Source organism: Bidens hawaiensis, unplaced genomic scaffold (genome assembly GCF_021521415.1).
Source record: "Bidens hawaiensis isolate Kalapana, Puna unplaced genomic scaffold, B.hawaiensis_p1.1 tig00026938_1, whole genome shotgun sequence".
In the NCBI taxonomy this organism is placed as follows: domain Eukaryota; kingdom Viridiplantae; phylum Streptophyta; class Magnoliopsida; order Asterales; family Asteraceae; genus Bidens; species Bidens hawaiensis.
This window is the reverse complement of record NW_027494350.1, coordinates 112,424-184,512: the sequence shown is the minus strand read 5'-3', so window position 1 is coordinate 184,512 and position 72,089 is coordinate 112,424. Positions and strand designations below refer to the sequence as shown.

General features: G+C 35.7%; 4 protein-coding genes, 1 long non-coding RNA gene and 1 pseudogene across 8 annotated transcripts; 4 read left to right on the top strand and 2 right to left on the bottom strand.

Annotated features, from left to right (window-relative positions):
• The first annotated feature begins 1,305 nt into the window (after positions 1-1,305).
• On the top strand, positions 1,306-3,930 carry LOC143574456 (protein STAY-GREEN 1, chloroplastic-like). The gene is made up of 4 exons (XM_077059069.1): positions 1,306-1,687; positions 1,766-1,939; positions 3,150-3,317; positions 3,394-3,930. Exons 1-4 carry the CDS (start codon positions 1,589-1,591, stop codon positions 3,757-3,759), a joined length of 807 nt encoding a protein of 268 aa, XP_076915184.1. The 5' UTR covers positions 1,306-1,588; the 3' UTR covers positions 3,760-3,930.
• A 23,806-nt stretch (positions 3,931-27,736) lies between these two features.
• On the bottom strand, positions 27,737-28,711 carry LOC143574464 (uncharacterized). The gene has a single exon (XM_077059076.1). It carries the CDS (start codon positions 28,709-28,711, stop codon positions 27,737-27,739), a length of 975 nt encoding a protein of 324 aa, XP_076915191.1.
• A 4,682-nt stretch (positions 28,712-33,393) lies between these two features.
• LOC143574455 (uncharacterized) lies at positions 33,394-37,100 on the top strand. 3 transcript variants are annotated; one of them, XR_013142593.1, is made up of 4 exons: positions 33,394-35,705; positions 36,161-36,241; positions 36,306-36,397; positions 36,817-36,901. It is a non-coding gene; the product is annotated as an uncharacterized LOC143574455 (long non-coding RNA). The 3 variants fall into 3 exon arrangements; XR_013142591.1 differs by having other exon boundaries at positions 33,394-35,513; positions 35,603-35,705; positions 36,161-37,100; XR_013142592.1 differs by having other exon boundaries at positions 36,161-36,397; positions 36,817-36,898.
• A 1,546-nt stretch (positions 37,101-38,646) lies between these two features.
• Positions 38,647-40,627, bottom strand: LOC143574470 (glyoxylate/hydroxypyruvate reductase HPR3-like; annotated as a pseudogene). Its single transcript, XR_013142594.1, has 2 exons — positions 40,241-40,627; positions 38,647-39,183 (listed from the first exon to the last, which is right to left on the bottom strand). The product of XR_013142594.1 is annotated as a glyoxylate/hydroxypyruvate reductase HPR3-like (transcript).
• A 12,940-nt stretch (positions 40,628-53,567) lies between these two features.
• LOC143574469 (cytochrome P450 76T24-like) lies at positions 53,568-57,061 on the top strand. The gene is made up of 2 exons (XM_077059081.1): positions 53,568-54,497; positions 56,395-57,061. Exons 1-2 carry the CDS (start codon positions 53,622-53,624, stop codon positions 56,995-56,997), a joined length of 1,479 nt encoding a protein of 492 aa, XP_076915196.1. The 5' UTR covers positions 53,568-53,621; the 3' UTR covers positions 56,998-57,061.
• Positions 57,062-62,787: 5,726 nt separating this feature from the next.
• On the top strand, positions 62,788-63,435 carry LOC143574462 (cytochrome P450 monooxygenase 76AD94-like). The gene has a single exon (XM_077059075.1). The coding sequence runs from the start codon at positions 62,788-62,790 to the stop codon at positions 63,433-63,435; it is 648 nt and encodes a 215-aa protein (XP_076915190.1).
• The last annotated feature ends 8,654 nt before the right edge of the window (positions 63,436-72,089 follow it).

Sequence of the window (72,089 nt, the reverse complement as noted above, 5' to 3'; positions counted from 1 at the left end):
CTGACCGACTTTCCGCCGTAACGTGCGAGTAATACATAAATATCTTGAACCATGAAATTCGGTAGTAACTAAAATTAGCAACATTGTTATCAACCCTACTAAAGTAATTATTAAAAAAAATTGCAGACTTGCAAATTCTAACTGGCTAACCGAATCGAAACTAAAGTCGGTTTATAACATGTATAGTACAAACCGGTTTGTAATCGATAGTTACCAGAGGTTAGAGACCGATTAGGGATTTTCACATAAGAAGCGGTTAACCAAAACCAATTAACGGAATAACAGGTAATATGTTAATAAGATTCGTGTTAATAATGTTAATTTCAATTAGTTAATAAGGCTAATCAATTATTATTAACTGAATCGAACTAAACCAAACCAGTTACACAAGTAAGGATGTTTCCACTCAAAAACCGGTTATGAACCGTAATAAGTTATTGACAATAACCGATTTTAACCGGTTTTACCAATAATTGTTTACGATTAATAAGCGATACTCCAAATTTGATTAACCGACATTTACACCTCTAGGCTCACGCGGGTTTCCATTGTAATAAAGGTTTGCACATGTATCTACAATTATTATGAACTAAATAACACACACACACATATATATATATATATATATATATATATATATATATATTATATAATACAACCATTATACATTACTTTACTAAGGTTGTCCAAACTACAAGCCACTCGTTCAGCGCTCATTCTAAAATTTCTCAAAAAATGTTCGTTCTATTTCGGCTCGGTTTGGAAGTGAGTTGTTCGGCTCGGTCCGGTGTGAAAACAAACCAAGCACAAGCAAAGCCTCGCACGGTTCGGTTCAGTTCGTTTTTGCTTGAATTATTTTTATTTATTATATATATATATAAAGTATTTTTTAAAGTTTTTGAAATTCCTATATTTTGTGTTGACTTTAAAGTTCAATTTAAACTCTAGGTGCTCGTTGCTCGTTTTATATATGTATTCTTGTTAACTTTCAGTTTAGACATTTTAGGGTTGAAAGTCTTGGATTGATGATATTTTTTACTTTCAGAAATTTAAAATTAAAAATTTGTACGAAACCAAGCAAAACCTAACGAAACCAAGTCTCTCAGTTTCAAACCAAACCAAGTTTAAGCATAAAAATATAGCTCGTTTTTAAAAATTCAATCTGCTCGGTTTTCGGCTCACTTTCAAACCAAGCAAAGTATAAACAAGTCTACGTTCGGTTTGGCTCGGTTCGTAAATTTGGCGGTCAGTTGTGATAATCCCATAAACTTGACCGACTGAAAACACAAATATCCAAAACATTAGTTAATTTTGTAACATAGCACAATAGACTGAGATAGCCCATTTAGTAACGTGGTGAATCCTGGTCCATGTAACACGTCACTTCACCGAACATTTAGCCAACCTTATTTTAAACGCCACGCTTCAATCCGCTACACGCCATCTTCCATAATTAATTAGTTATGTCAATCTTCAAACTTCCACTCTGTGTTCTTGGTGTTCTGTGTGCACTCACTATCCTTTTAAAATAATCACCAAAATCCCAACATATATTAATATTCATATTAATATTAATATTCATAAAGTCATGGCTTCTTTGATCCTACCAACTTCAACTCCTTATCAAAATAATCTATTATTAACCAACAAAAGAAGAAAGTTGAAGAAGAATAAAGCTCTAGTTCCGATGATTAATTTATAATAATTTGTTTGTGGGTGTTACTTATTTATTTATTTATTTTGATGAGTTTTTGTTTAATTTAAGGTTGCAAGATTATTTGGACCGTCGATCTTTGAAGCTTCGAAGTTGAAGGTTTTGTTTCTAGGAGTTGATGAGAAGAAACATCCTGGAAAGCTTCCAAGAACATATACACTTACACATAGTGATATTACTTCTAAGTTAACTCTTGCTATATCTCAAACCATCAATAATTCTCAGGTAATTTGTTGTTGTGTAATCGTTTTGTTTTATTTATTAAATATAGTTATACTAGAATTTAGAAACAGAGGATTATTGTGATCTTCTCTTAACAAAACCTGTGACAAATCTGTAGATTTTAGTTATTTTCAATACATCTTAACCACAAAAATTATTATTATTATGAGGATTATTGTACCGTTAGACCACTTGCATCACAATCATGTTGTTGTTTGTGGTCATAGATTATTATTATTATTATTATTATTATTCAATTTTTTTATTTATCTATTTTGTTTGATTCTATATCTATATATCTTTTCACTTGCTCTAATTTTTGAGTTCCTCCAGATCCGATTGTCTGATTGTCTAAGTGTCTTTTATTAGTTGAGTATAGTATTAATTGGTTGCATATATAATTTGATTTTTTTTTTTGGAAATATCTATATATTATCTTCATGATCTCCCGTACGATCATAAGGGCGTCCGAGTTTTACTATCCTTCGGGCGGTTGAGTTTTTCCCGGAACTGGAGATAACTTGGAGGCGCTTAAGGGCTCTGTACGGCTAGGTTGAGATATCTAATGGTGACCTTTTATCATTGGGTCACCCCATACGGAGTCTAGGCATTCTATTTCGTTGATCATTCAAAGAAAATCTATACATACTCTATAAGTGTGATAATTTTTAATTATTATTGATTAATAATAGTAAGAATGATAATTGTACGTTATTATTTAGTAGTAGTAGTAGTAATAATAATAATTATTATAGACAAGACCTTCCAGATTATTATGTATAGGACTAAACATCAAGGCTTATTCAAGGTTTTCAATTTCATCTAAGCAGATTAATAAGCATGTAAATGATAAATATCAATCTGGTAAATTTGTTTTTGAATTGATTAATACGATATCAAATCAATCATTTGCTATTAAATTTTAAAATGTTAAAATGTGCTATTATATATATATATTTTTTGTAACCAATTAGGTAAGCAGTATTAGTCTTCTATAAGAAAATGACAGTATTGGATGTACATGCTAGCTGTCATACTATTCTCATATCTAAATATTATTAAAAGCCATATACATTCTATTCAATTTAAATGCTATAGTAAAACTCTAAACATGTTATAAGTTTATAACACTTATCACTTATTATTGGTGCTGAAATAAACATTATAATTATATATATGTATTCTTAGAATTTGTAGCATATTTGTGTTACAGTTACAAGGTTGGTATAATAAGTTATATAGAGATGAAGTGGTTGCAGAATGGAGGAAAGTAAAAGGTAACATGTCTCTTCATGTTCATTGTCACATAAGTGGTGGTCATTTTCTTCTTGACTTATGTGCTCGCCTTAGGTTCTTCATCTTCACCAAAGAACTCCCTCTGGTAACTAATTAACTAGTAAATTTTTTTTACAATAATATTAAAGCATATATATAGAGTAACAAATTTTACTCATTAGGTATTGAAGGCATTTGCTCATGGAGATGTGAATTTATTAAAAAACTATCCAGAGTTACAAGAAGCTTCGGTTTGGGTTTACTTTCACTCAAACATTCAAGAATTCAATAGGGTGGAATGTTGGGGCCCACTTAAGGAGGCGGTGGGACCCTTGTCCACGTCATTATCTTTACCTGGACCCACCACTGGTGAAGAGGAATCAAGCAAGTGGGAGATACCAAGGCCTTGTGTAGAAGAATGTTCATGTTGTTTCCCACCTATGAGTTCAATCCCTTGGTCTCATGATCTCTTGAAGAATCCAGATGATGTTGATGGTGATGGTGGTGGTGGTGGTGCCACCCTCCAAGGGTTGCAACAAAAAACTTGATCATATTATTCTTTTGGTGGGGTTTCTGTGTATAGATATAATCATTAAAGATTAAAGATTAAAAACTTTACTTTTGTATATAGTATATTTTTATTGATACAAGGTCCAAACTCCGTACCTTAAAACACATATTACATACTTTGAGATATATATAGTTGGGATTTGTTTGAACTTGTTTGCTAAGACAATGTCTTGATTCTATGATTTTGTTAGATTCAAAAATGCAAGCGGCTTTTGATTTTTGCATTTGTTTAGTAAGTATTGAGCTTTTATGGAAATGAATTTGGAATTGAGATGTAATAAAGTTTTTCATAAACTTCAAAGCCTTCTTAGTAAAGGAGGAGGACTTATACATCTCGATTATATCCCATAAACCGAGAACCTTGCGCCATTGAGTAATAATTTGCCACAATGTTTGAGCAAGTTGACAAGACATGAATAGACCTTCGACTGATTTGTCCACCACACTACAATAATGAAAAAGAACCGACGTGTGTTAATCCGAGCCTGAACCAACAATTGGTATAAGAGCCTAGGGCTCGTATCACGGAGGCAGTCACCTCGGTCGGTGGAAGCAGACTCTTTATTTCTATGGGGCTGAAGTAATGATGTCTGTATATTCTTCTCAGACCCTACCATAATTTTGCTATCGGTGAGATTTAATAAGCATGATAATAATGATTTATTTATTTTGTACGTTTATCTTGTTTCCTTGTTGACCAAGGTTGGTATAAGTACGTAGAGATTCTATTTCCTAGTTTTAGAGTGTATAACAATTTTTATTATTTAATTTAATTATACATAGAAAACTTGTCTCATAGTGTGTGAATTCGTCATAGTGTGTCTGAATTCGGGCATCAACCAACACTCGAGACCGGTGCCCTTGACCATCCCGTCGGCAAAAAATTACCCCATCCCCCTTTACTAAATGATCTGTCACCGAAAACAATTTTAAAGCTCTCTAAAAGAAATTAAATAGTAACAGAATTCGGGTAAATAAAGGCTCTCTTCTGATCCAATAGTCTAACCAAAAAGATGTTCCATATGTAAACAAATTACCCATGCTTGTATTATCGACACTCCTTCTCTGACGGTTCTCATATGTAACTACTTTCATCGAGGGAATATCGAGGTAACTAGTCGTTTAGTAGTGTCATAAGAGTACTGCACGCAATTGCCTAGATTTTGTTGAGGTTAATCAATTCTTATATGTGTAGGGTCTTTGTATAAAATGGTAAAATGAACATTGATTCTTGTTAACAATGATTATCGTTGTTATGTAAATATGCTTATATAGCAGGGAGTGGTTAGAGATTTCTATTTGTCATGGTATTTAAGTGAATTGATTCAAATTCTAACTTTATGAATGAATTTTAGATTCAGATTTCAACAAATTTTACAAGCCAAATTTACTAGAAATAAGATTTGTAATATTGTTTTATTGAATTCCGTAAAAAAGGCACTATAAGCAAAACATAATTCTTTTTCTGCTTTAAAAGACGATTTCTTTTAGACTTCGTCGTTTATAGGACTTTAACCTAATAAAACCACTCATCCCTCCCACCCAAATCCTTAACTATAAAATATCTTTAAATACTATTAAAGCAGTCCATTCTTTTACATGACATTCTACTAGCTTGTTCACCTAGGCCTCCAACTCACAATATTTTCATTCTAAGAGTCTATTTAATGATGCCACGTGTCATATTAACCACAAACCTAAAATACATAACTCACTCCATTTTCCATAACCCACAACCAATGCAACCAGTCATTTTTCTCTCTAACCCTTCACGAACATACTAACCTTAATTCCGCCGCTCATATTCAACTCTAATTCCAGCGGTCATATTCCGACTTCTACATTATTCACCATCAATTTTTTAATCTACCATGTTATTCTTCACTTCCATAGGTGGACATGTCTTCAATCGTTTGGATTCCGTTCAATTCACTGTTTGTCAGAGGAGATGTTATAAGTTTTTTTCCTCAATTGATGATTCTTATAACATATCTATTCTCCAATAAGTATATTAAAGGTAATTAACAATCCATTCTTGCGCATATTGGTTTAATAGTATATAGTAAGATCCGATGAATATATTCCGGCCACTTTGTTTTGTTATCATATCCGATGAATATATTCCGGCCACTTTATTATAAGCATATTTTTATATTTAATAAGATTTTCCGGTGAATTTGTTATTTTTTTTGTTTAGTGAATATTCAGAACTGAATTTCCGTCCAAATTCTTAATTGTTTTCCGGACAATTTTTTTTATTTTTTTGTTTGTCCAGTTCTAAAATTCTGTCTACTTTATGTTTTTTTCTGTCCAAATTTTTTTTCTTTACTAAATATTAAGAAACATAATTTCCGTCCAATTTTTAATATTTTTCCGGCCAATTTAATTTAATATTCCTGAAATATTAATTATAAAATTACTAATTTTTTATTAACATTTACTAATTATAAATATACTAAATTTACTAAACTAAATATAATATTGATTTTTAAAATTAAAATACATATTAAATTATAATATTCACCTTCCACATATAATTTATTCTAGAATTTAATAAAGATATTAATGTACATAACTGATTCCATTATTAGTTGACCTCTTGACTATAATTTGAAATTCAAATTCAAATTATTACTGACTATATTTAAAGGTTTGACTAAATTAACTATAATCAAGGAAATAATTTATGTTTTTATATAATATTAAATAAAATAATATAACCGTATACAATCATAAAGTTTCTAAATTTTTATTAATATTTAAAGAATTATAAATTTAGTAAATTTACTAAATCATAATAGTGATTTTTAAAATTAAACAAAAAACTATAATATTGATTTTCAAAATATAATCTATTCTAGAAGTTTCTAAAAATATTAATCTACATTAAAATACATATTAAATTATAATATTCACCTTCCACATATAATTTATTCTAGAATTTAATGAAGATATTAATGTACATAATTGATTCCATTATTAGTTGACCTTTTGACTATAATTTGAAATTCAAATTTAAATTATTATTGACTATATTCAAATTTAAATTATTAATTATAATTAAGGAAATAATTTAAGTTTTTATATAATATTAAATAAAATTATATAGCCATATATAATCATAAAGTTTCTAAATTTTTATTAATATTTACTGAATTATAAATTTAGTAAATTTACTAAATCATAATAAGGATTTTTAAAATTAAACAAAAAACTATAATTAAGGAAATAATTTATGTTTTTATATAATATTAAATAAAATTATATAACCGTATATAATCATAAAGTTTCTAAATTTTTATTAATATTTACTGAATTATAAATTTAGTAAATTTACTAAATCATAATAGTGATTTTTAAAATTAAACAAAAAACTATAATATTGATTTTCCAAATATAATCTATTCTAGAAGTTTCTAAAAATATTAATCTACATTAATTAATCCGTTATTATTCCAGAATTTTATAATAATAATAATAATAATAATAATAATTGACATTTTTACAAAAATTTGAAATTCAAATATATTTAAAAGTTTGACTATAATAACGATAGTTAATGAAACTATTATGTTTTTTATTATTGTTATTATTATTTCATTTCTAAATTAAGCAACGTATTATTTTTAAATATTAAACGATTTTGATTAACCTTAAATATTGAAATATTAAATTTATTATATAATACTAAATTCTAAATATACATTTTGAATATAATCAATCGTTTATTTTAGGAAAAAAAAAAAGATTTACAATAAACCGCTTTAATTATATTCAAACTTATTGTTTAGTCAAATATTTAGTTACCTACTATATGCTAATTGATATCATTTCAAATTTATAATTATACCTAAACTATTTCTAATATATATTCAGTTATTATCTATAAATATATTACATTGAGTTATGCATGTTGTTACGCCTAATATTAAATTTCATTTATAACAATTTCTATGTTACGAACTTTAACAAAAATAAACTATTGTCCAATCAATATATAACATACATGATGAGTAGGCAATTCTTCACACCATTTCCAACATCGACCCCATAACCTACCCTCTGCAATGTAACATCATGTAAATTTCGGGCCAAAAATGTCAAGTTTCCAAAATAAAAGGACCAATTTGGACAATTTTCAAACTCCAGGGACTAAAATGAAAAATCTGTTTTCTTGACCCATCGCGCTACTCGATAGGTCAAGAGAGACAACCATCGCGTATCGCGATGAGGTGTCTGACAGATATTGACACGTGTGCCACGTGGCACACGGTGGCAACGTCTGCCGCCACGTGGCAACACGTCCGCCACGTGTCGCCACGTGGCTCGGTGCCTGCCACGTGTCACCACGTGGCAAGTCTTGATGTGACTCAGCAAGCCTACATCGCGCTACGCGATGGGCTTGCCAAGGAACCCATCGCGTAACGCGATGGGATCCAATTTCGAGTCTATAAATAGCAGGCTCCGGCTCTTCCCATTTGCACACCAAAAACACACACTTTACTCTCTCACTAGTTTTTCTCTCTACCTCGTAAAGCGTGTCCACGATCCACCTCGAAATCCGTGCCCCGAAACCCCGTTTTCCGTACCTTGTACCTCGATATTCGTGCCACTCCCCGACATCCCGAACAAGAAAGAAGTGCTGCCCGACGACCCGACAATTTCCTCGAAGTGCGTGCCAAGAGTATTGGTGTCTCGAAAAGCGTGCCAAGTGAAGGGGAAGAATTTGCAAAGAAAAGAGTATTGATTGAGCGGCGTCGAAGTACTGCCCAAGTGTCTAGGGTGTTGCCAAGCCAAGCAAGGTAGGCATAATGCCCGACCAAAATAATAATAAAATATTATAAGGGCTTAATACCCGAGTCAGAATTATTCTCGATAAACAAAGAAAGTTATAACAAAGAAAATAAAGAAAAGAAAGATAAAATATATATAGATGTATATATATATAATTATTCTTTGTTATGAAATATATTATTTAAGTATAATGAGTATACTTAAATAATAAAGAAATACGTTTCTTAATAAAGAAGAAACGTCGGGTTTTATAAACTAAAAGTTTATCAATATTACTTTTCAACTAAATGTTTTAAAGTAAAATAATGAACTAAAGGTTCATCGAGATGAATGAGAGTAAAGGTCTTAAGCCGGATCATGTATCCGACTAATGAATGTTATACTCATACTATAGGTGCGAGATAGCGAAGGAAAGACTAACGGACGGTGTTGGAAGCCGATCCCATTGAATAGGTGAATATGCCCCAATTTTACAAACTTGTTTTCAAACAAACAAACATGTTATGTGTAAAACTTTACATGAGGCTACGTGTCTCTAAAAAAATTATAAATAAGAGTATAAGCCAGCCCTCAGGCTATGGTATACGTTTTATCTGGATCCTTACATATGTGGAACGCGCTGGGCACATCGCACCACGCTTGGTCACGACCCCCAGCCACGATGGGCCGGACCTAAGTTACGTTCGAGTGGGGAATGGCCATGTGTATATTTATGGTACCTAAGTTATGTCATAAACGCTACGGTGTTTCGCTGAGGTGACCTAGTGCAGAGACTCGAGTTTATGATGATTGTTTTAACTTGATTATTCCTAAGCCAAGATGGGCCGAGACCTACGTGGTCTCGAGGGGTAATTAAGTAAAGAAAATATTTTAGCATCAGCATATTCACCAGCATTCATTGCTGACGTATTTTAATAACATTTTGCAGGTAACCAAGGTTAGAGCTTGCAAGACGAAGAAGCTCAAGAATCTGATGGCTCGGATAATTTTGTGCAAATATTAAAATATGATGGTTTTTGTAAACTATAAAACAAGTAAATATTAAACGATACTTTTGTCTCATCTTTTGTAATGTAAATATTTATAATATCAATCCTTATGTTTTTAGAAAGACTTCCGCTAAAACCCGTAACTACCCCTAGGCCTAGAATGGGGGTGTGACATGTTGATATCAGAGCTATCGATCTTAGTGAATTGGGTATCATAAAACAATACCCAAGCTTCGATTCAAGCATAAGAAGTATTTACTTGTTTATTTGAATAGGGATAAGATTGGTTGGTAACCCTTTCTTTCCCTCTCCACAATCTAAACTACCCAAAAGATGTCTTATGAAGAATTAATGGAATATTATGACAAGGAAGTAAGAAGAGCAAAGAAATATTACAAATTTCCACAAGGAATCAGGAGCAAGGACAACTTTGAATCATTCTTCAACAAGAACATAAACAAAACCCAAACCCAAACCCAAGTCCAATCTATCACGTAGACAACACTCCACATGAAGTATACCAACCCCCAAGGCATTCAAGCTAGATCCCAAAAACCATACCCAGATCCCAAAAAACCACTACGACGTTGCAATGATGGGTTACCGCGACCCACCTCCAAGATATGGGTATCTGAATGACATGCCTCAGTCCCAAGAGGAGCATTTGGATCGAGCCTTACATGAAACTGATGATCTTAGAAAGAAGATTGCTGTGGATGAGAAGAATAAGAAGAAGATGGGAGACAAGCTTCTTCGTAAATGCAACAAGCTCACCAAAGTTGTGAAGAATTTTATGAAGGATTGAAAAGAGAAAGTTATGTGTGTGTAAAATAGTTTGTATGATATGTGTATAATATGTATCATAAGGATAGGATCTTATATATTGTAACACCCCGACCGAAGGCGGATTATACATCGGGGCGCCACGTATTGTTTCATTACTCGCGACACTATTGGGTGTCAATATTTAATAAATACATTTCATTGCGCATGCGCAGAACATGAATCATAAATTAACATAAATCATATCATAACTTAAAATATTCAAATAACATAATATGTCTTGTTACATTTTAATCTAGGTCCAAACAAAAAGAAAACATCCTACGTGTCCTTGAGATTCCCAAAAGCAGCTACAGCGAACCTGAACATGTGTTAAAATAAAACGTCAACACTTGCGTGTCGGTGAGAAATCAAGTGTAATACATATAAATAGATAACAATATCTGCGCGCATCATGTGTATAACTGGTGTTCAACAAGGGTGTAATCAGATTGTGATCAAGCCTTAGATCATAGCTCATAGTTCAATCCGTGCTCCCAATTGAGCACAAAAACAAGAAAACTGTGCAAGTGTAAACAAAAGAGAAATCATAAACGATAGTTCTCCCGTGTTCATCTAATGGATCCATGAAAACTGCGGAATAGGCCGACAAGACGGTTAATGATCCACACATACAAATAAACAGCCAAGTCTACGTCCATAACACATGGGGTTTTGCGCGACAAAAGTTTATAAACAAGTTTAAGACTCAAGTTTGTACGAACACATGAACATCCCAAAACATTAAAAATAAAAAGGGATTAGGTACGAGATTTCTCACCTGAAAAAGGTATGTTGAAAGATAATGCAAGAAACAAGCACAAGTTAACCTATAAATAAAAGGTTATTGGTTTAATGATTGATTTTATGTCTTAGCATAGTAATATGTATCTTTAACAAATTATTATATATTATATATTACCGGAAATCTGGGCAGGACAAGGGAAAAGACGAAGGCAGAGAGAGGAGGCGGCTGAGGAACAACGGCAGAGGGCAAGGAGAAGAGAGCAGAGGAGAGTTTAAGTGTTTGTGTGTGTAGTGTTAAATAACAAGAAAATAGTATTATATATAGGGAAACCCTAGGGAACACAATCCCTTAAAAAGAGGAAAAGATCTTATCAAATCAAGCAAAAGATATAAAAAGGCAAAAGATTCCAAAAGCAAAAGATACCAAAAGATATGGCAGCCGGGGAACAGGAAAAAGGGCTGACAGGTTACAGAATAAAGCATGGGAGGAGTCAGATAAACACTGTTCAAGGCATGCAAAAGAAGATTTCAAAAGATTATGTCAGTCACTTTTTCTGTCAACCAATAGGATTGGTGCGCATGCTGCGCCGAAAGTGGCTTTTCGGACAGATGTTGGAACTGACCTAAAGAGCTCAAAAGATAAGATAAGATCTCAAAAGAATACAGGCTGACCTAAACAGAAGAAAAGACTTAGCGCGAGAAGACTCGAGCGCACGCGCGAGGGCGAAGGCAGACAGAGGACAATCCTTAGCGCGCCGCGGGAAGAACTATTATCCTTAGCGCGCCGCGGGAAGAATTACCATTCTTAGCGCGCCGCGGGAAGAACTACAAATCCTTAGCGCGTCGTGGGAAGAACCAAAGGACAAGCAAAGAGTTAAGAGAAAGGGTTTCAAGGCTTAAGGGTTAAGCAGAGGGGCGGGACGGCGACAAGAGAGAAGAAGAGGCGGGACGACGACAAGAGAGAAAAGAGGCGGGACGGCGACAAGAGAGAAAGAGGCGGGACGGCGACAAGAGAGAAAGAGGCGGGACGGCGACGAGAGAGAGAAATTATTATTAGTAAGTAATATAAAAATATATATATAATTTATTAAATGTTAAATTTACAAAGATTAATAAACAAATTTTAAATCATAAAAAGAATCGGATTCGAAAACGGGTACCTGGGTCGGGTCGGATCGGGTGGTTGTCACAGTCTCCCCTACTTTAAGAAATTTCGTCCCGAAATTTATCTCGAAGTAGGTTGCGCAGAGAAAAGGTGCGGGTACTTGATCTTCATCTGATCTTCCCTTTCCCAAGTGAACTCGGCTCCGCGCTTGGACTGCCAACGAACTTTAACAATAGGGATGCGACTGCGCTTGGTTTGCTTTACCTCGCGATCCATAATCTCAACAGGCTTCTCAACGAAATGCATAGACTCATCAACTTGAACTTCATCAAGTGGTATGTGAAGGTTCTCGTCAGCTAAACATTTCTTGAGATTGGATACATGGAAAGTTGGATGCACATTGCTGAGCGCGGGCGGCAGGTCAAGCTTGTAGGCAACTTTTCCCACCCTCGCAAGAATCTTGAATGGTCCAACATAACGAGGTGCAAGCTTACCTTTCTTCCCAAAGCGGACAACACCCTTCCAGGGCGACACTTTGAGGAGAACAAGATCACCAACTAGAAATTCGAGAGGCTTCCGCCTGCGATCTGCGTAACTCTTCTGTCGGCTTCTGGCAGTCAGCAGATGATCACGGATCTTGGCAATTTTATCGGTTGTCTCTTGAACTAGTTCGGGTCCTGTGATTTGAACTTCACCCACTTCGTTCCAACAAATCGGGGAACGGCACTTTCGACCGTAGAGTGCTTCAAATGGGGCCATACCGATACTGGAATGATAGCTGTTATTATAAGAGAACTCGATCAGAGGTAGGTGTGAATCCCAATTACCTCCAAAATCAAGAACACAAGATCGAAGCATATCCTCAAGGGTTTGAATGGTTCGCTCAGACTGTCCGTCAGTCTGAGGATGATATGCAGTACTCATGTCCAAACGAGTTCCTAACGCTGATTGGAGAGATTTCCAGAAGCGAGATATAAAACGGCCATCGCGATCGGATATGATGCTCAAAGGAGTACCATGACGGCAGACAATTTCCTTGACATAAAGATGCGCAAGTTGTTCGACACGGTAGGTTTCACGAATGGGCAGAAAGTGGGCAGACTTGGTCAATCGATCCACTATTACCCAAATGCTATCATGTTTGCTTGCGGTCAAAGGTAACTTGGTGATAAAGTCCATTGCTATACTTTCCCATTTCCACGTAGGAATTTCAGGTTGTTCGAGCAAACCAGATGGGCGTTGATGTTCAGCTTTTACCTTAGAACAAGTTAGGCATTTAGCTACGAACACAGCAATATCCTTTTTCATACCAGGCCACCAATAAGAAAGGCGCAAATCTTTATACATTTTGTCAGCACCAGGATGAACGGAATACCGAGATTTGTGCGCTTCACACAGTAGGACAGTGCGAAGATTCTCATCATTGGGAATCCAGATGCGATTGAGATAACAGAGAATTCCATTCAGGTTAGGGACAAAATGCGCTTCCGCGCCACACGCTAACTCGGCGCGAAGATTGCCATTGCTGATCGATGCGCGCTGCGCGTCGCGAATGCGCGTTTCCAGATCGTTTTGGATCGGCGCGAAGCGAAGCTGCGTGCGCGGCAAGATACAGTTAAGTTGGCTGGGTTTACGGCTGAGCGCATCGGCTACCACATTAGCCTTTCCAGGGTGATATCGGATCTCACAATCGTAATCGCTGATGAGTTCGTTCCATCGGCGTTGTCTTATGTTAAGTTCCTTTTGATCAAAAATGTGCTGGAGGCTTTTATGGTCGGTGTAAATGATACACTTAGTCCCATAGAGGTAGTGTCTCCAGATTTTTAAGGCAAATACAACTGCACCAAGCTCGAGATCGTGAGTCGTATAATTCTTTTCGTGAATTTTGAGTTGCCTTGACGCGTAAGCGATAACCTTGCCTCGTTGCATAAGTACACAACCGAGACCTTGGTTGGAGGCATCACAATACACGACAAAATCATCATTACCCTCTGGTAAAGTTAGAACAGGAGCTTCGCACAACAATTGCTTGAGCGTTTGAAAAGCTTCTTCTTGCTTCGAGCCCCAAATATACGGTTTGCCTTTGTGCGTTAATGCTGTTAAAGGCAAAGCGATCTTTGAGAAGTTCGAAATAAATCGCCGGTAGTAACCAGCTAAGCCCAAAAAGGAACGGATTTCGGTAGGAGTGGATGGCGTAATCCAGTTCTTGATTGCTTCAATCTTGGATGGGTCGACATGAATACCCATCTTGTTTACAACATGACCAAGAAACTGTACTTCATCCGACCAGAATTCACACTTGGAGAGTTTGGCAAAGAGTTGCTCGGTTCGAAGCTTTTGCAACACCAACCGAAGATGTTGCTCATGCTCGGCCTTGGTTTTAGAATACACCAGAACATCATCGATAAACACGATCACGAATCGGTCCAAGAAAGGCCTACACACCCGGTTCATTAGATCCATGAAGACAGCGGGTGCGTTGGTTAAACCGAAGGGCATGACCAAGAATTCAAAATGACCATAGCGGGTTCGAAAAGCAGTCTTGGGAATGTCCTCTTCGCGGATACGCAACTGGTGATAGCCAGAACGGAGATCGATTTTGGAGAAACAAGAGGCACCTTGGAGTTGGTCAAAGATGTCGTCAATACGCGGTAAGGGATACCGGTTCTTAATGGTGAGCTTGTTCAGCTCGCGGTAATCAATACACATGCGAAACGTACCATCTTTCTTTTTAACGAACAACACCGGAGCACCCCATGGCGAAGAGCTAGGGCGAATGAATCCTTTAGCGGTCAACTCTTGAAGTTGACTTGCTAATTCTTGCATCTCAGCGGGTGCAAGTCGATAAGGAGATTTGGCTACGGGGGAAGCACCAGGGACAAGATCAATACGAAACTCGACTTCCCGAGCAGGAGGTAAACCAGAAAGATCATCGGGAAAGACATCAGGAAAGTCACGCACGATGGGGATTTCAGAAAGTTTCTTCTTTCCTTCATCGGGTTTGACCACATGGGCTAAGAACGCGACACATTTCTTCCGCAAAAGTCTTCGGGCTTCAGAGCATGACATTAGTTTAAGACCGTTAGAGGGTTTCTCGCCGTAGATATGCAGATCACCATTTTCTCGAGGAATGCGAATCATCTTTTTGGCGCAAATAACTTCGGCGCGATTTTGCGAGAGCCAGTCCATTCCAATAATCACATCAAAACTTCCAAGAGGCATGGGAATGAGGTCGATAAGAAAATCGTGTTCGTTAAGGTTAAGCGTGCAATCTTTGATCACGGAGTTTATTAAAATAGTTTCACCATTAGCCAATTCAACTGAAAAGTTTTCGTTTAAGTTTACTCGCGGTCACGCGAGTTTCTGCTCAAATGCGCGAGAAATAAAACTTCTATCGGCGCCAGTATCAAAAAGTATAGATGCATATTGTCCGTTAAGTAAAAATGTACCATTAACCACGTCATTATTCGCTTGCGCTTGGTGCGCGGTTATATCAAAAGCTCGGCCGCGCGCCACTTGGTTCGAAATTTGGTTAACCGGATTAGCTTGCGTAATTTGTACTTGCAGTCTCGGGCACGCGTTCCGGAAATGACTGGGGTCACCGCAGTTATAGCACGACCTGGGTCGTGGATTAGGGTATGTTGGTTGTGGGTTCTGTAGGTAGGTTGGTGGTGTTTGCGCGATTGGGTTGGCGGGAAGGACTCTACAGTTCTCAGCAGTGTGACCAGCGCGGCCACATCGGTGACAAAGTCGACACGGGACTTGAGGTGGGTGGTGAAGTCTACAGGTTGGGAAAAAGGGTTGGTTTCCTGTGTAGGGTTTCTTAGTTGGCGGGGCAGGGAGTGCGGGATTGGTTAAGGCATAGTTGTGGACTACAGGAGGTGTTGGGTAGGTCGACAGTGGGTTAGGAGCGTGTACTGGAGGTTGGTAGGCTGGTTGCTGGACAATGGGCGGGTTGGTAAGCGCATAGGCTTTGCGCCTGCGCTTGAGGTTGTTACGGTTTGAGGGTTCTGGCTTGGTTTCTGTTGGTTCGGTGACAGTCTTGGTGGGTTTGGTCTTTTCGGCTCCCCGCAGGAACAGGGTTCCTGCCCTGACATGGTTGTCGCTGAGCACAGCGGCCAACTCGATGGCGTCAGAGAGGGTTGCTGGGTTCCTGGCCCATACAGAATCTTGAATTTCCATGGGAAGACCTCCAAGAAACTTCTCGATGGCTCGGCGGGAAGGGGTAACTAGGTGTGGGACAAGCAAACTAAGTTCGTGGAAGCGCATAGCGTATTCGCGCGCTTCGCCACTGTACTGCTTCAAGTTCCAGAATTCCTCCTCAAGGCGCTTTATTTCGTTGGGAGGGCAGAATTCTCTAGTCAAAAGTTCCTTGAATTCCTCCCAGAGCATGCTAGAAGCAGCCTCTGCGCCACGCGCGTGGGCTACTCCATTCCACCAAGTAAGCGCCCTTGATTCTAGGACACTTGAGGCGTATAAGGTTCGTTTGTCTGGAGGGCATTGGGTATGGAGGAAGGTGTTCTCAATTTTCTCGAGCCATTGGAGCATTACGGTGGCTCCTTCAAGTCCTGTGAATTTCGGAGGGTTACCCGCATTAAAGGATTTAATATTGTATCCGGAGGGGTTGGTATTATTTTGGTTTAAGGCTTGGGCTATCGCGGCGGCCATTTCCTGGGAACGTTGCTGCCTACGTCTGCGCGCTGCTTCTCTCCTCTGAAATCGGCGAGATAGCGGAGGCATTCTATAAAAGTTTTAATTTTTGTTAATATCTTGGTATGGGAAATCGTTTTAGCGCAAGTTATATCGTCGTAAAGCTTGTTTCGCGGGGTTAAATGCTATCAAATTTTGAAGTAAAATATGAATTTAAATGCAAACTTAACACAGGTAAAGAATTCGAATTGAAAATCGACAATTCATGTATCACCATGACTTTTCGAATTCTCAATTTAAAATATCGAGTAAATGAATATTGGAGATTGACAATTCATGTATCACCATGACTTTTCAAATCTTCAATTTAAAACATAAAGTTAATGGTAATTGAAAATCAACTATTCATGTACCACCATGACTTCTCGGACTTTCAATCCCCGCAACAAACGAATATACAAGTAAAGAAATAAATTTAAGTTTAACAATAAAAATCGAAAGATCGCGAAATAAACATGAAATCATGCGCTGCATATACGCAAGCATATTTTATAAATATCGAGTAAATAACAATTAGCGCGCAAACATGAGATATTTCTCATGCGCGAAAAGGGACTCTTAGGTATTCTAGGTCGTTACGTCTAACCACCTATCCTAAAGTCACGGAGCTCTGATACCAATCTGTAACACCCCGACCGAAGGCGGATTATACATCGGGGCACCACGTATTGTTTCATTACTCGCGACACTATTGGGTGTCAATATTTAATAAATACATTTCATTGCGCATGCGCAGAACATGAATCATAAATTAACATAAATCATATCATAACTTAAAATATTCAAATAACATAATATGTCTTGTTACATTTTAATCTAGGTCCAAACAAAAAGAAAACATCCTACGTGTCCTTGAGATTCCCAAAAGCAGCTACAGCGAACCTGAACATGTGTTAAAATAAAACGTCAACACTTGCGTGTCGGTGAGAAATCAAGTGTAATACATATAAATAGATAACAATATCTGCGCGCATCATGTGTATAACTGGTGTTCAACAAGGGTGTAATCAGATTGTGATCAAGCCTTAGATCATAGCTCATAGTTCAATCCGTGCTCCCAATTGAGCACAAAAACAAGAAAACTGTGCAAGTGTAAACAAAAGAGAAATCATAAACGATAGTTCTCCCGTGTTCATCTAATGGATCCATGAAAACTGCGGAATAGGCCGACAAGACGGTTAATGATCCACACATACAAATAAACAGCCAAGTCTACGTCCATAACACATGGGGTTTTGCGCGACAAAAGTTTATAAACAAGTTTAAGACTCAAGTTTGTACGAACACATGAACATCCCAAAACATTAAAAATAAAAAGGGATTAGGTACGAGATTTCTCACCTGAAAAAGGTATGTTGAAAGATAATGCAAGAAACAAGCACAAGTTAACCTATAAATAAAAGGTTATTGGTTTAATGATTGATTTTATGTCTTAGCATAGTAATATGTATCTTTAACAAATTATTATATATTATATATTACCGGAAATCTGGGCAGGACAAGGGAAAAGACGAAGGCAGAGAGAGGAGGCGGCTGAGGAACAACGGCAGAGGGCAAGGAGAAGAGAGCAGAGGAGAGTTTAAGTGTTTGTGTGTGTAGTGTTAAATAACAAGAAAATAGTATTATATATAGGGAAACCCTAGGGAACACAATCCCTTAAAAAGAGGAAAAGATCTTATCAAATCAAGCAAAAGATATAAAAAGGCAAAAGATTCCAAAAGCAAAAGATACCAAAAGATATGGCAGCCGGGGGAACAGGAAAAAGGGCTGACAGGTTACAGAATAAAGCATGGGAGGAGTCAGATAAACACTGTTCAAGGCATGCAAAAGAAGATTTCAAAAGATTATGTCAGTCACTTTTTCTGTCAACCAATAGGATTGGTGCGCATGCTGCGCCGAAAGTGGCTTTTCGGACAGATGTTGGAACTGACCTAAAGAGCTCAAAAGATAAGATAAGATCTCAAAAGAATACAGGCTGACCTAAACAGAAGAAAAGACTTAGCGCGAGAAGACTCGAGCGCACGCGCGAGGGCGAAGGCAGACAGAGGACAATCCTTAGCGCGCCGCGGGAAGAACTATTATCCTTAGCGCGCCGCGGGAAGAATTACCATTCTTAGCGCGCCGCGGGAAGAACTACAAATCCTTAGCGCGTCGCGGGAAGAACCAAAGGACAAGCAAAGAGTTAAGAGAAAGGGTTTCAAGGCTTAAGGGTTAAGCAGAGGGGCGGGACGGCGACAAGAGAGAAGAAGAGGCGGGACGGCGACAAGAGAGAAAAGAGGCGGGACGGCGACAAGAGAGAAAGAGGCGGGACGGCGACAAGAGAGAAAGAGGCGGGACGGCGACGAGATAGAGAAATTATTATTAGTAAGTAATATAAAAATATATATATAATTTATTAAATGTTAAATTTACAAAGATTAATAAACAAATTTTAAATCATAAAAAGAATCGGATTCGAAAACGGGTACCTGGGTCGGGTCGGATCGGGCGGTTGTCACATATATCGTTTTAACGGTATATAAAGTTTGTTGTAACAATAATATACATATCATTTATGATATGTATGTGAATGTGAAATAAATAAACTTGTATAATAAGAAAAGAAATGTATTAAATTTCAGATAAAAAGAATAAAAGATAAAATATGTCTCGACAAAGTGATAATCGAGAGGCCTCCCGAAAGGAAGCCGAGAGACGCGAAGTGAAAGGGAAAGGTCCCGAACGAGAGGAACCAATCCCCGACAAATATATGAATCAAATACAACAAATGATCAGAAAAGTTGTTCGAGAAGAATCTGAAAATAGATCACGATCTAGACAAACAAAACATACTCATTCTGAAAATCCTTCTTGAAAATCTGTTTCTAAGCCTCGTACTCGACCTTCACAAGAAGAAGAAAGCGAACATGAATCAAATGCTGATGTAGGGGTTCGTAAAGAACTTAAGAAACTCAAGATAGGAGGATGTTCCTTTAAAGACTTTAAGTATTACGGACCGAAAGAATTTCACGGTGACAAGGGAGCCATCAATACCGTAAGGTGGCTTGAAGAGATGGAGACGATTGTTATCACGAGCAAGTGTACGGAAGAGGAGAGGATACAATATTCGGCCTTGATGTTCAAAGGCGAAGCGCTTGAGTGGTGGAACACGTTGATGATGAGTATAGGAAGGGAGGTAATGTATAGTTTGTCTTGGAATGAGTTCAAAGAATTGTTTCTATCGAAGTTCTGTCCGATGCACGAGACGGACCAGATCCAAACCAAGTTCTTGGCTCACAAGGTTGTTGGGACAAACCTTCGTGAGTACAACACGAAATTCCACGAATACTGTCGATTGGTTCCCCAGCTGGTTACCCCGGAATCCAGCAAAGTCACACGTTATATTTGGGGACTACCACGAGAGATTCGTGAAATGGTGAGGTCGCACTTGCCACAAACTGTTGACTCCGCGATGGAGTTAGCAGGATACTTGATGGGCGGAATGATCCGCAACAAAGAGGAGGACAAGAAGGTCGTGACAACACACGACTCAAGGAAAGGAGGAGATACCCGATTCAAGGGTAAATGAGTTGACCAACGAAGGTCTAGCTCCAATCTTGGCATCCCTCATTGCAAAATTTGCAAGAAATATCATAGAGGTAGATGCAATTTTGCTTCACGAGTCTGTGAATCATGTAACTGACCCGGCCACGCTGCGGCCGATTGTTGGAAGAAAAAGATGACCTGCTATAACTGCAAAGAAATGGGGCATCTTAGCTTTGAGTGTCCCAAGAACAAGCCCGCGACTGGTGGTGCGGGTGGTAGCGGTCAAAAGAATGAGCCCAAGAAGGGCAATGCAAGAGTCTTCGTCCTTGATACGAAGAAAGCGGCCGATATGACAGAAACTATCACCGGTACGTTCCTTGTTAACAACTCTTATGCTAGAGTCTTGTTTGATTCGGGTGCCAACTTAAGTTTTATAGATTATAAGTTTTGTAGTCTATTAAACGAACCTTTAATCAAACTCAATAAAACTCTAAGCGTCGAGACCGCTAGTGGCGAAATAATTAAAATCTCCGAAGCTTTAGAAAACGGAAAGATCTTATTAGCCGGTTATGTTTTGCCTATTCATTTATTACCTATGACTCTTGCTGGTTTTGATATTGTATTGGGTATGGATTGGTTATCCGACAACCATGCTCGTATCATTTGCAATAGCAAGACCGTTGAACTTCAAGCCCCGGATAAACGAACCATTCGAATTGAAGGGGATAAAGACGCTGGCCAAGTTAGCCTAATCTCCATGATAAGGGCTAACAAATGTTTAAATCAAGGATGCTTAGCATTCATGGCATACGTCACTGGGGAATCTAAACCCAAAGAACTCAAAGACGTTCCTTTTGTTTCCAATTATGCCGATGTATTTCCTGACGAACTCCCCGGCATTCCTCCCGATCGTGAAGCAGAGTTTAGGATTGATCTCATTCCTGGTACTGCTCCGATCGCCAAGTCTCCGTATCGCCTCGCGCCAACCGGGATGAAAGAACTGAAGAAACAATTGGACGAACTTCTCGAGAAAGGTTTCATAAATCCTAGTTCATCACCATGGGGAGCGCCGATACTATTCGTCAAGAAGAAAGATGGATCTATGCGAATGTGCATCGATTACCGAGCTCTCAACAAGGTTACCATCAAGAACCGTTATCCACTTCCTCAAATCGACGGCCTTTTTGATAAACTTCAAGGTGCTAGATACTTTTCAAAAATCGATCTTCGTTCCGGCTATCACCAACTCAAAGTCCAATCCGAAGACATTCTGAAAACCGCATTCCGAACGAGATATGGCCATTATGAGTTCACTGTTATGCCATTCGGACTTACTAATGCGCCAGCCGCGTTTATGGATATGATGAAACGTATCAGTAAGCCCTACTTAGATAAATTTGTAATCGTTTTCATCGACGACAAACTCATTTATTCTAAGTCTAAGGACGATCGTGAAAATCATCTTCGAACCTTACTTGAAATTCTTAGAACCGAGAAGTTGTACGCCAAGTTTTCGAAATGCGAGTTCTGGTTGCACGAGGTGCAATTTCTTGGTCACGTTATCAACGTCAATGGTATTCAAGTGGACCCCGCTAAGATTGAAGCTATCTCTAAGTGGGAGATCCCGAAGTCGCCAACTGAGATTCGAAGTTTCTTAGGATTGGCCGGCTATTACCATAGGTTCATCGAAAACTTTTCCCGAATCGCTGTTCCTTTACTCTCTCAATTTCGAGTCTATAAATAGCAGCCTCCGGCTCTTCCCATTTGCACACCAAAAACACACACTTTACTCTCTCACTAGTTTCTCTCTCTACCTCGTAAATCAAAGAAAGATATAACAAAGAAAATAAAGAAAAGAAAGTTAAAATATATATAGATGTATATATATATAATTTTTTTGTTATGAAATATATTATTTAAGTATAATGAGTATACTTAAATAATAAAGAAATACGTTTCTTAATAAAGAAGACACGTCGGGTTTTATAAACTAAAAGTTTATCAATATTACTTTTCAACTAAAGGTTTTAAAGTAAAATAATGAACTAAAGGTTCATCGAGATGAATGAGACTAAAGGTCTTAAGCCGGATCGTGTATCCGACTAATGAATGTTATACTCGTACTATTGGTGCGAGATAGTGAAGGAAAGACTAACGGACGGTGTTGGAAGCCGATCCCATTGAAAAGGTGAATACGCCCCACTTTTACAAACTTGTTTTCAAACAAAAAAACAAACATGTTATGTGTAAAACTTTACATGAGGCTACGTGTCTCTAAAAACATTATAAATAAGAGTATAAGCCAGCCCTCAGGCTATGGTATACGTTTGTCTGGATCCTTACATATGTGGAACGCGCTGGGCACATCGCACCACGCTTGGTCACGACCCCCAGCCACGATGGGCCGGACCTAAGTTACGTTCGAGTGGGGAATGGCCATGTGTATATTTATGGTACCTAAGTTATGTCATAAACGCTGCGGTGTTTCGCTGAGGTGACCTAGTGCAGAGACTCGAGTTTATGATGATTGTTTTAACTTGATTATTCCTAAGCCAAGATGGGCCGAGACCTACGTGGTCTCGAGGGGTAATTAAGTAAAGAAAATATTTTAGCGTCAGCATATTCACCAGCATTCGTTGCTGACGTATTTTAATATCATTTTGCAGGTAACCAAGGTTAGAGCTTGCAAGACGAAGAAGCTCAAGAATCCGATGGCTCAGATAATTTTGTGCAAATATTAAAATATGATGGTTTTTGTAAACTATAAAACAAGTAAATATTAAACGAGACTTTTGTCTCGTCTTTTGTAATGTAAATATTTATAATATCAATCCTTATGTTTTTATAAAGACTTCCGCTAGAACCCGTAACTCTGATTTATTAACAAACAAGGTACCAACTATGGTTCATACCCCTAGGCTTAGAATGGGGGTGTGACATGCAATATATGTAATGTAAATAACCAAATGACGCATTTTCTTTTTTGTTATGTAGTAGGCACGCGGAGTTGGTGAAGATGATCCATTTGGATGGGATGCCACAAATATCTCCATTAATTCATAGCAAAGGTTGTGGTGCGCATAACCTTCTATATCTATTAGTCATATTGTGTTGTATCATTCGATTATAATAACAAAAAACAGTTCCATCTTGATTTATATTTTTTGTTTGGAACTTAATTGCATATTTCAAAATTATCTTTATGTTCTTTTTGGTTTCTCGTGCAGAGAGGACATTGTGAAACAAATGTTGTAATTGAATTCTTTATGAATAATCTTCAAGTAAGTCTATATATATTTGTACTATATTATTTACACTTTATTTGGTTTATTCTTATATTTGTTTAGTAAGTCTCATAAAGCAACGTTTTCCCATCGACCAACATCTTTGCTCACATCTTTGGATATGTTATATGATGATATCATTAATTTTGAGAATTTGGTTGAACTCATTTACAGTTTTATATTACTAGGCAATGGGCAACTTCAAACTTAAAATATGTGCAACAATTCAACGTCAACTGCAGGTACTAATTAGAAACATGGTTTTTTATTACATGTCTTTATTATATTTATTATTTTAGAAATATGGGCAACTTTGTGTGGCTTAAATGGTATTGCTTAGAATGATGCATAAGCCTTTTAATTTCAAAGTTTTTAAAGTCTGAAATTGGTAAATCTAGAAAGCTAGCCTTGGATTTCTATTTGTTTAAAACTGACTGGTTTGCCCATAACTGGTAAACGTATCGGCCACCTTTTCGTTTTCAAAATCAACATATTTTATTATTTATTATTATCTCAATTAAATTAATTATGAATTTCTTACGGTTATATTATTAACAGTCTCTAATTATCTAGATATTGTTATATGAGAAAAGATTGTTAACGTATTTATTCGTGATCTGAAATTATATAATATTACATAAAATTATATAATAGTATATAGTCATAGATTCTAAATATACTTTGTTTTATGATCAATCTTTTATTTTTCCAAATATAATATATTTTAGAAGTTTCTAAAAATGTTAATCTTTTATTTTACACTAATTTGAAATTCAAATATATTATAATGTTTGACTATAAAAACGATAATTAAGGAGAGAGTTTAATGTTTATATATTATTCTTATTATTATTATTATTTTATTTTTAAATTAAGCAACTTATTATTGTCTTTGTTAACTGATTTTGGTTAACCTTAAATATAGTAAACCATTCTAAATATACATTTTCAATATAAATTCTTTATATATTGTTGTTAGATTTAATACAAGTAGTAGATAGTCAACACCTCTTTACACTTTCTAATAACTATAATTTGGAAGTTAAGATTTATTGGTTCCATATAACAACTTTAGTAATGTTTATATGTTACTAATTATTATACATGTTGTTTTGTGTGGTTTATATTTTATATAATTTGCTATTGTGTTGTAACAATTTTCAGGTGTGTTAGGAAAAATGATTTTCTTTTGGTTGAAGTTTTCAAGATGTTGATGATGGTTTAATAGCAAAGAACATTATGAGTTATTTTGTTGATGTGTAATGGTTGTTATGCTCAAATTAGCTTCTTGTAATTTGAAAGTTTTAATATTAAGACAATATAAATCTATTAATTTTTGGTTGGTATGGTGATGTGTTTAGTGACAATGTAAATCTATCAAGTTTTAATAGTTAAAGAAATATATGTTTGTTTAAATTGATGTTTAAGTTGATTATGTTTAGTGACATTTTATTCCACCCGCGTGTCACGCGGGCTATACCCGGGTATAATTTAAAACAAATTACTTTTATAGAATCAACCAAAACTGTGACCTCCACTACAACAAAGGTTAGGCGCTCCAACCCCTAGATAGCTATGATCTAACGATCATCAATATCTTTTAATTTTGCTATGAAACGTAAAGGTCTAGTCTCCTAACTTTGTTTTTTGTACTCTTTTAGGTTAAGTAGTCTCCAAATTTTAAATTTGATCTTTAGTCTATAAATTTTATAAAAGAAATCTTAGCCTACTTTAGCAAATGCTTTTAAAATTGAAATTTATCAAAAACACCATATCACTTTTAATAATTTTCGAGTATTCAGGATTTGACAAATGACGTTTAGCGTATAGTTAATTTCAATAAGTCAAAACAGATTTTAATTGATACAACCAACCGATTCTCTGTTATATTCTTCATCGCCTTTTTGAAATTAGCGCAACATATCCATGCATGGCACAAGAGACTAATGTTGTGGCGAGGGGGGGGGGGGGTATCCATCAAGTCAAATCACGGCTTGCAAGAGAATCATAAATATAGTTTAGGTGGAAACCCTGTTAACATGATTCCTTCCACGGTATCTTTCTTTTGTTTAGAAAGATGACATTGATCAAGCCAATTATAAAATGTATTACAATTCACTGAATTCGGATTTGTTAATTGAAGCTAAGCACAAACCAAAATCCAAGTTGCCGATGCCACTCCACATTGGTTGAAATGGTGGTCCACCATTTCCGTATCAATCAAACAAAACTACATAATAAACGGAACATCCAACCCTATCTCTGATAGATTGACTCTGGTGGGAAGTCTATTAAAACATAATCTCCAAACAAATACGTTTACTTTTTTGGGAACACATTTATTTTAGCTTGCCATGCCTCTTCCGGAAGGATTTTTGAAGAAACACTAATTGACCCCGGGCAGATTACGGATAATCTGGGGGTTAAATAGATGTTTCCCACGAGGGGTTAGATCCGGCAAAGATGGTTCTTCTGATGACCTGCAAAACAGATACCGTGAGCTCGTCACTGAGAAGGGGGGGGTACCTACTTGTGACCACTCTCCGGCGTGAGAATCAGACTAGATTGCTCTTGAATATAAGTGTATATTAAGAGAGATTGCTAGAGAAGATAAGATGATGAGATGATAATACCATTCCAAGGTGTTAGAGTATTTATAGCCGAAGGTAGGTTTCCAAGAAGGTACAGCCGGCTGAATAGTATTCCTGTTCTGCCAACTGTGGGCTACGCACATGCCATGCTGGTGGTTGGTGGGTAGGCAGCGGCTGATAGTGACCAGGCCGGCTGTGTACTATTCCTTTTCCACCAACTGCAGGCTATGCACGTGCTACGACAGGTTGGTGAGTAGGCAGCGGCTGATAGTGACATTAAGTAATAGAGCATGCTGCTCGTTGTACTGTTGTCAGTGAGCTGTCGCAGCTTTGGTCAGATCTTTTGTCCATACCTCGTCAGGTACAGTACAAAAGATCCTCCAGTAGCGTACGGACTGGCTCATTTGGGCGGGAGTTTTCCCGGCTTTGGGCGGGAATATTCCGGCTTGCTCACTCCTTCTTCAGGTGACATTACTGAATTATTTAAGAGTTAAGTGCCTTGTGCGTGTAGCCTTGCTGCGCGGGTAGCCTTCCCTGATGGCTAGTATCCGTTGCTGCGGGAACAGGCGGAGTACGTCGACCATTGGGAGGCTTTTCCTGCGGGAACAGCTTGCGTACTGCGCGTAAGGACGTCACGTCTCTGAGCATGGTGGGTCCTGCGGATCCAGTTGGTTTCTGCGCAGACGTCTCTCTTCAAGGTGTCTTGCGAGTTTAGCCTTTGCGCAGACGTCCCTGTTGAAGGTGAGTCTTGCGGGTTCAACTGCGCAGACGTCCCTCTTTGAGGTGAGTCTTGCGGGTCCAACTGGGCTCTGCTGGGACCTACCTCTTCAATTTTCTTTTCACTCGAATTCCTAATTTGTTTAACCACAAACTCCTTTTGTTCCTTGAAAGCCCAAACCCACGAGTCTTTATTGATCAGAATGTTGTTCGACCAATTTTAGCAGAGATAAAAATTATGCCCCCCCCCCCCCCCACTTCCAATCTTCAGTCCCTTCGTTCGATTCTTTTTTATGAACCCGCTGTGAAAAGAGAGCCATATTTGCTAGTTTATTATTCTATGCTTATGATGAAACAAGGCTATAAAAAGTTCAAAAACGGCATGCTTGATAAAGAACATGTTGCTTTTGGTTGTCTTTTGAGTATTCACAAAGACATTGTATCATCATGATGTCTTTGATGCATGCCTTTGACCTCGTTGTTCACAATCAATTCTACTTTGTACCATATTCAGAAAGTTTAAGAAAAGTTATCCGAGATTTTCAAAGAAAACATACATATATATTCAAGAATATTACCCTTCTCAAGTTTCAACTTGTAACTAATGGTACATATTACAATAAAGAATTATTAATACATGATTTAGTATAAACAAATTGACCAAGTCAAACTCACCGAGGAGGTCTAAGATTTTGCTCAATTCTTGGAGAAGTTCTAGTAGCAGAAGCAGTATGAACCCTAATCACATGTCCCACCATTGAAACTTGAAGTGCTTCTTCTTCATAAGCTCTTCTCTCCATTTCCTCTAATCTTTCTTTCTTCTTTACCTTCACAAACATGGCAATCAAAAGCAATCCCACTAGGAAAACCGCAATTGCGGCACCAACCGAGCAAGCAAAAGCCACCGTCCACCGCCTTATCTTCTTCCTCACAGGCAACAAAGGTGACTGCACCACCAAACCAAAATGCCCATGGCTTGTGGCACCACAAATATTGGGTGCAACCTCTTTGTCTAGTCTCACCTTCCCATCCCCTTCAAATGTTGCACACATCTTTATCCTACCGTCTAATGTCGAGCTTCCATTCGTCGTATAATTACTAAAATCTATTTTAATTCCAGCCTTATTCGGAGACCGAATTTTAACCTCAAATTGCGTGTTAAAATTCGTGTCGTCACCAGAGTTATAAGCTAGTAAACCTAGTACGGGTGACACAAGTTGATAACCTAGTAATGCATCATAGTTATCATAGTAAATGTTTGACCAATTGTTACCTAGGTTTTGTGTTACTATAAGGATTCTTTCTATACAAGGATGGACATCCACGCCAACTTTCAAGTAAAATTCGTTGATCGTTGCGCCATACCTCTTGAGGCTCCCACATCGGAATCTTGACGTGTAAACCGTGATGCCTGAGAGATTTGAAGGAAGATTGATGTTGTAGGGTCTGCCTGTTTTGAAGTACTTGTTGAATGACTTGAATGTGTAATCTCGAATCACGAGATCAAGAAGTCTTGTGGATTTGATCCCTTGACCTTCTGTTAGTACTGATATGAATAGTAATGTTACGAACACAAGGATCATCCACGTGAGAGAAAGATGATTAGATCCCATTAATCTTAGGGTTGCCAAGTCTTTCTTCAACATTTTTGTGGTTTGGGTAAGGAACCATATGAGGTTGGATCAAGAAGCAAATCTTGAGATATATATTTTCTTGGTTTCTTTCAAACAAATTTTGAGATATTTTCTTTGTTTCTTCCAAAAGGGTTTGGATCTAGAAAACAAATCTTGAAAGTTGTACTTGGTTTGGGTTTGTTTGGGGAAACTTTATGGTTTATGAAGATTCTTGGATGGTTAAAAGGGGTATCATGCAATGGTGTTTGTGGAATTGAAGATAAGAGTTATAGAGAAAGTGGATGGGGGTGGGGGGTATATTGTAGGGTGGTGGGGTGATGATTGTTTGTCAAAAGATGGTTGCTTTGAAGGGTGTTGGGATGATGATAGTCACCTAGTTAAAGGCTTCTTTTGCATAGAAAGTCTTTATTAGTAACTAGTTTATAATAATCTATGAGTTGGTAGAAATAATTCATACCGAAAATTTAACCAATGATATTTCAAAGTGTCAATCTTACTCGCATAATCTTTCTATATTTATGTTTAAATTCCTACTCGATTTTGTCTACACAAAAATGATTTTAAAGGAAATGGGGAAACGGATCTTTCCTCTAGTGAGTAAAATTGAGTGAAGCGTATAACAAGGAGTTAAAGCCATGAGTGTGAATATTAAGTTAATAGAGAATTATTATCCATGAGTGAGGTATTGTTTAGATTTCTAAAATTCATCTGTGTTCTTTATTTTATGGAAATTAACAAACTAAATTCAATTTTACAAGTCATCAATATGTAAATTGGTTTTAAATTTTATATAGTAGAGTGAAAGAAACCGGATACAGTTTCATGATGGAAGGTGACAGTGTGATTAAGGCACCGTTATTGTCATGATTGGTATATTTTTTTAATGATCGATGGGAGCGGAGGCACACTTTTATATATTGATTTTATATGATTCTAATTATTTTATATATGTTCATTTGTTTACTGTTTTTCAAGGTGTTTTTTGAAGGTGTGCTTGGGTTGTTGTGCATTTCGCTACCTTGTGTGCCTTCAAGCACATCCATATTTTGCAAATTAATTTACTAAATCGTGATCCCATGTTTCATTAGCAACGTGAACGTGGGTTGAAGTTAAGTGGTAGTAGTGGTTATTTCTTCTAATTATTAGAATAGTGGTCTCGTAATTTTTGTTTAGTTCGGTTATTTGTTTAAGCCTATAAAAAGGCAAGCTTGATGTTTGGAATTATGAATGAAAAATGATGATTTAACGATCAAAGTCTCTTCCAAAAGTCTCTTCCAAAAGTCTCTAGTTTCTATCCGGTTTCCTTTTATATTCTCGGACCATTTGATTAACGAACACGGTTCGTAACAGAAATTAAAGATTAGGCTACATTAATTTTTTGATATTTTGTTACAAAAGACATTCTTAGGGGGTGTTTGATATTTTTTTTATTTGACCTCCTTATAACTTATGAAAAAATCATAAGGTACAAAGTTGTAACTTATCCCTATTTTCCATTCACATAATAAAAACTCACAAACATCATTTAACTTTTCAAAAAGTTAAAAAAATCAGATAGGGTAAGTCAGATATCGTATTCATGAGGAACATATGGTCAACATTACACGAGTTGTTTGATTATCTAAATATTTATAAAACAAACGAAGTTTGTAAAGTTATTATTTGGTTGGATGAAAAAACCTAATTAATATTGCACAAGATTGAATTATTGACCACTAAATTCACATCCAAACTACCTTATCACCTATCAAATTGGAAATGCATTGTTAAGATCTTAATGGCTTGGTTAGTCAATATGAACGACACAAGATATTTTTAAATGAAAACTAAAAATATTTTTGGGCATTTTGTTAAGTTTGACCGGTCAAAATATTTTACCCTTTGTTAGAGATGGTCAAAAAAACCGGTCCGGGAACCGGTTTGCCGGTTTAAACCGGAAACCGGTTTTTACGAAAACCGGTTTTTTAAAAACCGGTTTGACCGGTTTACAAACCGCCGGTTCGTATTTCGGTTACAAGTTTTAGAGCCAAAACCGGTTAACAAACCGGTTAATGAAAAAACCGGTTTTTTTTAATAACCGGTTATGGAAAAACCGGTTAACCGGTTTTTTTATAAACCGGTTTTTGACCGTTGTGGAAAAACCGGTTAACCGGTTTCTCCATAACCGGTTAACCGGTTAAAAACCGGTTTTTGACCGTTGTATAACGGCTATATGGCCGTTTTTTTTTTACCGTTTTTTTTTTTTTACCATTTTACCCCCACAAACATCTATATATAGTTTAGGTTGGGTATTGGTTAGATCACACTCGATTATACAACTCCAAACGCTCTAAACGTTTATTTCATGCGCGATTATTTTGTTATCTCACGCTCAATTATACCACATTACCACTCCATACGCTCTTATTTCGTAGTCGATTATCATGGCCTCCCAAAGTGCTGCTTCATCCGTCAACATGTTTGTATTTTTAATGTAAAAACTATAAATGAAAGTTATGTGTTTTTAATCTTCTAAGCAAAGAACCCTAACAACGAAAGCAAAGAATGGCTTCGGTCAGTCCGTTTTGCCTTGTAGTTACCGGTTTGCCTTGTAGTTACCGGTTTGTTTATACTGTGAAAAAATAATGGTTATTTAAAAAAAAAAAAAAAAAAAACCGGTTAACCTAAAAACCGGTTATTAAAAAACCGGTTAATAAAAAAACCGGTTTATTAACCGGTTCTAACCGGTTTCTAAACCGGTCCTAACCGGTTAGACCGGTTAGGGTTTTGACAGACAAAAACCGGTTATTAACCGGTCCGGTTATTAACCGAACCGGTTTTTTTCCGGGCCAAAAAAAACCGGTCCGGTTAATAACCGAACCGTTTTTTTTAAAAAAACCGATTTGTGCACCTCTACCCTTTGTGGATTAAACTACCATTAGATTGTGTGCTTATCGTCACAAAGAACTACCTTAGTCCATACCAAAAACCAAGTACTACATGTATTCTAATACTAATAAAAGAGAAAAGGTAAAATGAACCAAAACAAGGTTTTCTCATTCTCAAATAATTTCTTACATATCAAAGCCAATGAGCATGGTTATGAACATGGTTATGAACATTAAAAGAGATGATGATAACAAACACATGATCAAACTAGAACAATCTAACCAAATGTGGATGAATCTTCCTTCTTCAATGATGATGGATGATGATGATGATGGATGATGGTGATGATAACCTCCAAGTCTTCAAACTCCCCACACGACATTCAATAAGAGTGCAATGTGGGTGTTTTAATAAGCGAAACCCGTATAGAATGTTTTCTTCAAGCACACCAAATGAGTGCAATATGCTCCTCTATTAACAGGATGTCTGGGTGATCAGGCACGACCCCATGCTCCATGAGGCACACCCCGTGTCCAGGTGCCCAGTCACATTAAATGCTCTGTCAGATCGTACATGATGACTCACCACGGGGGCCGTGCTTCCTGAGGCACGGCCCCGTGTTTTTGGATGTCTGTTATATCTTCTTTTGTCTATTTCCTAAAGGTGACCACGACCCCATGACTACTATGGCACGGCTCGGTGTCCAGATGTCTAGTATTTTTTCTTTTCTCGCAGTTTTTTGTTTTTTCTTGCACATGAAAGCATGGGGGATGGGGGCGTGTTTCAATGTTTTCGTGGGTTTTCTTTGATTCTTTTTTGTCTTTTCGTTTGTTTCTTCGTTTGAGGTTTGGGTTTACCAGAAAATACATTTAACATGATAAATAGCTATTTAAACTACATTATTTGATAGAAGTTGAAGTTTTTTAAATATTATCTGATATTAAAGAGTATAAATTTATATACATCATATAGACCCCACTCAGCTTTCACTAACCCTTAGTAATTTCAAATTTTTGTTGTGTTAAATCTTGTTAAAAATATTATGTCCCATTTAGTTTTGTTTTAGACCCTCAAGTTCTAAATTTCTCTCAAAGTCTCAACTCTCAACCCAATAAACAAGCCCAACTCTTTGAAAAACTCCATTTGTTAGTGACCAAATGAGAAAAATAGAAGAACAAAAAGCCTAACATAGATGGTTCAAACGAGCTAGCCGTCGCTGACCATATTCTAATCGAAATCAAAAGGGACATTAGGTTTAATAACATTATCGCAAGTCCCTACTCAAGTACTCAGATAGCGTCTAACGATTTCTACTACGTTGTACAAAACCTTAAATATATAATATGTAAGTAAATAAAAATTTAAAATAAAATAAAATAAAATATGAAAATAACTAATCAAATTAGTTTGAATACCCGTACCTAATTAAATTAGAATTCACATAGTTAGAGGTGCAAAAAAAAAACCCTTATCCGGAATCAGAACCCAAAAAAACCGGAATCAGTTTCTTTATACCGGGTATTCTTTATCCGAAACCGGAACCGACCCTACCCGTAGAGTATGGATAGGTTATACATTTTGAGCTCAATACCCGTACCGGAACCGTACCCGATTTATACACGTAAATAGCCGGAACCGGTATCCCTATCACTACTAGAAAAGTGGGATATTGCTACCAAAATTTTGCAACCGAAATAAACAGTCGCAAAATTTGCGACAAAGCGATATCACCGACCGAAGTCAACGCGGTTGCAAAATTGCCTTCCAGACAAGAAACGGTGGTAAATTCAGCGACAAAAGCAAACCGGTCACGCAACATTTCTTCAATTTGATTTCAAATCTTAGGCTTCGTAATCACAGGCATAAACCCTACCTATCTTCCGTCAATTTTGGCCCTATTATTCGTGTTTTCACTAGCCGATTGCCGTCAATTTACTGTCTGTCTTCACCTGAATACCTAACTCACTGGATTTCTACTCGTTCGTCGGTTCCGGATCATGAATCCGGTTAAAGCGGCGTTTGTACCTGATTGCGCAATGGCGGAAATGTGGCGTCGATACGGCGGCGTTCATGAAGTCAAAGTTTGCGGAAGCATCAGTGCTTGGATTGTTGCTCGATCTATTGAATTAAATGTCTATAACAAGCAGGTTAGTTCTATTATTCATTAGCTAGCTTTCAGTTTCTATTGTATGATATGATACGTTCATTTATGCTTATATTATACCTGTGCATGTATATGTATGCGTGGCATGTATGTTAAGTAATATATATGCTTGATTTGAAACCCTAGCTGTAACAATTGTAGATACTTGTGAGAATTTATCGAATTAGGTTCAGAATAAGGTTCGTTTTAGAGGAGACTGTCATAATTGTTCTAATTTCTGTTAATTCATCTGTTAATCAATGTTTTATAGGCTTTTAGTGTTGTATTTGTGTAAAATCTGCCATATCTTTTTAGTTTCATTCTTCATGTATTTGCTAATCAAAGTTTTATGTGTTTGCTGATCAAATTTTTACATGCATTTAGTGTTGGATTTGTGTAAAGTCTATGATTTAAGTATACAGTAAGTTAACATCTGTTTCATATTAGGTAATCCATTGGTAAGTTCTCTACAACTTGAAAAGTCTAGTAGGTCTAGAAAAGTCTAGTAGGCTTTTATGATGAAGATGTCATGTAGAAGATGTATAAAATGTCACTAATTTTGAATGCATGTTGGAATACGTTGTCAAAATGTGGATTGAATGAAGTGCTTATGAACATAAACTAGAGATTAGTAGAATATGCCTACAAGGTGTTTGATGAAATGTCTAAGTGAATCACGTCTTATTTGTTGTTTGAAAGTTATTGCTTTAAAGTTTCTTTAAAAGATCCTACATTCCCCTTAATGTGTCTTATACGTTTCAATTATTTAATTTGGGTTTAAACCATGAAAACGGAGCTGCAAAAATAATGTTTTGGTACGAAAGTGGTAATAACTATCATGCTGAATTTTCAGCTTCTGTCCAGATTTTGGGCTGCTTTCAGAAAATCATATAAAATCAACTGAGTGTCCGATTAAGGTGATTCCTTTTGGGTTAGAAACCTTGGCGAGTCTAGTTTCTCCAGAATTTTAAAACAAAAACCAATATGATCATTTAGTGGGTCAAATCAGTCGGTAAAACCAGCTGCGCAGAATATAGCGGCACAAAAAAATAAATCGGTCAGTGTCAAATGTTTGTATACATTTGGGTTAAGTTTGGTATAATGGAATCTAATGGTTTATTATACCTATTGAAGCGTGTTCGAGAATTAAAACTATTCAAATATGCATATATAAAAGTTTATACAAAACGGTTCAACTGAGTCAATATACGAATGTATATCGAGTATGACTAAATCTTGTTGAGAAATGTTCATGTGAAGTTGTTTTTGGTAGGATACTGATGTTGGTATTCAGGGTTGCATATTTTGTATCCTAATAATTACATGTTGGTTTCAAACAAGCTAGGTATGCTAAAGCTTGGAAGTTAACGAGGAAAGTTGGTGAAGAAGTAATCAAGTTCCTATAGGCAAATGTAAGTTAACTTACACGACCTTTAAGTTGTTTTAAATCTAATTCTCTGGATGGTTAATACTTGTGTTCGTGTTCAAACAAGCTAGGTATGCTTCCGCGTTGTTTTATATTAATAAATTGTTTAAAGTTAGAGTGTTACAATCAAAGATGGCATCTCTCGGTGGAGCAAAACAGGTTCTTTCTCTTACTAATATTTAGTTATGTAACGGGTCGGGTTTTATAATTATTAGGTGTAAGGGCAAAATATTCATATAACGGGTCAACTCGTAAGATTACTTTAAATCTATAAGATGTGACAGATGTATAAGTACGGTGTTGTTCGTATGGATAAATTAGTTGAAGATATGATGAGCTGGAAGAGATTTTATCTTAGTGCTCGCTTGCAAAAGCCCGTATATTTTCTCGTATAACTGTTGAAGCCAACTGCATGTTACGATGCCATTATTATTTAATGTTTTACTTTTTTTTGTTTGTATTTCAGGTGCGATAAATGAAGACAATTAGGAAATAACAAATACGAGTTTAATTAATTTCAGGGCTGCTTCATCTGCTGCACTTATGCTTTTGCATCAAAGTTTACTGAGGTGTTACTTTCTCTCTCGTTATTAAATTTAGCTGATACAGTAACTTATATTTAAATTAAATATTATTGTTAGGCGTGTCTGAGTTTGTTTATACCGTATATAGTTGCCTACTAAATATGGTATAAAATTATATCGCGAAGCGTACTCAAGCTCACCATGTGAAGCTGCCAGACATTAGCTCGTTTAAACTATGCTTATTCAACCTTTTAGCATCGATTAAGAAGAGATTGTAAGTTGATGACATAATTGCATAATATAAACAAAATAAGCTCGTTTAAATTATGCTTATTCAACCTTTTTGCCGAGACTTGAGCTACTAGTTATAAATATTTAACACCTTAATTCTCTGTTTGTTGTGATTTTCTATATAATTTTAGTTTCCTTGTGTAGGTTCTGAAAACTATTTATGCAACGTTTGGAAGTAAGAGATGCTAATATCCTCTTACTTACTTCAGACTTTAGAGTATGTTTCAGATGTATTCATCAAATACTACAGACAATTTGCCCGTCTATTTATGGGCTAGCACTTGTTAAAGGTACTTTAATTTTAGTTTCAATATTCAATAATTTTATCTCACTTTAGTTACTGTTGGTGATTAGGTTATGTAAAGTTTTTTATACAAGGCTCATGCGACGTTAATTAATATTTGTAGCTGGAATCAAATTGGCATTTTCTGGAAGCATCATTAAAGGTAATCTTGATGTCAATCATTTACTAATTGGCGTTTAGAACTTAGAACTTGGATCAACTTTTGTGTTTTATTATCTAACGGGTCAAAAGTTTTAGCTTAAGCTAAAAAAGGATATCAACATGTCAAACGTGTTAAAACATTGTCAAAGTCATATCTAATGCATGAAACCTCTTGAATTGTTTAAATCATGTATTCTAAAAATTTAGTATTATTATTGAAACATTATGAATTCGGGCTAGGCTTGTAATGAACTGAACGAACACGAACATAGCATGTTCATGTTCGCTCGTTTAACTTTAAACGAACAAACAATCGAAAACAAACAACTGAAGGAACGAAAGTTTATTATTTATGTTTGTTCGTTAAGTGGGATATGGTTATATATTTGTATAAAGTATTAATAATTGTTTGTTGAGCAGGCCACGAGGAACAGAAGAAGACATTTTCAGAGATATATTCAGGATTGTATTCATGAATGCGACGAGATAGTGTGTATAGCTCGAATGTCATTTTTTATATTTGTTTATAGAACTCGAATAAAATTTTGTATTGATCATCTTTAATAGAAATTAATAGTTTTATTCGTGTTTGCATCTATAATTATATGATTTTACATTTTAATACTTATTTGCAAAAAATTGTTACTGCATTGTGTCAAAAATATAATCAGGTGCAGGTTGGTCGCAAAAAGGAGTGGTTGTTGGAAGATTTGTGACCGGTCGGAACATTTGCGACCGCAACACCGGTCAGAACCTTTTGCGACCGCAACACCGGTCAGAACCTTTTTGCGACCGCAGCCGGTCGGAACATTTGCGACCGCAACACCGGTCAGTACATTTGCGACTGTTACTTGGTCGCAAATGTAATGGCGGTCGCAACAGAGCAACAGCGATTAGTGTTTTCCGACTACACTGTCAGTTGCAAAACCGTCACAACAAGGCAATTGCAACCATTTTCCGACCGAAAAGGCCATTGCAAATGCTTAGTTTTCTAGTAGTGTATACCCATATTCGGTTATACTCGATACCAATTTTTTAATAACCGAAATAATGCATGAGTTGTTATAGTATATTCTTATGTTTACTTCACAAATTTTATGTTTAAGTTTTTCTAAAATGCATATTATAAAGTAAATAATTTGTACAGAAGTGGATTTATGATTTTTGTAATATATTTTAATTATTTCTATAAATTACGTACAAAGCAAATTTATTTTTTAAAAGAATTTAAATATGTATAAAAATGTACAAATTCAAAATTAAACATGGTTCCAATATCTGGTTATACACGAACCTGATCATACGGGTACATAGGGTTGAGTTTTTCTCCTCAATACTCTACCCGAACCCTCGCCGATATCTCTAAATACCCGAAACCGGGTATTAGAAAAAACCCGATTTGTGCACCTCACACATAGTTGTATTTGTTTCATTGAGAAATACTTGCTTAATAATGTCAAACTAGATGATGTTATAGTTACATTTTAAATAACGAAAACATGTATAGATAATGCATTTTTAATGGCGTCTCACCTAATTTTTTTAGCTGTGATATTTTGTTTATTTACTTTTTTATATGACTCGCCCCGATTTAACCTGACCAAAACGGATAAACCAGGCCGAAAAAAAATATATGCCTATTTGAAGCGACCAAAACGACTGAACAGGGCCGAAAATAAAAATAATTTATATGTACATACCGAGCATCAGCTCAAAAAATTTACGGCCCTGTAAGAAATTTTCTTAGAACCGCCACTTTTAACATGGAGATTGATAATCTAACCAGCGGTACGTGTTGGTGTTTTATTTAACAACTAAATGTTGCATTGTATAGGGATTAAACCAATAAAAGTGTTCAATTTCATTATTTCTAGTTACTCTTGCTTGTTATTAGTAGTTATATACATAACAATACTATAACCAAACTCATAAGAGCATTCTCAATCCATTCTCCATCTTTATAATTACACTAAAAACATCATCTTTTCTCTATCATTTTCAATTAAATAATATTTTTTCTATATTATATCATTACATTTTTTCTCTCCTTCACTCACAACCACTTTAAAAAATATTAAAAAATTATAGAGGTGAACAGTGTGTTTCTCCAAATTTAACTATGAAAAGTAATATCTTGTCTATCCTCCTCTTACAACCACTTTTAACTATCACTAAGAAATAAAGAACTCTCTCACGTAATTTTGAGAATGGGTTGGAAATGCTCTAACATTTTAAATGTGACATTGACCCATGTCATTATTAATCATACAAATTAATTTAAGAGAACAATGGCTTATTCGAGAAAAAAGCAGCTACGTTCATGATCGCTACCTCTTTAGCGTTATCAAACGACACCGGTGTTAGAAAAGCTTTGTGTGGAGACAAAACAACGTTGTCAAGCGTAAATAGCTCTTTTGGTACTTTGGGTTCGTTCTCAAACACATCAAGACCCACTCCTCCAAGCTCACCTCCAACCAAGAACTTCACTAGTTCCTTCTCATCCACAAGGACCCCACGCCCAATATTGACAATAATGCCCTTCTTCCCGAGGGCAGTCATGACATCACGATTGATAATGTGGCGAGTTGTGTCGGTCAACGCACAACAAATAATTAGAGAATCAGTGTTGGTTGCAAGATCTAGAACATTGGGGTAGAATGCATAAGGAACTTGGGACTTCTTGTTTCTTGAGGTGTAGGCAATGGTGCAGCCAAATGGCTCGAGCCGTTTAGCAACCAACGAGCCGATGCTTCCAAGCCCAACAATCTCAACTCGTTTTCCCCCTAACTAAACGATCAAAATTGGTTCTCAGTTAGTGCCATTACTTAACTAAAGATATCTTATAATCAGTTTGAACGTTTCTATGAACCAAATATTTTGCCACTAAGTATAATTAGTAGCAAGCAATTATTGTTTTTTAGTATAATTAGTAGCAATCCCAAAGCAATTTATTAATGAATTAAGTAACAATCACGAAGTAGTTATCATGCAGTCCCAAACAATTGAATATTCGGTTAACCATAGGTCGGTTAACTGTCGGCTATAGGTTGGTTCAGACTTCAGGTTAATTTTCGGTTAATTGTTGAGTGTATTTTTTTATGCCTTTTTCTTTCCTTTGTTCTAGTTGAAACTGTTGGAAATATATGGTCTTCTAGATCATTTATTGAGCTTAGTCAAATGACATGAAAGGTAACCCTTAATTTAGTAGTTACATGATGATGTAATTACATAATGTAAAGGGACTCTTACCCTTTAATGCCTTGTATGTGTATAAACAGATATATAATATAACACCATATAACATCATCTCATATGCACATAATTTCTATCAAAACTAAGGCATCTAAAGGGAAGTAAGAAAGACTAGTATAATGACTTCATCATCTTCAAAAATAATCATCCCTACAAGTAAGTATGGCTAATAATTCCTTTATCTAATATTCATGATTGAGTTTACATGTTAATGGCTCTTAATATTGCTCATGTTTAACCGATATAATCAACAGAAACTGCTTTGATTATTGTGTTCCAAACTCAATTATAAAATTTCAAAGCTAAATATGCTAGCTCCAAGCTTCGTTACGGTGTTCCAGGCTATGTTAAAATATATTTGCAACATAAATTAAAATGTTCGAAGTTGGATAAAAATGTATGAAAGATTGAAATGGAGGCATAAGTTTTGGAAAAACATAAAACTACATGGTTAATTCAGCTCTGTTAAAGTCAATTAACGGAGAGACATTAACCATAACCACAACCAAATGATCGGTTAATCAAACTCACTTAACCATAACTGTCGGCCTTGTTGTTATAAAATATTACGTCGATAGAATTTAGAGTATACCTTGTTTCCAAGAGGATAAATGCCTTTAACCGGCCACAAGCCGGCCCGAACAAACCTATCAGCAGCCGAAACACGTCGAAGAACATCCAACAAAAGCCCTATAGCATAATCTGCCACATCTTCAGAAAACCGCTAAATCAATATGATCAAGACCAGCAGATGTCCCAACAACGTATTCAACTGAAGGGTACTGGTCCAAATGCTCGGGTTTAAGCGGGCTAGGACCAATGACAATGACAACCCGAGCTGATATACGATGGATCGGGTATAATGGATCCGATGATTCGATTTGGTTGAAGATGTGTTCAGCACCTGTGAAAGAGAATTTGAAATGAGGGAGACGGTGGACTATTGCGGCTGGGAGGTTGGTGTCGATGGTGGCCATTGGTGGTGTAGTGTTGTAGTACGTGTGTATATATGTGGTATAGGAAAACTACACGTACATGTAAAATGCTAGGAACTAGAATGTTTGGGTCCTTGGAGTGCGTGCTTGTTTTAATATAAGACTTTGGATATGGTTGTATGATCAAACCTATGCTAGTCGTCTTTCCAAAGTTCATTTTACTACCTTGCTTTAAAAGGAGTTTATTAACTGCGTTTCAAACTATCTCAATATCTGAGCCACTATTTCTGAGATGTAATGTGAATCTTTCATATTGATTTTGAAAGATCTGATTTATTCAAAAACACTATCATGGATGAAACTCACCATTATGATCTCAATTCTTAACTATCATATTTATTATACCGAAGAAACTGATCGATTGGTCAATCTGGTTTACGTGGAGTTTCAAGGGTTTAGAACTTGGAACCGCTTGTTTACACTAAACTGGCCGTTATTTTAGGAATAACAAGTTATGTACATATATGTTTATGTTCATAAACAACTTTCGTAGACGAGGGTGGGGACGATGTTTCTTAATATAGTGAATTAAATATGCATTAAATAATCCATACCAAATATTGGTGGTCACAAAAATAATTTATTTTATTACTGTATATCTTTTTGAACAGCCATCTTCGAAATAATATTATTATTAATTAAAGTGAACGCATAAACTCCATACGGTGTTATACTATGTACATAAAAACTTGTAAAACTCTTAAAAACAAAAACTACGAACACGTCAGTGATGAATTTAGAACAAAATCTCATGGATAACGTTTAAATTTTTTTTTACCGTATTTCATACAATGTAAACGAAGTTTTTTTTAACATATTGCACACAGTAGCCAAACTTATTTTTTTTACCGTATTTCATACAATAGTGTTTTTTTTTAACTTGGTACCGATATTATCAATTTTTTTTTTTGGTATTTTCATTTAAAACGATTGCTAGTAAGACTTTACCTTTTCATCTTTCAAGTGCTCTAATTTTAGAAGGGACAAAATTTAAACAATAAATTCATAATCAATTCCAGTTTACACATAAATACTAAATTCCTAATCAATTACAAATTTTAATTTACATTATCCAAATATCCAACAAACAATAACCAATCATTTGATTGCTACCAATGTAGTGGTGGTCCATCACTCCATTGGCAAAGGTAAAGCCTAAACACCTGGGTTTGCGAGAAGGGGGATTCTTTGGTTCAAGTCCATAGACAACAAAAATTGAAAGAAGTTTAGCGTTCATAAAACAATTTCATTCATTTGTCCATAACAATTCCATATTAACAATTTATATAAACAAATAAACAATTACAATTCTAAATAGAAGTAGAAGAATACCTGAATTTAAGGTCGTCTCATGGGTAAGCTAATTGAGGCTAAGGGTTTAGGCCTCCTCAATCTTTAATAGGGGTTATGTATTATGAGTTTTGAAAGTAGAATATTTTTAGAATTAGTAACTCATTGATAGGCCACAAGCTAAGGAGGATTGCCTCATATATCATCGCATATTATCAATATTACATAATTCTTGTATATTCTCTAGTGTTATACGCCTATACGCATAAATAAAAGAAAAATGGCCTCAACATTTTAGTTAGTTTTTGGCCTCCGAGAAGGTTGTGCCGGCTCTGCCTAAATTGAACAAGTATAATTAAATTGTGGAATAGGGACTAAAGGAGCACGACTGTCATTTACTCAACTGAATGAAACTTTGTTTTATTGAATATTGATGTCTGACCTGATTCAAGTGTCCAAGTATAGTCCTATAGGGAACAACAAACACTGGTTTTATTTGGGTTGGGCTTTAATTGGTTACAGCTTTTAATTTCGTTGAACTTTAAACAAATAGGGGTAACGTTATATTTTTTCAGAGGTAACGAAATACGAAAACCGACCAAAACATATTAAATTTTGCACTACCGGCAAAAAGTTGAAGGGTAACAGAAGCTATTTTGGATCTAAACCATGTCCGTCCCTGTAACATGCCCATCTCAAATATTTTATAATACGATATTGATAAAAATTAATAAAATTATAAAATAACGTCGCTTTTAATAATATTTTATTCAATTACTAATTGCCGTTTCTAATCTTTCGAAATGTCAATCAAGCACATACCAAAACCCGATTACAAGCCCAAAATGTACTTTACGAAGATCATGACTTCGGCCTAGACGAATTAACAATAAATTAAAAAATTTGTGACAACCTAGCTACCGGCGTATCATAATATTGTTCACTTTGCTCGGGGCGAACCATCATCGCCTTACGGATTCATATTTGGTTGCCCAGGTGAAGACTTTCTAGAAGGTCTCTCATCCTGATACTACTCTCACCCCGAGCACATTTAATCGTGTAGTTCTTTTTTCTCTCACTATCATTAAGACCGGTCTTTATGGTATCCCATCAGCGCCCATAGCGGCCAGTCTAAGCGTTCAAAAAATGTTATGATAGAGAAAATAGGGGTGAGCATTAACCAAATCGTTAACCGAAAACCGACGAAACCGAACATATGTAACCAAAAACCGAAATTAACCGAACTGCACCCAACTCTTCATTTTTTCATATTTTCCAGCATTTTTTCCTCTCTTTCATGGATTATACGTATTAATAGTTTAGTACTATCATTTCATGTATTTACATCTTCATTCCAAGTACTAATATCTCAATTTCATATATTTATCCCTTCATTTCATGTAGTTATAACTTCATTTCATGTATTTTTAAGCAAAATTTTAGCCCAAGTTTGATATCGGTTACTAACCAAACCGATATCGATCGGTTAGTTACGATTAATGCTAATAACCGAACCAAACCGCGCGCACCCCTAAGAGAAAGTATTCACCACCTTTTAAGGAAGCTTTCATTCCCCCCCCCCCAACCGATTTGGAATGTTGCAATCCACCCTCTTAGGGGTCTAGTGTTATCGCGGGACCTTGAATCAACGGTCCGGCCTTGTCTCTGATACTGTGTGTAATGGCTCAACTACCGTCATACCATAATATTGTCCTCTTTGACTGGAATGAACCACTATCGCCTCATGGATTTCATTTTGGTTTGCCAGGTGGAGAATTTCTAAGATGTCATATATCATGATACTACTCTCAACTGAACACGCTTAATTATGAAATTCTCCTCTTATCCACTATCATTAAGCACTCTAAATGTATTATAATAGAGAATCCACCTCCTTATAAGAAATGTTTCTTCCCTGTCCCCAACCAATGTGAAATGTCACATAAATTATGAGTACAAATTGTAAGAGATCAGTCAAATTAAAATTTAAATATAAATCATAATAATAAAAAATAAAAGTTATGCTATACAATAGGAAAATCTCGTCGTTTGGTAACTCATGTACACATATTTAAGAAGTTATAATTATGGTGGCAGTCATGTCGGTTAGATGGGTTATAATGTGACATGTTACGAGTTGATGAGTCGAATTCTTCAACTCTAATCCGGTCCATATACTTATTTGTGTCATGTCATGTCAAACCCACTTACAACCATGTTGTGTTCGGGTTGTGTTTCGGATCAACCCATTTTAATTATTTGCATTTACGAATATAAGTTATTAAAGAGAATAAATAAGCAACACCTAACCCTTGTAGCCAGGCTGGCTCTCTCTCTAAAATTGTGAGCTAATCTTCTCACATCGTCTTCATCATAATGGTACACCCCAAACAGAAAATAAATCATCATCCCCAACATCTGAATCGTCTTTCTTCTTTGTGTTCCAAGATGTAAAACGTACACATGATTCTCCTCTTCTTTGTTCCATGTTATTTTGTTTACAACATTGATCAGAGAATAAAGTTTTGAGAAATCCCTAAAAAATCGGTTTTGTTCTTCTTGTGAAATTCTAGGTTTTTGTCATAGTTTCATCATGCAAAACATCATATTTTTGTTGAAAAATGAGTTTTGATTGACCTAAAATCTGATTTACTGTTCGAAATCTTTAGAAGTTATGTTCTATGGTTTCTCAAAACCTTAAATATCATGTTTTACAAAATTTTAATTAAACTTATAAGATATACTTAACTTGAATAACATTATAAAGTTTTACTTTTGTCTAAAGGTGACGTGTTACACCGATAATATTATTATAGCTTAAATAAGCATTTTGCAAATTTGATTAACTTAAATAAGCATATTTGGCTCGGTTCAATATTCACATACAATCCAAGTTTAACTGAGTTTCATTTTGTGGACTCAACTTTTCAATTAACAATCTTTAACGTCGTTCCCACTTTAATAGGATGGTAAGGTTGTTTAAATATGAATTCGGTGATTATGGATTCAATCCCCATAATATACAATATATTTAGTTTTTCAAAAAAGAAAAAATACAACCCTTGAAAAGTGGTCCGACTCCTCCCTAATTGTCCCTAGCTCCTACAGCTCCATCATACCCCCATTATTCATTTATTTGTGTCCCTAGCTACAACTATATATTCAGTCATAACTTCTCAATTATCTTTTTGTCCCAACTACTCGTTTATTCATACCTCTAATGTAGATGTTTGGAAGTTTAACTTTCCAGAGTCGTCGTTAAAGGTTTCCAAGAACGTGTAAAGCGACTACTTTGTCCAGTTAAATTATTTTTAACGGCTAATTTGGATTATTGACGGGTCTCTAACACACCTAATTATCTTCATTCCTCGACAACTGAAGACCACCCTAAGAATAAAACCCATTATATGTGCGAAAACCCCTCGCCCAACCTCGAACCCCCTACTTTTTTTGTCACATATGATATTTGAACCCAATACCTTCCATTTCTTAAATTGAAATTACTTTGTGCCTCACCTTAACCACTTGAGCTAAGAATCATTGACAGACCAGTTAAATCATGATATCAAATCTTCTCAAAATTCAAAAGAAATAGAGAACATAAATAGTTTTAGGATTAAACATGTTATTTATGTTTTAGTACACTTCTATACGTATATGCTTCAATAAAAATACCGAGGCAAAAAGAATAAAATATTAAACTTAATATTTATATATTTTTGATATATGATACCATATGAATACACAAAATGTATTTATATTGATTATAAAACAAGTAATATCTAATGACTTGATAACAATTCAAACAACGTGATTCATATATATGAAATATTTTTTTATGACATGTGTTATTTTAAATGTTTTTGTGCATTTATCTCTCGTTCTGTAAGGCTCCGTTACCGGTAGCCATGCATTTGGTGTTGGATTTACTCATAAACGCAGTTCTAAATATCAGAGTTAATTAAAATATTCGCGGAATATTAAAACTTCAACCATAATATAATACATAACCTTCAAATCTTGTCTTATAAAACATTCATAGTCATTTAAAACAAAACATAGTCTTTAAAACATCACAACATTTCTTCGAGATGCCAGTATCTTCGATTCCATGCCATGTGTCTTCAATCACGCGAGCTGCCTCAACCTATTTGCCTGTGTGCATACTAAAAGTCAGCTACGCTGAGTGAGTTCTAGTTAATCACATAACTTACTTTACATACACATATACGTGCCCGAATGTACGCATTACATACTTAACATGTCCATCAATCTTTCATACACATACATAACTATCCTTACGTTATAAAGAGCATTCGCCCTACATACCTCGGATATTATTAATATCCGGTACCCTCCATCCTCGGATATTATTAGGGTCCGGTACCCTTCATCCTCGGATATTATTAGGGTCCGGTACCCATTCTTCCATACCTCCTTAACATACTTTCTATGTACATAATCGTAAGTTTCGCACATACATACATCATTCATTCTTCATCTTACAACATACATATAACATCAACCATTTTCTGGCAGTACATGCAATTCTGAAGATCGTTCATGAACCGGCAAGAAACCATCATACCTTTCACATAATACATATATGGCATACACTTATCACTTAGGATAAGTGTATTAACTAATCACATCGAGTATGCACACAGCCCCGAAAACATAACAAGGAATGAGGCTAGAAACTCACCTGAAGTCGGTTACGTTCACCGTTAATGATAATTCCTTTCTTGAGCTGTGCACGACAAACTGTATAATATTTACATGTATCAATTAACTATTCTATCTCATATCGTATTTCTATCTTTTTTATAATCCACAACGAATGGGGGTCCGGGGGCAGCGCCCCTGGCAGCGGGGTCTAGGGGAGGCAGCCCCTAGCAGGTCCAAGGGGCAGAGCCCCTGGCTGGGGTCAGCTTGGAAAAATTTTATTTCCATTTACCGTCGTAACACATTTTACATTAAGATTTTGAATCATTAATAAATTTGCTAACTTAACAAGTTCAAGGGATTCTTTATAATTAATTCATTCTTTTTCTAAGTTCAGGGACTATTCTGTCATTATGTTAAACTTCTAGTTCGTCCCAGTCCTTTAACGAATGGGGTTCGTAGCGAATGAACCCATTCATTACTTTATAACGAATCAGACCTTATTCGTTTGGTCTGGTTAACGAGTTGAACCTTATGACGAATTGAACTCTTTTAACGAACCAGTCCTCTTAACGAATTAGATCTTTTAGCGAACTGGACTCATAACGAATTAGTCCATAGCGAATCAGTCTATGCAACGAATTGGACCTTCCAATTCGTTATCTTTTAACTATAGCGAATCAAGGGTAATTCGCTATCTTTTCTCCTTAACGAACTGAAGCTAATTCGTTATATTCCCTTAGACGAATCAGCTAGCGAATTACTTCTGATTCGTTAGTTCCTCCTTAGCGAACTAGGGTTAGGTCAGGGAATGTTAGAACATTCCCTGACACTCCTCTTAACCTCGTACCACTTTCCGGCGCCGCCATTGCCGGAAAGCCGCCGGAAAAACGCGACCTCACCGGAAAAACGAGTTTTAACTCCTTTTTTCACCGTTTTTCGCCCCGTTCGATCTAGATCTGAGTTAGGGTGATCCCTAAGCTCATCATAGGTTCGGTTTATACCCGATTCCACCCGGATCTCGTGATTTAAACGGTTTAACGGTATCGGCTCGTCGTTTCGCAACTATATCTAACGGGTTAAGCTCATACAATATTAACCTATCGTTACCTCGGGTCGGTGCTCGGTTTCCTTCTTGATTTCGGCTAGGGATAAGGAAGAACTAGAGAGAAATCTTAAGTGTGTGTTTTTGGGTGGTGTATGGAATATGTGTGAATGTGGATTAAGTGATGATTAATGGTATTTATATTTAGGGATCATGGGCTTAAGCCCATGGTCTTTCCTTCTTCCTTCATACCCCGATCCATAACCCATATCCATTTACCCAACACTAGCCCAACTCATATTCTATTTATCTAAACCGATAACGACCCACTATAAAATAGACGAAGTTTATTTTATTAATATAACCGAAAGTAGGATGTTACACGTTTCTAATTAATAAAATTGGGTTTATATTTAGCTTGAGACTGGAATAAGTAAATAACAATAATAATAAAGATTTTACAGACATAACTGAAAAAATAATTTTTTTGGAAGTGAAAAACAAATAAGCTTCAAAATCTTTAAAATAAACATATTAATTTCTTTAAAAACTCTTAAAAAAATTAACAAGTCAACCCACATTTTAAGGATCATGTCCGGATTGACTCATTCTTAAAAAGATTATATTCCCTAATTATGATATTCAAGAAGCTAAAATAACGACACTGTTCACTACTAAAAAAGGTATTTGTTAGTTGTTAAGAGTAAATACGTATCAAATACCATTTTGCTACGGATTTGATTCGCAGTTACTACAAGTCTCGTAACCATTTTATTTCTTATGGATAATGACTACATAAATTATATTTCAGATAGTTTTAGCTAAAAAAGAAAATATTATCCATATTTTTGCTACGCATTTTACTACGAAATGTTTACACATTTCGAATTACGAAATGTTTTAGCTAATACTTAAATACAACCATTGCCACGATTTTTAAGTTACACAAAAAAGTTGGCTACTAAGTTTGGTATGGAATTCAACCATTCTAAAAATAAAATATACATATTGAGAAACGTGTCATTTGAAAATTCAATGCTAGCCTACATTTTTCGTTCAAACTATTTTCTATTTTTAATGGAAACTATTTATGTCAGTGTAATCAAAACATATCAACCAATCCTTTGATCAAATACCTAATTACCTAACTTATATGGATTAGAAAGATGAGGATATTTATGTTAATATAATCAAAATATTTATATATTTAATAAAATTATATCTACATTTTTTTATTAAATTAATGTATATACACTTTTTAGTGTAGGAGATGAACATGGTAAATTTCAATTAATAATGAATAGTAATACAACAACATGTTAAATTTCAATTAATTTATATACACTTTTTTAAATTTCAATTAATAATGAATAGTAATTTTATTCTCACATATTTATTCAATCTCCATGGATTCATGTATGGAGTTTTTCGCTTTCATTCATCTCTTTCGAAACTGTAATACAACAACATGTTTTTATTTTAATGATAATTTTATTTATGATATTCTTTTTTTATGACAATCATAATGAAACATCATATCATATTTTGTTATAATTCGTTATTCCTTTAAAAATATAATTACAACTTATAAAATCACTAGGTGCATCATTCTCGTAATTATGAATAAATTGCGTGAGAATTCACCATGTATTCGTATTAATATTCCATTAAAAATATAATTTAAACTTATAAGTCTTTTAATTTAATAATATATAGTTTTTTCTTTAAAAAAATCTAACCATTCAATTTGTATAACTTAATTGTATATCACTTTACTAGTGAGAGGTAGAGGGTTCATATCTCACTATCACCAATTTACTGATTTGAAAGGCTTGAAAAGAAAGATGATGATCAAGATCATGTATATTGTGTTTACATAGAACAATAAAGCAAAATTGAATAGACAACAATGATGCTTTTCAACTACGTATAATTATTGCATGGTAGCCAGTTTATAACTTTGTCACACACCAATCAGGCAATTACCATGTAGCCATTAAGCAACCATGGTTTGACAATAGTATCAACCACTAATATTTTTATTTTAATTATTATTGCTAACATTTTCTTCCCTAGCATCAACTTATTTTGACAAAAACCATCATAGAACAATAATTGCTCACATTATTTTAGACGTGAAATATCAACATAAATTTAGATATTATTATATATATTAAATTTCAACTTACTTGACAAAAACTCATGCTTTATTGTTGTACTTCTAGCTAAAAGTGTTGTATAAATAACCGTTTCTATTGTACAAATTGCTTTGTATTCATCTTTCCATCCTCCATGTGTGGCGTTTCTAACCGTCGTTAGCCTCCAGCGGCTGGCGATGGCCCACTGTATGCGTGGGTTTTCATCACTGAAAACCTACAATATGGAGGCCCGGCGGTGGCCGGTCGTCAATAATACCCACTTTGGGTTTTGATTTGACCCTTTGAGGTATTTCCCCGCCGTTGCCAACGCACAATTGTGACCTCAGATTCAGTGTACATAAGGTATTCGATGAGATGCATGTTTGTGGCCTTAGCTACAGTGCAAGTAAGGTGTTTGACAGAATGCTTTGATGTTTCTGTTTGGGGCTACGTACGGAAATGATGATGAGAGACTCTTGACATGGCAACTGTGGTGCTCTTATGCACTCATATGAAATTGTGAATTTATTTCGTTGTGTTTTTGATAGTGTATCTGGATATACATTCAGATGTGTTTGTCACTTCATTTGAAAAGCAGAGATGGTGTAAAGTTACAAGAAAATTATTTCCCTCTTTTGCAACTTTGCAAAAACAGAGGTGCTTAATTACTAAATTGGCCGATGCTACTCTTCTAATGTTATGTTGTGACTTTTATTTGAAATGGTAGGAGGTAATTTAAAACTGTAGCTTACCATCAAACGATTTGCATCAAGTCCTTTGTTCACCCATGTAGAAAATGACAAATAAAAATGTCACTTTTTGACTTTTGAAGCTTGAAGATATATAGATGTTTTGAACTAATAATTAATAGCAACGTCTTTCTTTATTTTTATTATAAAGTGTCTCCAACTAATAATTTCTGTTTTACAAACACAAAATTAGGTTGAAAAAACTCACGGATCTCAAACAAAAAAGCAACATGTTTTTGTTGATAGAAAGTTTTGTGTACATTGGATGCTAGTTGTGATGGATGTTTTGTTTGACTTTAACCTAGCGTATTTGCATGTCATTGAAGACAATATTGAATAACCTAAGATTATGGGTCACTTAGTGATAATTATAATCGTGTTCTCGCATAACATGCTATGAGCTTACCATAATTATAGTCATCACTATTGTGTTGTTTATTGCTGATTTACTTGAATTTGTTAAGGTTTACCCCCCCCCCCCCGGGGCAACGCGGGGGGTCTCAATACTAGTTTTTTTTATAAAAGAATGTTGGTGAGTAAAATATATCAATCAATCATACCCAGAGTGGAATCCCATCAATAGCAAAGCTATAAGTAGGGTCTGAAGAGTGTGGGATATAGGCACAACGCACCTCTATCCAATCAGATAGAGAGGTGACTTCTAGAGAGACCCTCGGCTCTAAGAAGCATATGTATAAGAGAATAAAAGAGGAAATCAAAGTTCAACAATAATATAATTAATAATAGCACGTAGTAAAAATAATAAAACTAATACATGAATAGATAAAAATATATAATATATGCAAAGAAAATAACGTAATGGTGTGTGACAAAAAATAAGGCAAGGAAAAGCCCCTAAGGTATTCCTTTCTCTCTAAAAATACTTGGCATTAATTCTACGTCTTTAAGAATTCATATTCTCAACCATGTCTTCGGAGAGGTTTAGGTCTAGCAAATCATGTCTAATCCTCTTATCTCAAGTCAATTTAGATCGACCTCTACTCCTTCTCGCCTCTATAGTAATGTTTTCTACGGATCTAACATAATACATTCATTAAAGTATATATTTGGTTAATAAACTATATTTATCAAAATAATACTTATTAAAAAATGTTTATCAAATTGGTGTTATCGACAAACCTTTTGTTTTCTAACTCCTATTATTGGGTAAAACTAAGATATATAAGTTAATGTGTCTTTTACTTCTATTAATTTTTAAATAATAAACTTATAAAATAAAAAGTATACCTTTTACTTCTATTTATTTATACAATTATACGATTGTTGTCCATTTCATTTTTTATTTCTTGGTGGTCTTTTATATTTCATCCTAAAAGTATTAACTTACTGTTTATTAGTTTTAAAGAATAGCATTTTAAAAATGAAAGTTTTAACGTTTGAACTTTTTTTTTAACGGGCAGCTAAGATATATATGTTTGGAACTTTTAACTGACGAAAAAAAAATTAAGATAAAACCTGTACTTTTTATAATATAAACCTATTTTTTTTAAATAACTTCTATAGTTTTTATAAAATAAAACATATTCTATAAAATACATAACATCGTCTGATGTTTTTATATTTTGGAAAATATGCTTTATCTTAAAAAAAGCACATTAATATGTGTTTTTAAAGTTTCTTTCTTACAAAAATAGTTTTTTTTAAATTGGTTTATTTTTTAAAGTTTTGTAATAAAACATTTCTTTCAAGAGTTAAATAAACCGATATTTATAAAAAGAAACTATTTTTAATATTTTATAGATTTATAAGAAAAATTATAGTTGATTTTGAAAAAAGTAAGCAAACGTGTTTTAATATTTATATAGCAAATAATGAGTTCTTTTTATCTGGTGAAATATTAACATTTTTTTTGTTCATCGGTTTCCACTAGAACAAGATATTTAATTATTTTAATAGGTTATTTTTAAAAAGCATGTAGTTTTGTGTTGAAAAAAAAAACAAAGAAGCTATTACTCAAAATAATGCTGTTTCTGTATAAGAATTAAGGCTTCTAATTAAAAAAATTGTTCTTGAAAACTATAATAAATAAAAAATTATAACTTTCAAGAAAAGAGTTAAGTTAGTTAAACTTTAAACAAGCGAATCAAGAACATTGAACATGCATGATCTTGCACAAAACATTTATACGACTCTTTTTATTAATAAAAAACAAAAACGAAAGTACTACTACGAACTAAAAATAAAATTTTGATGTGTTTATATAACACCTATAATTTTAATCATACTCAAAACTAGAAAACATAATTAATTAAACTAGAGTTATACTTTATTAAATAATAAATTAAAGATAACTTTAACACCAAATACTGGCCTCTGAACTTTGAAACTCCACCAAATCGCCCATTGAGATCTTCCGTATCACATTTATATTTTTCGTATATTCAGATCCTTCAAGTTGATATTGCACCAAGTTTTACACTCTCTCTCAATACCAACTTCCAGTGTTCTCCATGATCTTTTACACCTTTTAACGTTCACACCTCTTGCAACTTGATTATTGGATTTGACTTCATACCACTACATGCATGTTTCTTCTTTCCAGTTATAAGGTTCTTGTTTTAAGATTTCCGCTGTTTAAAACTGCATTATCTGATTTCAGATTATAAAAATAATATTTGTTTTCTCAATCTCATGACCAAATAGGCAACTAGTATGAATGATCTCATATAATCTTATGAAAAAAGAGTTCTCCAAATATACGTCTAGTCACCAACTGTTTTTGTCAAGAAAAACCAACTAAAAAAATATATAAAAATCAAATTATTGGGCTCTACGTGGCAATTAATTCTCTCTCTTTTTTTTTTTCAATAATAATTATAAAACGATAAGAAGATAAAAGAAAAACTATAAAGGTGGTTTACTATTAAATTGTTGGTCAAGGATTCGATCCTGATGGTTTGTAAGTTAAATTTGATTGTTAAATAAAATAGAATAAGTTTTGAATTAATTTTTTTTTGAACGGCGAATAAGTTTTGATATCGTATTAGAAACAGCTTCTAGTTACCTTAACGACTTCTATAAATAGTTAAAGTATAGTCTAGACACAAACTACAATTCTAACAAGAAACAAATGGCTTTCTTACCTCTCATTCTCTCTTCCATAATTTGCTTCTTCTTTCTCCTTCATGTTATCGACCTATACCGGAAAAGACGACTCCCGCCTGGCCCTATCGGCTTCCCCATAATCGGAAACCTACTTGATATAGGACCCAAACCCCATGAGTCCCTAGCCAAGCTCGCCAAGAAACACGGTCCACTTATGACCATCCAACTAGGCAGAATCACCAGTGTGGTGGCATCCACACCCGATGCCGCCAGAGAGATCCTTTTACGCAATGACGAAGCTTGCGCTGGCCGTCCTGTTCCACACGCGGTTACCGCTCTAAAACACCCCGATAAGGCGGTGTTATGGATACCAACAAATGAAACATGGCAGACTATTAGAAAACTTATTAGAATGTGTCTCACTAGCCAAAATAAGCTAGACACACTCATGAATATAAGGGAAAGTGTTGTGGAGGAAGTGTTGGACTTCCTTCGAGTGCGGCAAAAGGCGGATGTAGACGTTGGAGAGCTAGCGTTTGCTGTCGCACTGAACGAGTTTTCTAGGAAGTTTTTTTCTAGGAATGTTATCTCCACCTACGAGCATGATAATATTCATGCGTTCAAGACGGCCGTGGAGACCGCGATGGAGGTGCAAGGGAAGTCTAACATAGCGGACGTGTTTCCTGTATTGAGACCATTTGATCCGCAGAATATAAGGCGGCAGGCCAAGGAGGCGTTTGTCTGGTTGGAAGATATGGTAGAAGGTTTTGTGAATGAGAGATTGAAACATCGAGAGTTGAAGCTTCCTAGGTTTGGTGATGTGTTTGATTCATTGTTGGATTATTGTGATGAGCATATTGAAGATGACTTCAATGTCAACCACATCAAGGCTTTAACTGTGGTAAGTATAATCTATCATTCTATCATCTATAAAGTTTTTATAAAAAAGAGAAAATGATTAAAATGATATTTGACAAACTAAATTCTTTGACTAATACGGTGCTGTGAAATGCTTAATCTTACACGATAAATCCATCAAACTCTGTAGTTTTTTCTAAAAACTAATTTTGGCAAAAACACGTAAAGCCGTCTGCTCTCTTACACATCGTTGAAAACCCTAGGTTCATCGGTTCACGCTGATATACAATTAACAAGGACAATTAGTTTGATGTTTATGTTTTTCTAGGTTTTATCATTGTCTATTGAAATTGATCATCTAATTATGTTTTTCAGACACCAAATGCAACAATTTTAAACTTGAACCATTATTCAATCAGAAATCGTGAACCTTACTTAATGTTATGGCTGAAATCCAATCTTTATCCTAGTTAATTGTTTATCAAACGTGAATTGATGAACCTAGGGTTTGCAACGATGCATAAGAGGGCAGATGACTTTACGTGTTTTTGTCAATTTTAGTTTTTAGAGATTTTTTTAATTAAAACTATGTAGTTTTGATGAGTTTATCGTGTAAGGTTAGGCGTCTCATAGCATCGTATTCACTCCCTCCTTTTCAAATACCTAAAATGTTCATTTCTATGAACGGTTTGGTCCAACTATTTAAAACTGCCACCCGACCGTTTTTGTTGCCACTCGATTGTTTTTGCAACCGCCCTCTAGACATGGGTACTCATAAACAGTCGTGCCAGACCGTTTTTTTTAAATCAGACCGATTTTTAGAAAAACTGACTGATCTATTCCATTGTTCGACTAATCTATTATGCCGCCGACTGATCTATTCCGTTTTCCACGGTATTAGAAATGTTCAAATAAATACCTTCTAAACTTAATGTTTGAGGGTGTCTTCGAGAGTGAAACTATAGCTTCTACACCAACCTTCGTAGCTTTGTAAAATTCAAATCTCTTCCAAAATCTCCATGGCCCCAATCTATCATTTCCCATGTAGAGTGCAAAATTTGCATTGCATTAGTTCGTCTGTAGATTTCATCCATGTGTTTAGTTCCCTTTCGTTCAAGGAGTGCTTGTGTTGGCCTTAAGCCTCTGTTAGAACATTCTCGGGCAATAACCTAATAATATGTGAAGGGATTTGCAAATTATAAGATATGGTTAAAAGCGGTTGCGAGTAGATGAAAAAGAAAATATAATGTTTTTTTGTTAAAACGAAGAAGCTTTGTTTGCCCCCATTTATTTTTCTATTATTTGTTGAAAGTGGTTATGAATGAAGGATAGAAAAATAAAAGATAATGATTAAGGTATAAAAATATTATTTAATTAAATAAAAACTAGATACTGATTTTTAATATAATTATAAAGATGAGACATGGGATGGTCTAAAAATGATATTCGCTTTCTGAATATTAATTAATTGCAAACCTTAAAACATTATAGTTCCACATCCAAATACCGGATGCTTATGAAAAAAAAATATAAAACATAAAAGATATTAGTAATTAATTAACAAGAAAACAAGACAAATATGCCGGTTTATATGCCATTGTACAGTCGGATATGCCGGTTTATATGCCATTGTACAGTCGAGCCGATTGTTTAATAAAAGCTCAGCTTTTTAAAAACCAGTTAGACCCGTCCGTTTAGGAGGACAAGTTTCTTGATTTAGGTGGTTGTAACAATGGTCGGGTGATACTAAAAACAAGTGGGTGGCAGTTCTAAACAGTTGGAACCGACAGTTAAAAGAAATGGCCATTTGGGTATTTTGGGAAAAAAGAGAAGGGGGGGGGGGGGTCAAGGAATATTGGTTGTCAAAAGGGTCAATTTCCCATTAAAATGTATAAAGATGCTAAGAGACTAATAAAGTAATATTCATATATAAATTACAGGATGTGTTAGTAGCAGGAACCGACACGATTGCAAGCACTACAACATGGATTATGTCTGAATTGTTACTCAACCCTCATATGTTTTCAAGAGTTCGTGAAGAAGTGAGCCAAATAGTGAAAGAAGATGGAAAGATAAAAGAAGCCAAAACACTTAACCTGCCTTACTTGCAAGCGGTAATCAAGGAAACATTGAGACTTCATGCAGGGTCACCTATACTAGCACCTCACATAACTCAATCTGAAGTCAAAATAGGCAGTTATGCTATACCAAAAAACACGCAACTTGTGGTGAACGTATGGGCGATGGCGCATGACCCTAGATATTGGGAGAATCCAACTATGTTTATGCCGGAAAGATTCTTGGAAGATAAGCGTGACTATAAGGGGCAACATTTTGAGTTCATACCGTTTGGATCAGGTCGGAGAAAGTGTCCGGGCATGCCTTTGGCTGAGAGGATGTTAAGTTTGATTGTGGCTGCATTTGTGTATCATTTTAATTGGGAGCTTCCTCATGCTATTGAAGAAATGGACATGAGTGATACTTATGGCCTTGCTTTGCTTAAAGCAACACCACTTGTTGCTACACCTATACCCCTAATCTAGTGACTAGATATGGTGAAATGTGACAAAAAAGATTCAGTTCTAGTGTTTACTAGTTTGTTATAAGTTTATAACCAAGTATAAAGTGATATAAGGTGTTAGCTAGCATGTGCAAAAGTGTATGTTAAATCTGTTATTCGCATTAGCATTTCTATTAATAATTTATAAATATGTATATCAATTATATGCCTTGTGTTGTTACGTAATATAAAACGCAATATAATATATTGAAAAAACTTGTAATATGAAATGCATATTCTTCCCCCCCCCCCCCCCCCCCCCCCCCCTAAGTTTTAACTTTAAAGGACCCCTACTTCCACTACGTACGTTTATGTGAAAAGAAAAAAAAAGGACATTTCAACTTGGTGTATAGATCAAATATATATGACTTTAATTGTGAGAATTTTACAAATAATTAAGATAATTATGTTAATAATACTGTAATTATTAATACTTTATAACTTTTGAGCTAAAGTAATTAGTATTACATTATTTTATTTTTTATAACACAAATACTCTAGTTTAAAATTATAATTACACTATTTATTTATATGTTTAGTAGATTAATTTTATTTGTACCAGATCTCGGCCATCTTTCAAGTTGTTTGAAAATAAAAAGATAATATTGAATCATTGAATGTATTTATATACTTTTGTTATATATATGAAAACGTATTTTTAGTACGCGCAATATGACAACGAACGCGACAAATATATGACAAACATGGAATAAAATTTATATATTATTATATATTTTATATAACAAATTTTTTATATGAGTTGAATCACTATTCTTTTTCTTTGGTGCTTGAGAAGTTGTATATGATGCATTATTCTTTGTAATTTTGTGTGTCTTCTTTGACTTACATGCATCTCTCTTTTTACACCTGTTGATATCATTGATGAGATGGCTTGGTTGTCGATATGACGACATGAATGGAAGACTGTCGCTCATTACAAATTTAATGGCGTTCGTTTATGGTTGTGAAGACGTTTCACTCATAGGTATGGAAAATTATGTTTTAGCCATGGTGAAGAACTGAACCTATTGTGATTTTGTTTCGTCAAGTTGGTTTATGGCTATGATGATGTTCGATTTTTGGCATATCAATAAATGTTGCAGCTGTGATACCGATCTGAGCCTCTGGTTGACACATTTTTATGTTCGTTTATGTTTTGTGATGATATTTATGGCTATGATGATGTTCGGTTTACTTTTTAATTAACTGGGTCATATTCGGTTATGGTTGTGATGATGCTTATGTTGCGAAGTAGCAACGAAAGGAACAATTGTTCCTCCTCACACAGTCACATAAGAAAGTTGTTATTTAATTATATAATAATCTAATCGATTGGATCAGAGACGTGCTTGCGTGACTTCAGCAGGAAGTGCTTTAATCAAGCGGTCACCATGGCAAGTTCTGGAAGGTAACAATGGGCACCATCTGATTTATCCATGCCAAATAATTGAAAGAAGATAGCTTAATATTAGTCATCTAATAAACAAGAGTGTTCATGGTGAGAGCATATCGTAGGTATGTGTATACTTGATACGTGTGAAACGTATGAATAAAATAATAAACTCGGGGATAAGCGTTAACAATTTCTGAAAACAACCCCTAAACGAGATTCTAGCTTTTACAAAATACAATTTGTTGTTTTGATTAAATAACAATAATAATAATTAAAATGATAACGATCAAAGAAAATCAAATACATTGTAGACAATATTGGGAAAGAGATTCACCTAGGATGGCCCAACCTACTGGCAACTAATGAAACTTTGAGTTCTAACAAGTCATAAATTGGTTTCTAAGAATGAATTAACTAAATGTAACTAAGACTCACTAAATCACTTGAAGATTGCTAACATTCTCGCCATGCAAGACAAATTTTTACAAGATAAAGGGAAAGGAATTGCATTGGAAGTTGAACCAGTCGACGTACACGCCTTACAACGTAGAGTCTTTGAGCTTGAACAAGACTCGTTGGTGAAGGATGTACGAATTCAAGAGCTTGAAGCCGGTAACACTGACAAAGATTCAAAGATTCAGGAGCTTCAGGCAAATATGGGTTGTCTTACTGCATTATACTTGAATCTCCAACAAAAACTTATTAAAACGTTTGGAGATGAATTTAAAAGTGGTGATGATAGCGGTGAAAGAACTGCCGGTGACAATCAAGATGCTCCTATTGATAGCGGTTCCAGTTTACGCCCTGTCTCAAACATTACACTTCGGCGCAACCAGAGAAATACTTATCCGCTCCACCAAATACCGCTGAACAAATGGAAAGGGTAGAGAGAGATGTTGATCAGAAAGAACTCCAATCAGAAAGTAGTGTCTTCCGATCATCCTGAAAAGTTCTTGGGGTTATGACATTGACAAGTAAATGTGGTTACGTTTGGGAACACTGAATACTATAAAAAGATGATAGACTTCGGTTCGTGGACAAAGGTTGATTTGACTGATTTGATAAATGCTCCTTTCCATAATCCAAATCATGATCCAAAAGCCGCCAATTTCCGGAACTACTTGAGCAACCAGGTTGAGAGAGGATTCCCCAACATGCCTACTGCTGAGTCCTTCCTCAAGAAAGCAAAGGGGGTACATGATCCTCATACTGACAAGACAATGCTAAATGTGATGTGGCCTCCGACTACTAAAGTGACGTACATTCCGATCACCAAGAGATTTCCTGAGGGTGCCCTTGATGACTTGAAGTTTTGGACCTATGATGGTTAGACGGCTACTGTCATATAAGGCTAAATAAAGGTCAATACCGTATTGTTGATCCAAGAAATTTACTGAAGTTCGGTGAAAAATATATCAAGACCCTTGGCTGAACCACTCTATGAGCCCGCTACTAAGGAGTATACTAGAATGGTGGGGTCAATATCATACGAACAGGTTTATGGGCGGGCACTTAAAAGGAAGTTGATGCTGACATACTTGAGCATGAGTAAGGATCAATGGGGAGATTGTTGGGCTATATTTAATTGTTTACGCTTAATGTGTTTGGGCTTTGGTTTTGGGTTATATAATGTAAACCGAAATCATTGATTTCGATGGGATTAGTGTACGGGTTGGGCTTAAGATTTGTTGGTGTGTTATATATATATGATGTAACTTGGTTATTATAGGGTTGGTCGTTGTTAAACAGTGAGAGACGAGAGAGTTTGTTATCATTATCATTGTAATCACTTTCAAAGGGCTTTAGTATCCGACGTTGAATAGAATGTGTGTTTTGAAGCATTCTCGTGTGTTTATTGTGTTTGTTCGTGTTAATATTGAATCAGTCCGTTGTTAGATTCTGCCTAACAACGGGTTTACGTGATATCACATTGAAAGATCCTTCTCCGGGACTTACAAGGTTTCTAAATACTTCATATGTATTTATAATAAATAATTAAAAAAAACTAAATTTTAAGTTTTCGGATATCGAATATCCAAAATATCCGAAAATTTTCATAATCACTATCAGAATCCGAATCCGAAAATTCGGATATCCGAATTTTCGGATAATTCAGATTCTGATTTTTAAATATTTCGGATTCGGATTTTTTTGAACACCCCTACTTCAAGCTTCAAAAAAGACCAAAAAAATAAAATGAAGAATACAAATTTAACTGTTTAAAAAAACCTACATTGCTGGGAAAGATCTGCTAGGGTGGCACTTTATATATATTTTGATAATTTATGTACTTTTCGATGTAGTGTAGTGGTAGAAAACATAGATTTTTAATAGAGACACATGTCCGATCTCCGCATATAACATCTTGAGGAGGGCATGTGCGGCTCAAGGAAGGAAGACCAGAATCTTTTTGATCTCCGGTTTGATCACGAGGGCGTCCACGTCTTACCATCAATGGGCCTTCGGGTGGGTAGGTTTTCCTGAAAACTGGAGATAACTTGAAGTCACTTAAAAGTTTCGTACCGCTGTGTTTGACCAGCTGACGATAACCTTTTGTTATTGGGTTACCTCACAGTTCATTAGAAGTTTTTTTAAAAAAAAATTAGGTAGTCCATGTGTATTTTGGTAACAGGTCATGGTCAATTGACTATATTAATAGTAACTCAACATGTGAGCTAATAAAATCATTTATTAATACTAATATTTCTAAATAAAGGTTGTGATGGCACACAGATCCAACACAGAAACACCGAATAATGTCATCATGCATGTGATACCTCACATAAATGTATCAATCATATGCATACGCGGTTTTAAACGTCGGATTTTAACCGTTTTTTACTCAACAATTTTTCAAGTACGGCCATTTCCTTTAAAAATTGTACATCTTTCTTAATAGGCTGGCCGACTAATATAACAAAACTCTTTCTAAATCCTTAGTTTTGAAACTAAGTGGAGTAAACTAGGATCATTGTGGCACGTCCAACAATTATCCTGACATCTAATCCTATTGAACTTTTAATCTTAACTTAAATAAAATTATTATAAACATTTAAAAATCCTATAGAGTTTTTATTCGTAACTTAAATAAATTTATAATTCTCCAACAAAATAATAAATCAAAAAGGTTATGAGGTACAACAAAATAATAAATTTACACAACAAAATAACAATTTTAAAACCTCACATGCTTACATATACTCTATTTAATAATTGTTTATCAAAAAATCATATTTGTCTCTCTTTGGTCGCTTTTCATCCTCTATGAGATATCAGATTGCTTTATTATTGAATGGTGAAATCATATGTGTTTGACCCGTTTAAGTTAAAAAAAAAGGGTGTAATGGGTCTCACCAAACCCATATAGCCCTTAAACACGTTACAACATCTCATTTATTTGTGAAACATCTTCCTCATCAAACAACAATTTTTGCTAATCACGTGTCTCACCAAACCAGGATAGATTTTAAACAGGTTATATCTCATTTATATGTGAAATCCTTTCATCTCTGTTGTCGGTCTATCATCTCCATCACCGGTTAACTTTCGATTACCACCCACAATTGTCAACCTCCCCTCTTATGCATCAACCACCATCGTCACCTACAACAACCGCCCCTTCTTGTTGAATTTCTCCGGAATCGCGAATAACGATGGTTAATTTGCCACCAGTTCAGATTTGGTCGCTCTTTACATCCTTTTTTTATTTATGAAACCCTATACGGGTCAATTGTTTTCATCTTTATCAATCATACCACCATCAACACGCCAACCTTGATTCCATGCCTAAAACGACTGTTATTGGTGGCAAATAACTAAAATATTATTAAATTTATAAAGTCATGTGTGATTTAGTTTTTCATATTAATATTCTCTTATACAAACCCGGGTTAAATATTTGTTCATTTAAAATTTAAATGAGCGGTTCATAAACATAAGCGAACGTAAATCTGCATATCTGAACAAAGGTAAACGAACACATGAATAGACGTAAACGAACACAAATTAACAAACATAAATGAAAATAAATAAACACACTTAAATAAACACAAACGAACAAATATAAAACGTTTAGTAGATGATTCATTTAATGTTTAATTCAAATAATGAATATAAACAAACATAACCAAACATAAATGAATCAAAATATGTTCAATTATATTACAAACTTTTTTATAATAAATTAAAATAAAAATCTAAAAAATATATTCACAGTAATAGAAACTAAGAAATGTAAAAAGTAGCGCATAAACACCAGGGATAAAAGCAAATTATTAATAAAATATGGTAAAATGACTCATAAACATAAACCTAATTTCCAAGTTAGGGGCTATATATACCATTGTATTGTTCACATATAACAACAAAGAAAAGAGAACAATGGAGCTTCTACCTTTGATTCTTCCCACAATATTTTTCTTCTTTTTCTTACATTGCATCGATCTTTACTGGAAAAGGAGACTCCCTCCCGGCCCCGTTGGCCTTCCCATCATCGGAAGCCTCCTCGAAATTGGACCAAAACCACATGAATCCCTAGCCAAACTCGCACATAAATACGGTCCATTTATGACCATCCGATTAGGCAGCATCACAAGCGTAGTGGCATCTACACCCGACGCTGCTAGAGAAGTCCTTCAACACAACGACGAGGCTTGCTCTGGCCGTCTCATCCCAGACGCTGCTACCGCTTTAAACTACCATGAAACCGGAATCCTTTGGATGTCACCAAACGAGACATGGCGAGCCATGAGAAAAGCCCTTAACATGTATCTCACCAACAAACAGAAACTCGACGCCCTCAGCGACCTCAGGCAAAATGTGGTGAATGAAACTTTAAACTTCCTTAGGGAGTCCGGGCCAACAGAAGTACCCGTGGACATAGGAAAACTTGCATTTACGGTCGCACTCAACCAGATGTCCAACACGTTTCTTTCGCAGAATTTGATCACCGACTACGAGTCTATAATATCAATGGGTTCAGGACAGCCGTTGAGACAGCGATGGAACTGCAGGGGAAGTTTAACATAGCCGACATATTTCCTATGTTAAAACCCTTCGACCCACAGAACATACGACGACATGCAAAGGTGGCTTTTAGCTGGTTGGGTGAAATGGCAGAGGGTTTTGTAAGTGAGAGATTAAAATACCGAGAGTCTGAGCTTCCAAGGTTTGGTGACATGCTAGATTCATTGTTGGATTACAGTCGAGAGAACGAATCCAAGTTCAATCTGAAACACGTCAAGGCTTTAATTGTGGTAAATGCTCTCTTTATTATGTTTCTTTAAAGTTTCAAAAGATAAACATTTAGCTTTCAAAATGACATTTACATTTTTTCTTGTTAATGATAAACTAACCTTTTGTTCATAAAAAATAAAAATCACCTAAAGCTGTAAATTGAAGGATATGTATTATCCACCTCTAAGCAACGTAAGATAATTTACTAGTACACTGCAAGGACAAATGATCATTCACTATTAGTGCTAAAATGTTGAAGACATTGATATCTGGTAGAATTTAAGTGTTTAGTTTTCTTATTTGTAAGAAGTTTGAATGTATTTATAAGAATTTGTAAAGAAAATTTAAGAATTAGTAAAAATGATTTATAAAGTTTTTAAATGAGTAAAAAGTTTATAATCTTCTGTTTTTTAATTAACTTAATTATATTTATTTGTTCAATATCAAAAAGAAAAACTAAAAAAGTTTACTAAAATAAATAGTTTGCTTATGAAAAATAAACAGAAATACGGTGACGGATGTGCGAAAATCTTTGGGTGAAGGATATAGGTGTTTGTGTAAGATTACTTTGGCACACTTATGGATGAAAAACATGGTATATTATAGTTGATTTCTTTTAACGTTCAACGAAAACAATTTATTAAATATATCTTTTCAAGTTACAAGCGGATCAGCATAGCAAGATGTTATAAGCTGACTAGATAAAACAGATTACACACCAGATTTAAAAACAACACTCCCACTACATTGAAAATCTAACCCAGTCCGCCCATGAGAACGAAGAGCTCTCGATCCGCTCTATTTTTGACCCAAAGAAAACTAAGCGCTTTCACGTCCTCCACAACACTTTCCATCGTAAAGCCGTTATACACCATATCATTCCTCGCCTTCCACAAGCACCATAACGTAACGAGACAAACCGCGTAAAACGCCTTCGCTTTTCTCTTTGGGAACTTAGTATAACTATGGAGCTCAATAATATCCGGACACCAAAAGCAAATATATTTGGTACTTTACACCAGTTGGAAATGACATGCCAAACCGATTGTGCCAGACCACACGAGACAAAAACGTGATCGGTCATTTCTTCCATCACACCACAAGCCAGGCAGTGTAACGATTCCAACGAAATATTCCGTTTGGTCAATAAAGTTAAGACAGGAACCCTAACCAATTCTGCTCGCCATGCAAAAATACTTACCTTTCCAGGCACCCAATTATTTCATTCAATTTTGGACTCGGGTTGGCTAACGCTAACCTCACTGATTCTCAACTTTACACTCGAATTTGAAAAAGTAGCAGGCGAGTCAAGATACCAACTAACCGAGTCATCTCCCCACTAAAACCACATTTTGACAAAGCATTAATAATTCTCTAAGCTCCACCAGTTCCATAGCCAACTCAGGAGATCTATGCCAATCCCAAGTACTACAGATAACACCATTCACCATTACTAGCCCATCCTCCACTTTACAACCTTTATTCCTTTCCAAACCAAATAATAAAGGGAATTTCACACTTTGCAGGTCACCCTAAGCCAAAAATCGAGCAAAAAAAGAGACTTGTTACTATTTTTCAGAACCTGTTTCATCTATAACTCTAATCTAATTCCCATCAAATTCAGCTCACTTGTATTACGCCTAACCTGTATCCACGGCCCCGGAATCGACACCTTTGTCGGGATACTTTGCCACTCCCTAGATGAGTGATGAATTGACCATATTACTTTTCTCCACAACATATCTTGTTCCCCTTTGAAACATCCCCACCATTTACCTAAAAAGGCCCAGTTCATATCCCGCAACGAGTCCAATCTAAGCAATCTTAATTCCTTAGGGGTCTGTTTAGAATGGGGTAATGGAATGGACGACGAAATGGAATGGACGTGGTAATGGAATGGACAAAGGAATGGAATGGGTTATTACCATTCCACTGAAATGTTTGGTTACCACATGGGAATGAAATGAATTATTACTTTGTATTGTTGGTAGGTAAGAAAAAAATAAAAATATAAAACTAAAATGGCAGTGAGTGGTGGTGGTGATGGTGGGAACGGTGGCGGTAACGGTGGAGGTGGTGGTGGGCAGTGGTGACGGTGGGCGGCGTGTGTGATGGTGGGGCGATGATTGATGGATGCGGCTGGCGGCTAGAGGTGGTGGGTGGCTGGCACTGAAGGCGATGGTTTGTGGAGGTGGGTGGCGGTGGCGGTGGACGCCGATGGTGGTGATTGGTGGCAGTGGTGGCGGTGGTGGGCAGCGGTGAGCCGGTGACGGTGGGCGGCATGTGTGATTGTTGGGCGATGGTTGATATATGCGACGGGTGGTGCTGGATGGCTGGAACCGATGGCGATGGTTGGTGGAGGCGGGTGGTGGTGGCGGTGGTGGTGGTGGTGGCTGGTGGCAGTGGCGACGGTGGTTGGTGGTGGCGGTGGGTGTTGATGTTGGGTGGTGGTGGTGTTGGGAGGGTGGTGGAGGTGATGTAGGGTTAAGGAGGGATGGAATGAAAAAGAAACATGGGGGTATGGATGGAATGAAATTGGGGTATTTTAGAAGGAATTGAATGGATTAGGTAATAGGTCATTCCATTCCTTTGGTCAACCAGACACACTATTTTCCATTCCCTCACAATGGGTTATTCCATTCCGTCCTTCATTCCTGCATACCAAACGCTACATAGGAGTGATCACCCGTTGCCATGAAACCCAATTTATCTTAGCTTTATCATCTGAACCTCCCAGAAAAACGTTCTCTTCAACCTATCCAACTTCTCTAACACCCCGTCAGGCACTCGATATAGTGAAACGTAGTAAGTCGAAAGCGCGTTCAACACCGATTTAATAACAGTAACCCGGCCCCAAATGACAGTGTCTTTGCTTTCCAACCTGACAGCCTTTTCTTAAACATTTGAATCACCGGTTCCCACGCGTTAATAAGATTCATGTTTGTACCGATTTGGAGTCCTAGATGTTTGAACGGGAAGTCACCCAGTCGACAACGAAGATCATTCGCCATTTGTTGTTTTCCACGGGAGTGACACAAACCCCAAATAAGCTGCATTTGGACAAATTTACCCTTAGTTGAAACCAAGTAGAAACACCTTAGTATCCTACTTAGGTTCACATCATTGGCATATATATGGTGCGACAAAAGTAGCCTGTTATGGCCACAATTCAGCCCCTGAAACAAACCCCTCTCAATCGCCCTTTTCATCTATCTTATTAAGGCTTTCATGCCAAGAATGAAAAGAAACAGTGATAACGGGTTGCCATGTCTGAGCCCACGAAAACATGTGAATTCCCGGGTAGGCGAACCATTGACCACTACCGATGCCCGACCCACCCTTAGTATCGTCAAAACCCAACTTCTCCACCGAATCAGGAAGTTCATTTGACTAACAATTGAGTCAAGGAATCCCCAATTTAGCGAGTCGTATACCTTTTCAATATCCACCATAAAAACCATACCCCGTTTTTTACACTTTCGTAACCACGCCACTAACTCATTTTGGATTAACGCCAACGGTCCATCCAATATACTTCTTTTAGCCAAAAATGCTGATTGTTTTCCAAAATCAACTTCCCAATTACCCCTTTAAGTTTATTCACCAAACCCTTATAGATAACTTTATTAATACACCCGATAAGGCTAATCGGGCGAAAGTCGCCTAGACTCGAAGGTCCTTCACCTTCGGGATTAATGCAATAAACAATGACAAGAACCGGCTACTGAATGACCCTGGATAATAGAATTCGCTGAGTAGGTTTTAAATGTCGCCTTCGAAACAACCCCAAAACCGTTTCAGAAATTTAAAGTAGAAAACGTCTAGTCCCGGCGACACCCGTCACCGTCACAATCCCATGCCGCCCTTTTTTTATTTCTAGCCGTGTAAACGGCCTATCCAATGATTCCCCCTCGTCTTTGCTCAAAATCGATAACCTCGTGCACAGTAAACTCGGCCTTGACGCGTGCGGCTCTTTAAACCGTTCTACGAAGAAATCGAACACCATATCCTTTATAATGGTAGGATTATCAATCCAATTTCCCCCCTAGAATAAACCATGAAGCCAGTTGGATGACAAATTTGCATTTAATATTCCGTGAAAATAACTCGAATTTTCATCCCCATCTTTTACCCATCGCACCCTCGTTTTTTATTATAGATGAGTAAAGCAAGAAGATTGACCTAATATATTAAATCTACTGTAAGTCCCTAATCTGGATCACTACAATATGATATCAACCAAACGAGTATTGGTGCAGAATACCAACACTCGGTGATTCAAGAACAATGATACGAAATATAAAAATATGATGAACACGATGTAATACTCCAAATGCACACGATTATATTATTAATCCGTCTCGTACATGAGATTACACAAAACTGTATTGCTCTCTAGATAGTGGCTCTCCAAGCTCTCAACTACTGATCAACTAGCAACATTTACCCTATACATTAGAGAATTATATATAGGGAAACCAAACTAAAAAGCCCATACGCACCAAAGGCCCACCGAGAACTCAAGGAGTTCTCGGCTTACATATCCCAAGCCCACATACATATTAAACCCAATAAACATGTAACTAAGTACAAACCACCAAATATGGACCCAACAATCTCCCCCTTGGTTTGTAGCTTCGTTCTTGTTTATTTCACTTCAAACCAGCCTAACCGAAATTCATAGGGATTTCGGTATTACACCAATGTAGTTCTTCAACTCATCTTCGTTTACATCACTTTAGTCTTGATCATGTCGTGGCCTTTTGATATGCGTTAGTCTAACCAATTTATGACCCAACAATCTTGCCCTTAGACTGATGCTTTCAAGATCTTCAGAGTCTTTACTAGAACATAATCAGCAACTTCAGCATCTGCATCCAATACTCTACCATCTCCCCCTTTTTGACAGCATCATCCAATTGAGTCTCAGATACTTCATATGCTTCCGTTGCAAGAAATCAGTCTTGAAAGAACAATCAACTTTGATAGAAAGATCAACCAAAATTTTGTTGAAAAGAATTAAATAAAACAAAATAAGACAGACATATTTTTGAAATTTTTATTTTTTCTGTTTTTTTAATGATTTTCTTGAAAAGACTTGAAATGAGATCATACCAGCTAAACCAACTATAACACAATAACCGATATCAGATTTTATGAGCTGAAAAATTTCAAACGATTTCTTAACACATTTGTTTCGACAAGAGTAATCAAGAAGTAAAAAATAAAATAAATGAAATAAAATAAAACCTAAAACAACAAATAAAACAAATTTAATCACCCGGTCTTCTTGTAATTTAGCTAAAAGTTGGGATCAAATTTCAGTTTTTGATAAAAATGTCGCCTTCATGAAAATATCCGAACATGGAATCATATTGTTTAAGGTGCTGTCACAAGGATTCATGTTCATCGTTATTATGACAACAAGAGACAGGTTGATAGCGTGTATCCCATACTTAGCATGATTTTTCATCGCATCAGCGATATGATTAAAGTTTAGTTAGGCATAAAGCTTAGATGGACATCACTCATGGACCTGTGATGCCTCCTGTCTCTTCTCAAAGCGTATTTGGCTTTCCCCAGATCACCCCAATTTGACTCCAACCCCCTTGGATTTGGTTTAAAAACTTTTAATGACAGAACTTATTTATTTGATTTTTCTTTTCAAATTTGCAAACATATTTGAGGTTGAACGTTGGACTTACAGTTTAATTAACAGGCCTTTCATTCGGGATGTTAAAGGACTTATATTATTGCCTCCACCCCTGTAGTTCTGTTATTAACCCTCATGTTTGTGTTTTTCTTAAAAGCTTGTGAACATTTATCAACTTTTGGTTGATTATATATTTACAGTAATTTTGTTCACATTTGTTCTTTTTCATTCTCAATAAGATACATCATTTTGGGGACCAAATACCAACGGGCTCGTGTATGACTGGGTAATTGCTTTTCTGCCTATCATTCGGGGAGATGTATATGGAGACATGCACATGTTTTCAAAATGACTCTCCACAGTAAGTTTAGCATATTTAGTTTATATCACTTAAACTTTTACGCATCATGGAAATCTACCATACACATAAATGACTGTTCTAGAGCCTTTTAAGCTTAATAACTTCACCCGTTAGGTACGCAAAAACAATTTATCTATCACTTTCCAAAGGTTGGATCAATTTTCATTTGAAAATATTTTAAAGCTTCTAAAAAGCTGTTAATTGAATAGTAATATCACTTCCCATGGGAGTTAAATAAAACACACGTGTTGAGAATTCAGTCACCCCGGTCACTTTAAACCTTCAGGTAAATGGCTATCCATTGTAACCACAGGTGGTTAACCGGACCAACCACATATGAAAATACGTGTCCCTCCAACTTAGAGTCACCGACTTAATTTTAAGTAAAGGAATTCAAAACACAAAAACACATCACAATCGCCCCGGGTGCTTTCAGTCTTTAGAAAAATGGCTATCCTGTGAATCTACAAGTAGATCACCGGACTAAACATATACAAGTATATGTTCTTCAAACTTGAGCAGCCGACATAATTTTAAGCAAGAGTGAAGTTTGAAAGACAAAGAATTTTTTTATTATTAAACGCGCACACACTCCTTTTGAATTTTTTTAAATTTCTCCCCCTAAATTTGTGCAAAAACTTTTATGTACAAATTTAACCTAAAAAAAAACTCAATCGTCGAAACGAAGTATTTAATAAAAACCAAGTGTGATAGTCAGCCAACTGATGTACTATCATTTCTCATGTACGTTCAAGTCATTTTCATATTTTGAACTAAAACAAAATAAAAACTATACTTGAAAAACTAAACGTGAACATATTTTTGTATTTTTATAAAAAAAATTTAAAATCTTTTTGACTGATCAATCTTTCATACCAAAGTGATACGGTTACCTTTTATCTTCAAGACATCATCTTTCCATTTGTGAGAATCTCCCCTAGGAATAAGCTTGTTTTGAATGTCTGGAACAAACCTTTTAATATGCAATGTATTCCCTGATTTGTTCCTACATACTTAAAGAGCAGATTAAAAACGTCCTATCACCCTAAAATCCCGTCCAGGCAACAAATAATCAATTTCATGGTTTAAAGATTTAAAAATAATGGACATTTGCCCTGTCATGTGCCTGGAACAACCCATTTAATAAACAATGAATTTGTGGTTGTTCCTACACGCATAGCGGGATCAGTTGGACATAGGAACCCAAGTCATAAATGTCTTGGGGTTCCCTTGAGCATCAACATATGTGACCTCTTGACAACTCATATATTTCCCATCTTTAACAGAATCATTTGTCATTACAGATTCTGTTTGCTGAGTTTTAAGTTTCCAAGTCTGTCTTGGTTTAGTGAAATTTGAAAGAACAAACTTTCGAGTGGAGCAATTCGAATTAGAATTCGAATTCTTAGAACTCTCAACACTCTTTGACTTCTGAAAATTTATTCTTCTTTTAACATTCTCTAAATCATTAGAGTGCAAACCTGTCATATTAACTTTGAATTCTTGAGTATCTGTGACCCGTTGTACAGATACTCGTGGTTTTCTAAAATAAGCATTTTGTTTAACCACTGGATTCGGTTGAAACTTGTTACCTTTCACTTGAGGGGCTTGTCTATTAACAGCATGGTAGTGACACTCCTTTGCCAAATGCCCGCCGTTCCCGCAAACGAAACATGCCTTCATCCTTCTTCTAATGTCAACGGAAGCACTTGCCTCATGTTGGAATTCATTCTTAGGAAAGGTTTTTCCATTCTTCTTGCCCCTTGGCACAACATTCTGATTTTGCTTGTAATAGGGAACATATAGACGATGAACACAATTTCTGGCTATATGTCCTGGCGTGCCACAGTGGTAACATGTTTGCCTCTTCATATAAATGGCACCCATTGATTTATCAACACATGGAGATCCGGAGGATCTATGAGGACGAGACTGTCCTTGTTGTGTTGATTTATTACGTGCCTTCCCTTTGTTGCCACAACTCGGTGTATTATTATTAGTACAATTTTGAGTTGTGGTGTCATCTGAGTTTGATGACACGTTAGAATGAGATTCATTTTCACTAGCCTGAACCCCTATACTATCAGAAGCAGCATCATTTACTCTATCAGAAGCAACATTATTTACTATATCTGCACATGAAGTAGAATCATCAAAATTGTTCACACATTTAAAAACAGGCTTGATTTCCTCTAGGGATCCTGATCCAACAGTTTCAGATTTAACCTGTTTACCATACTTCATGTCTTTTATCTTTTCCTCCTGTTCTTTGGTGACAGGGGTAGGGACATAATTGTGGTTGTAAGGTGGGGGAACTTGACTGTATCCTATTCCCTCACCTTCATTTTCCTTCCACCACAATTGGTTTTCAATCATTGAGTTAACTACTTTACTGGAACCCTCGAATTTTTTAAAATCAAGTTCAGCCTTTTC

What these genes read in the sequence shown, in the direction of transcription:
- LOC143574469 (XM_077059081.1), top strand. Translation starts at nt 53,622, where the DNA reads ATGGCTTTCTTACCTCTCATTCTCTCTTCCATAATTTGCTTCTTCTTT. An exon ending in ACATCAAGGCTTTAACTGTG is followed by an intron (nt 54,498 to 56,394) that starts GTAAGTATAATC and finishes TATAAATTACAG; the next exon opens with GATGTGTTAGTAGCAGGAAC.
- LOC143574456 (XM_077059069.1), top strand. Translation starts at nt 1,589, where the DNA reads ATGGCTTCTTTGATCCTACCAACTTCAACTCCTTATCAAAATAATCTA. An exon ending in AGAATAAAGCTCTAGTTCCG is followed by an intron (nt 1,688 to 1,765) that starts ATGATTAATTTA and finishes GTTTAATTTAAG; the next exon opens with GTTGCAAGATTATTTGGACC. An exon ending in AAACCATCAATAATTCTCAG is followed by an intron (nt 1,940 to 3,149) that starts GTAATTTGTTGT and finishes TTTGTGTTACAG; the next exon opens with TTACAAGGTTGGTATAATAA.
- LOC143574464 (XM_077059076.1), bottom strand. Translation starts at nt 28,711, where the DNA reads ATGTTGAAGAAAGACTTGGCAACCCTAAGATTAATGGGATCTAATCAT.
- LOC143574462 (XM_077059075.1), top strand. Translation starts at nt 62,788, where the DNA reads ATGGAGCTTCTACCTTTGATTCTTCCCACAATATTTTTCTTCTTTTTC.